The 72,089-nt window shown below is 42.1% G+C and overlaps 1 protein-coding gene across 2 annotated transcripts; it reads left to right on the top strand.

The window, feature by feature from the left end:
- Nucleotides 1-45,156: 45,156 nt before the first annotated feature.
- E2F7 (E2F transcription factor 7) lies at nt 45,157-63,405 on the top strand. 2 transcript variants are annotated; one of them, XM_085221649.1, is made up of 12 exons: nt 45,157-45,472; nt 48,068-48,343; nt 49,227-49,395; nt 51,440-51,721; nt 52,349-52,507; nt 53,433-53,570; nt 54,290-54,484; nt 55,116-55,200; nt 55,950-56,463; nt 57,118-57,385; nt 58,547-58,968; nt 60,292-63,405. In XM_085221649.1, the coding sequence occupies exons 1-12, from the start codon at nt 45,386-45,388 to the stop codon at nt 60,466-60,468; spliced, it is 2,772 nt and encodes a 923-aa protein (XP_085077775.1). In that variant the 5' UTR covers nt 45,157-45,385; the 3' UTR covers nt 60,469-63,405. The 2 variants fall into 2 exon arrangements, with proteins under 2 accessions (XP_085077775.1, XP_085077773.1); XM_085221647.1 differs by having other exon boundaries at nt 45,158-45,472; nt 57,115-57,385.
- Nucleotides 63,406-72,089: the final 8,684 nt, after the last annotated feature.

The following is a 72,089-nucleotide window of genomic DNA, read 5'->3' as shown; positions in this document are numbered from 1 at the left end:
ACAGAGACCTTGCCAGATCTTCCAGCAGAGAGAAGAAGTTATCTCAGCTAACCAACTAGGATGTGTCCACTCAGGGTGATCAAAGTCACTCTACTTGAATTAGATCTCATCTGACTATGATAGGAGTCTGGACTCACACATTAAGACTCCTAAATCAAGTTTTTCCTTCTGAAAAGCTGAGCCTTAATGAATGCATGCTGCCAGTTTGTCCAGTAACCTACAAAATCTCTACATCCTGGAAGGTGCTTTAGTAAATTCCCCAAATCAGTTCAAAACCTAAGCTGAGACTGCTAACTAAAAAGCTGTTCTATAACACTGGCAATCTTTTTGCCAGATTCAGAATAAGCAGTATGCATAATAAAGATTCTAAATTATTTGTAATATTTATTCAAAATGTCTGAAAAAATTACTTCTGTACAATACAACCTCCGCTTTACAGCTCCATCCATTTCTGTTAGGTTTTTTATACCGAGCCTAATTTGCATCTTTATGCTAAAACATGAAAATAGAACTCCTTTTCTTGAACACCCACATTTTTCATTAATTTCAATAGAAATGTCTCATGTAAAAGGAATGCCAGATCAGAAAGTGGTAGCTACAGTATGACCAAGGTTCACCAAGGGGTTCACCAAGGGGAGGTCGTGCTTGACCAACTTGGTGGCCTTCTATGATGCTGTCACATGCTGGGTGGATGGGGGAAGAGCGGTAGATGTAGTCTACCTTGATTTTAGAAAGGCATTTGATACTGTCTCCCACGACATCCTTATAACAAAGCTGAGGAAGTGTGGGATAGACGAGTGGACAGTGAGGTGGGTTGAGAACTGGCTGACTGGCAGAGCGCAGAGGGTCATCGTTGGCGGTGCAGAGTCTGGCTGGAGACCTGTAACCAGTGGTGTCCCCCAGGGGTCTGTGCTGGGTCCGGTCTTGTTCAACATCTTCATCAATGACCTTGATGAGGGGATAGTGGCCACCCTCAGCAAGTTTGCTGACGATACGAAGTTGGGAGGATTGGCTGACACGCCTGAAGGCTGTGCTGCCATTCAGCGAGACCTGGACAGGCTGGAGAGCTGGGCAGTAAGAAACCAGATGGGGTTCAACAAAAGCAAGTGTAGGGTCTTACACCTAGGGAGGAATAATTGCATGCACCAATACAGGCTGGGGGATGAGCTGCTGGAGAGGAGCTCTGCAGAGAGGGACCTGGGCGTCCTGGTGGACGACAGGTTGGCCATGAGCCAGCAGTGTGCCCTCGTGGCCAAAAAGGCCAATGGCATTCTGGGGTGCATTAAAAACAGCGTGTCCAGCAGGTCGAGAGAGGTGATTCTCCCCCTCTACTCTGCCCTGGTAAGGCCTCATCTGGAGTACTGTGTCCAGTTCTGGGCTCCCCAGTACAAAAAAGACAGGGATCTCTTGGAAAGAGTCCAGCGGAGGGCTACAAAGATGGTGAAGGGCCTGGAGCATCTCCTCTATAAAGAAAGGCTAAGTGAACTGGGTCTGTTTAGCCTTGAGAAAAGATGACTGAGAGGGGACCTGATCCAGGTTTATAAATATCTGAGGTGTGGCAGCCATAGCGGTGAGGCCAGTCTCTTTTCAGTGGTACGTGGAGACAGGACGAGGGGAAACGGACATAAGCTGCAGCATAGGAAGTTTCTCACGAATGTGCGTAAGAACTTCTTCACGGTGAGGGTGACGGAGCACTGGAACAGGCTGCCCAGGGAGGTTGTGGAGTCTCCTTCTCTGGAGATATTCAAGTCTCGCCTGGACGCCTACCTGTGTGACCTGGTGTAGGGAACCTGCTTTGGCAGGGGGGTTGGTCTCGATGATCTCTAGAGGTCCCTTCCAACCCCTACAATTCTGTGATTCTGTGGAGGTGAGTAACAGCATGTAAGAGAGGACAGTGAGGATAGTGTCCTTCTATTGCTTTATAAAGAATATCCACTTTAAGTCAGGCAATATCGTGCCTAAAACTTGGAAACATTCTGAGCTTCCTTTTGGATCCCCTAACTATTGTTTTCAGAGATCCTCTTACCAATTTAAAGAAACATTACACAATCCCAAACTGGTAAAACAAGGTGCTGAAAAGGCTCCCCTAATTCCCTACAGAAAAGGGCATACCCTTTAAGGAGGCACTTAGAACAATAACCTAAAAGCAAATCTCCAGGCATTTCTGTTTTGGTTAATATATGCCACCTCAATGGGAATTTGATTCGTGTAGACATCTTCAGATGACACTGACGGCGATATCTTAAAGATCTAGCATGGCATACATCAGTATATACCATCTCTTTGATAGCATACACCATCTTCTAAACATAAGCTTTAAGATGTCATGGGGTACATACAGAGAAAGTTTTCTGTTTCTACAGATGGTCTCCAGAGTCTTTTGCTTCATCATCCTTCAGCTGTAGGTACCAATGGCATTGCTTTTCCCCAAAACAGTTAGAAAGATAGCAGTGACACTGAATGATGCAGCCAGATTTCAATGACACTGAGCAGATTAAAGTAAAAAAATAAAAACCAAATATAACTGAAGAAGAAATCACAGTACAATTAGGGCTGTACAGCAAGAGCACTAATGTCAGTCTCAGCATGGCAGCACACTAGCTACTCCTGACTCCTTTTGTTAAAGAACAAGTAAGTTCCTTAACTAGAATTTTACATTTTATTCCTCATTGCATTGTGTATTCTCAGTGAGAAAGTGCAGACGACACAAATATTTAAGTATGCGAATCAAGCAAAACTGCAACATCGCCAATTCCTTTCAGTCTGTTTTTCCATCATACGCAGCTTCCTCGCCACTACAAGGAACTATCTGCCACACGCATCTGATGAAGTCATTGTGGCAAACTGTAATGCATTAGGTGGTTGTTTGGATTTACAATGTAAGAACATGTTGCTGCACCAGTGATTTCAGTTGGGTGAGTTGCCTCCGATGCAAGAAGGAGCTGCTATGTTGACTTTTTCTTCACTAGATGAAGTGGCAAACCCTATTAAGACACTGTAATTCTGCAAGTGGCATGCTAGTTTGAAAAGGAGCTGACATTGTTTTTAATAAATATTTTAGTACTCTTCCTACATATTGCCATGAATGAAAAGCTTCAAATGTAGACTTAAATTAAAATGAAGAACTCAGAAATACTATGTTTAGGCCGATAAGTAGATCGTGCTTATTGCAGTAGCAAATAGTAAAGATATTTCTGTGCCAGTCCATTAGTTAAAAATGAAGATAAGCCTATACAATCATATAGATGGATACAAAGCAGAGTATGTAAGAAGAGCAAATGAATTTGTAGACATGCAGAGCCTGAAAAAAGCTCAATGTGAAGGAAAATAAAGAAATCTTCAGTGTGACAATACCTGTTACACAAAGTCTACTCGTGAAAATTGAGATCCAGCAGCTCTGTTGGCATTGAGACAAATACCCTTATCCAGCCCACAGCTACAGACTGAGCAGCAGGGATTGAGGCTCACTCAATGCAGGGATCCCACAGAGATCTCTGCACCTTTGTGGGAGATTCTTCTAAACAGTGAACAAGAAAATAGTGGGCATCGACTGTCATTCAGCAGTTTACCCTGAACTGATAATACTTATGCTATTTATTCTGTTCAGATGTAAACCCTGGTGTGAAAATTTCAAGGAATGCTAAAATCTTTAGCATACACAGCATATTAAACCTTTTTTCAAAAACTGCACTTTTTTTTCCTGGGGAAATCTAAATCTTTTCATCCAAGTATATAATAAACTTATGCGTCTTTAAAGCCCACATTCTTTGAAATAACCATAAAATCTTTTAGAGAGGCCGTGTTGTAATAAAACTGCAGACTTACACTTTGATTTAGAAACAAGCAAACAAAAATCTATATTTTCCATTGAAAGAGAAAAATATCATATTACTTGTCTTAGCTCTGCTTTCTCTTTACTATATAAAGCAACATTAATGATTCACTGAGTAGTTTGGGAGGAAAAAGCCGGAAAGTGTATCTCCAGAAAGCAGAGTGAAATAACATGCCGTAGGAGGAGGATGGATCCTCAGCTCCACCATCCTCACATTCTCTCAAGAGGATACCACAGATTGAACCTGCAAGCACTCATGCTACAGGGAGCACTCCTCTATAAAGCAGGGCATGGCATCGTGATCCCTTTGCAATAAAGGCTGCATCTGTGTCTAGGCTGTTTAGAGAAACATAAAACTGTGGGATTAGGCTGGTTTATGGACAGCAACATGTTTCCCGATGACTTTCTGTTATCAGGCATCGCATCTCCCCCCAGATCATCCAGCTCAGTGTGAGGAGAGCTGTTTCTGCATGGCTATTCCAAGAATGAGGGGTTCTGCAGTGCTGTGTTGTCCCTGTGTATTCATGCGAGCAGCCTCAGTACAGCCACAGAGGTGATGGCTTCTGGAGGGATGTAGTTCTCATTGGTATGTTCATCTGGCTTCTGTTTAAATCAACAAACGCAATGAAGATGTCATAGTGTTGAAATGACTAATGATTCTGAATGGAAGGTAGCTGGTAATGGTAAGCAGATCAGAAGCATATGCTTAGAGGTCAGATGATCCAAACACAGCTTTTCTTTCTCTGAACATTTATTCCAAACAAAATCCCAAATAAGGCACATGTGATGGTTAATTTGGGCTTGAGGGAAAGATGAAAAAACCTACAGATAACGAAGAGCTTCATGAATGAAGAAATAAAGATGAAAAATACAACAACCAAAAAAAAAAAAAAAGGTCAAAGAAATGGCATCTTAAATCAGTTGGGGAAAAGAAATCTTTAGGACTGAAGAGTTGTATAAGGCCACTGTGCACAATAGCTTGCATACTTGGCATTTCCCTGGTGCAGGGCATCTAGCTCAGCTGCTCTACAGGGACACTGCATCCCCTAGGACACACAACAGCACAGGACTCCGTCAGAAGTAAAGTGTCCAAATCCAAGCCACTGAAAGCCCATGAGAGAATAAAGTCCTCTAGAAACTTTGAAAACTGAAGTTCAAAGGGATTTCCAGTAGATCAGAAAAAGGAGAGAAATATTTCATCTCAGGGAAGAAGCTGAGCTGCTGCTCCGGGGATCCCCTCTGCGGGTGCCTTGCAAGGTTCGGCAGGGTGAAGTTTGCTTACATAGCTTCATCCATTTGAAAAAAAATGCAGATGTAAGCCTCTGTTTCTCCGGCTATTGATCAGAACTGGCAGCTTCAGGAGAAAATCCACCACCTAAAAGCCCTACTATAGGATGGGACAAAGTGCCTGGTGGGGTTTCCTTTTTCTTCTCCTCTCTCGCTTCTCAGATCCCAGAGGGAGCACAGGTGAAGAGCTTGCTCAAGAGACTTTGCTTTAGATGAAAAAGTTCTCTGAAACAAATCCTGCTTTCAGCTTTTTCATTCATTACTGGGAACTACCACTATGTCAGATTAAGATTGACAGCTTCCCCTTATGGAAAAGCACAGCAGAGGACTGCCTTTACTGAATCACACTTGATTTGATGTTTCTTGTGTTTCTATGTTTGAAATAATTTCCTACATGTAATTATACACTTAAGCAATATTCATGTGCATAAAACAGCTAACAGTTTTCCTGTTTTCCAAAAGAGATTGGCTTGCCCTAGGAACATTTTGCCTCACTGCTGTATTTGGACTAGATTCTCTACTTAGGATAAAAATGTGGGAAAGAGATTCTGAATTGTAATTTTGAAAGAGTCCTACAGGAAGGTCCTACATAAAGCCATCCATTTGTCCATCATATAGAAATTGTGCAGACACAGTGCAGTGCTGCACTTTCGTTGAACATACGTATGCATTACAGAGAAAACACTGGAAATTGGCACTGCTTTAATGATGTGCCAAATATTAAATGATGCCTTTCTAATTCAGATTCACAGTAAATCTTCTGATTTTTGAGCAATCCATATATTAACAAGATGGTTACATTTCATTTATCTGCTTCCTGAGGAAAATCAGCCTCTGTCAGATTTTGAGTGAATGCAAGGTTTGAAAAAGCCTCAACGGTAGCCAAATCCTGCAGCGCTCACACAGCTAAACCCCGACTGCAAATTGCAAGCGGTTAGCGGCTGCGAGATAATGGTCTCCAGCCTTTGTTAAACTCTCCATCTCGGGGTTTAACAGCACAATTCTGCAGACTGCAGGGAATAGTCCCGCTTTAATATGACTCATTTGATTTTTTGTCTGCTTTTCCCACTTAGTACTCAATGTGATAGAGCATACACCCCCATGACCTTCAGTGAAATTGCGAGGATGTAAATGAGAACGGTGCTTAAACTGAAATATTTGTTGAGTAAAAGCTCTTGTAAATTAGTCTGCAAACAGCCACAGAGTGATACAAACCGAACAGCTTTTACAGCATACTTTACAGTGTTATTTTAGTTTAGCAGCTGAAATAGGATTTTACTCATTACAATTCTTCAGTGGTCTCATTCCCTATGCAGCCAGAGGAGGCTCAGGGCAGCTCCAGGCCAGATTGCCATAATCCCTTGAAGGCAGGTGGCAGCTCTTGAAAAGATGCCACCTTGTTTGAATAGCACAATGTCCTGGATCCTTGCTTTTTTTATACCTGTGGCACCTGTCAGGCTGCCACCCAGAACAGTGGCAGGAGGCAGATCAGTACAAGCACCCAGAAACAGTTTTTTTCCCTCTAGAATGACATGAAGATGGACAGATTAATCCAGAGTGCTCAGCTGACACAGGCCTGATAGAAGACACAGTGTTCCAATGTACAACATGGCCAGGCAAGCACAGGGGGAACTACAGCCTCTGCAAGGATCATTAAGTACAGCCGGTCCCCCAGTTTTAAGTGAAAATTAAGTGCAGGTGCTGGGACCCAGCCCAGGGACCTTAGTCAGAGCTGGCAGGTTTCAGTGTGCTTCCAGCCCCCAAAGCCAAGAAAGATGGCTGGATCCCAGCCCCACGGGGAAGGGTGTGTGCCTGCTTCTCTGCAGCTCATAAACATCAAGAGGTTGCTTACAGAATGAGGCCGCTTCTTTACAGAGCTGTAAGGCCAGTCCTGCTTAGCTGGGAGGAGGGCAACTGCTGCTTTTGCTGTGAAGTGAATGGAAATTTCTCTGTTCTTTGCCAAGCAAAGCATAAAGTGATCTGTACGAGAATGGCAGTGCTGATGGTGTTTCCCTGGCTGGGATAGAGGCACAACCTGCTGGTATGTGGTCCACTAAAATAAGGCCTGTGCCATTTGCTTGGAATCAGGGAACCGAGAAGATTTCCTTCATACAAACTTTGGATTGCCTGTAAGAAGCTATGTGTAAAGACCACTGGATGTCTGCAGTTAAGGCAAGGGATACTGGAAGTGTTAATTTAATCAGTGCTGCATTTCTGATCAAAGGAACTCGGAGTCATGAGAAAATCTCTTTTAGAGCACAACTTAATATGATTACCACTTGTCAAGTTTTTCAAATAAGGAAATTATCCATTTTCACTTATAACACCTTCATACCAGGCTATGCGAAGATTTACAGGAACTGAGCATCTGTCTGCAAATCTTCTAGGTCTTTAATCATATGGCCAACTTGATGGCCTTCTTGCGGAAGAACTGAGGAGTGATGCCTTCCAGGATGACTAACCCTTGCTGTCTGATACTTTGCTTTGGAGGTGATTTTGCCAGACTGGGTTCTAAGCCCTGTTCCATTGGTTTTGGTGCCTCCCTCCATGCACTTTTACACAGTCTTTAATGGAAAAAAAAAAGCATTAAAGGTGTGCCAGAGTACAGTCCAAAGCATGAAGTCCCCACCTTCCTGGGCCACAATTCAGGCTTTTGTTTGAATTCTTGCTCTGCAGACCATCAGTTTTGCCTTTTACATTGCCATAGTTTCATTTGGTAGAGTTAAAGGTTCCTATTCCTACAAATTTATCTTCCCACTTTTCCAGTCTTTATTCCCATCCATCTTACTTATGGGATATTGAGTAGCACAGTACCTACAAGTTGGGAACAATAGGTTAAAACCCACACTTCACTGTCCTTGACCAAGAACTTTAGGTTACTACATGAAAGATGAGTTGCAGCTCAAATTACCTGTATTGAGTAGGAAAACCTACAGCATTTACGATGTCCTGCATCAGTTCTCCTGCTGTCAGTCAGCACTGGCGTGTTAAAAATTGCTGCATAATTGGGGCTGAGAGGCTTTTACATATGTCTAATACAAAGGGAGACAGATACCATTCAGGCCAAAATACAGATTTTTCCAAGTGGACCCAGCTGCCAAGTCTGAAGCAGAAGACAGTTCTGAAGGTGTGTGAAAATACACAAAACAGTTTTAGGATAGCTGTTCCAGAACCCTTCACATTTAATCTGAAAGTATAAGGTTTCAGGATTTCTTTTACTCCCAGTTTTACTTCCAGATTTTACCATTTAAGATTTATTTATTCTGTTCAGGCTGTTGTTGCTTACCTCCCCTACCAGTTGTCTAACTGTATTACTAGGGTAATCAGCTGTACTGAATACCCCCTCCCCAGTCTAGGCCTCTACTCTGGGCTAGTTACATGGGGGCTATGTCCCCCCCTCCAAACCTGCCAGCCTTGTTTTGGCATTGCTCTGCAAAACAGCCTTCCTGGGGAGCATTATCCAATTCTCATTTCTCTGCTTGGATTGCTGTGATGGTACTTAGCGACTTCAGGTAGAGTGTAAAATTCAGGCAAATATTGCCGAAGAAAAGAGGTAATGGCCTATGACAAAAGGCAGTGGCCTCAAGTTGCAACAGGGGAGGTCCAGGTTGGATATTAGGAAGCATTTCTTCTCAGAAGGAGTTGTAAGGCATTGGAACTGGCTGCCAAGGGAGGTGGTGGAGTCACCGTCCCTGGAAGCGATCAAGAAATGCATAGATGTAGCACTGAGGGACATGGTTTAGAGGGCATGATGGTGATGGGCTGGTTGTTGGATTAGATGATCTTAGAAGTCTTTTCCAGTCTTAACGATTCTGTGATACCAGACCTGCACAAGCTTCAGCCATGTCTTTTCAATGTGATAAATTCTTTTGTCACAGTGGAGATCTAAAGATAACTTTGCTGGTATTTTTGAAGTGTTCCGGTTTCCCAGTGACTCACAATTCAGAAGAGCACACAAGGAGATGATTACATCCATTTCATGCAGCACAATGCTTAGTCAGAGCAGCACAGGGCCCCTGCACAGGGAACTAGCAAAAGAGGCTCGGTGAACAGATGCCCATCACAGAGCATCTTATGTACCAAGCAAAGGTGGAGTTAAATGGGGAAAACACCGTATGTGATCACGTAATTAGCAAATTTATCATAATGCCTAGGCATAAGGCAGCTAAATTAAGGTATGGATATGTAATCTCAATTTCTAGTCCCTCTCTTAGCTGGCCTGTAAGATCTCCATGAAGACTGCATTCTGTCTTCTTTTATTGATGGATGCTGTATGCGATAAACAATCCTGCAGATAGATTTTCTTGCTTGTGTACATGGCTGCTAAATTCAGCATTTATTAGTGGTGTCTGAGAGGGAGACTGTTGTTATTGATGACAGTCTGTAGAGGCAATAGTTGCAGTACCTCAGCTACTGCTCTGTAGAAATGACTGGGAAAGAATTTAACACTTTAAAGTTGCTGTGCAGGGGTAAGCATTTCTGGTACTCTACATGGCACGTGAATAATTAGGAGGCAGGATAGCTTAAAACAGAATAACTCTGTAGGGTGATGGTGGCTGCTTCTCTATATTGACCTGCTCTGATGCTCAGTTTAGATGGCTGTAATTGCTTGCATGTAGCTGAATTAATGGTGTATATGATATATTGTAATGCTCAATAAAGGTGTTCCAATACTCCCTGCTCAGGGAGAATATTGAGTGGGAAAGATATACATGAAACAGGGAAGACTGAAGCTCCAATCTTTCATTTTTATTATGGATGGGCCTGAAAGCAGTCACAGTGTTTCATAGCCTGCCTGGAAATAACTGATTTCCAAAGCATTTATGCTTTGCAGCATGTGCCTTCCCTGGGCAAATGCCATAAAGGGCATCGTCTGGCTCACTGCTCCTTGAAGACCGCTTCCTTGCTCCTAGCTGTGACTGGTCAATGACCCACCAAGATAAAGCTTATTAATGTGGCATGTTACCATGATGATAAGAAGTGTTGGGAGGAGGAGGGATCCCCCATGCCCTGAAGCGTGCTGTATTTTTGCTCTGCAATCAGAGCTGATTTACATTTGTATTGCTCACATACATTTTAAAACGTATAAAGACTTACGAAATAAATGTGATACCAGTACCTGTATCTTTGCAGAGCATTTCTGCTTACCAGCTATGAGATGACACTCCTGTGCAGAAGGGTGCACTGGGAGCCCAATTTAGACTACATTCCTTACCCAGCCTCCCTTTGTTAACTATAGGCTTAGCACAGCAAAATTTTAGACTACCTTTCTCCTCAGAGATGAAGCTACAAGCAGTACAGGTGGGTCCAATTTTACCATCTGTAAGTGGAGAAGGTGATTTGTTGCCTCCTACAGATGCTGAGAGGTTTCACTCATTGCCATTTTGTGCTTTGCATGCAAAAAGCACTATACAAGTGTAGTTTATACAGATATTTGCCAGAGGCTTACAAAGCTTCCCATATGGCATCTCCACGCAGTGCTCATGAGCTCAGACTTTATCGGCACAGGACTGCTGCAATGAAATAGTGTCTCTGTCAAACTGGGAGACTCCAAGAACCAGCACTGATTCCACAAGAACATTTAGAAGGTTTGGGGTGGGTTTTTTTGTTTGTTTTTTAAGCATCTGAAACTTTTCTGTTTTTTCAAATTTTTGTCCTAATTCCCATCCTAAATGCTGTCTTCCCTATTCCTTTAGCTTTTCTCTCTTTCACTACTAGGAAAACAGAAAACAGCTTTAGGAGGTTGAAATGGAACTGTTGCACTTTAAAATGAGACGCTTTGGAAATAACATTCCTATTTACAGTTGGAATTGTTGCTGCATGCTAAAAGTAAGATTTTCATTCACTTCATGTCTCGACCTCAAAAATGTTATTACAAATTTTTCCCCTAAATGCAGACAAGAAAATCTTCCTCTGTAAAGAGAAAAACAATGTGCAGAAGGAGAGATCTTTCCTCTTGTGATCCTGTCCTATCCCTTCCATTGCCCTGACAACAAAAAACATTTGCCCATTTTTAAGAGACATGCTAAATTTGAACTGTCATATTTATTTATGAGCAAGACGGAAAATTCTCAGTCAAGACTAATGATACACTAAGAAGTGATACATAAGGTCCTTTTCTTACTAAAGGAGATACAGCCACTTCTCATCACACTCTCATAGCTCATTAATTAATCTTAGGACATCTCTGGAAGGCAAAGTGCCTGTACTTCAGTAGGATGTAACGTATGGGAATATAATACAATCAGTCACAGTGAATTGGGTGATTTGACTAAACTCAAGCCTGATACACTTGTCTAACCTTAGTATTAACTGGTACTCTGATTCAGCTAACACAGTCACCAAAAATGCAATTTCAAAGACAGTAAGAGAGAAGGCAAGCATTGTTTGAGAGAGTTATGATTAGAGCTGTTTGTAAGTTTGCATTCTAAATGTTTTGGGTTTTTTTTTGGGGGGGGGGAGGAAAGGACAAATGATTTCAACAAAATAAAATTTGAAGAAAAAAAAAAAAAGATTGAGTATTTTAATAAAGTTTAACGGCCATTTACTTCAAAATGAAACTTTACTTAGGAAAAAAAAACACCAAACAAGCCCATAATATTTTCTTTAAAGGTCACCTGGTGCTAAATTCACAGTCATCTCCCCTTGCCCTTGTGACTACTAGATTTCAGTGCCCTACAATTTAGAGAATATTTCTCCTCACACATTTACCAGTATTGTGGAGGAAGCATTTATCCCACTGACAAAACTGGAATATCAAGACAGTGAGTTATTTAAGAGGGTGAAGACAGTTTTAATCTGGGAGAAGAACAAGAATCACAAAATCTAGAATCATTAAGGTTGGAAAAGACCATTATGATCAAGTCCAATGTCAGCCCATCACCATGATTCCCTCTGAACAACATCCCTCAATGCCACATCCACACGGCTCTTGAACACCTCCAGGGACAGTGACTCCACCACCTCCCTGGGCAGCATGTTCCAATGCCTCACCACTCTTTCTGAGAAGAAACGTTTCTTAATGTCCAATCTGAACTTTCCTTGACACAACTCAAGGCCCACACCTCTTGTTCTATTGCTAGTTACCTTGTAAAGAAGGAAGAAGTTGTGTACAAAAATAATGGAACCTAGTTATACTCCTCACCCTCCCACGCAAGCCAAACCCCAGTCAGCCCTACAGTGCAGGGCCTACAGTGTGCTGGTAGGTGCCAGACCTCTTACTGCAGGGCACCTGTAACTGGAGGTGCATCCCTTGTCCGCAGCACACATCCCCTTTATCCAGTGTCTTCCTCAGCACCCTGTGTGGACACCCCCAGCTCTAATGCTCCTTTCAGTCTCTTTGCTCAGGAAATACAATCCAGGCTCAGACTCAAGGCCATAAAACAGCTCCATGGCTGACCTGGGAGTCATATTTATGCCTCGCAATGGCCCCATCTTTGCACAGCTCTGCTTTGAGAAAGGTCCATATGGTTAAATGAGTGTATGAAAAGGTAGAGATTTATAGCTTCAGAATTGTATCCAGACTGTTATGACGATTTAGAGTTGGGACAAAACCAAAACCTTTGATCGTGCACAGAGATTTGGGTGGTATTTGAAATCTGGATCCACTTCTGAAGTCTCCATCTGACTCATCTCTAGCTGCAGCCATGGTGTTCTACAGTTTTATTTCTATTCCAGAGGGACATTTTCATGCATGCCTTGTAGCAGACAGAGGAGGTGGAGATCTCTATATGATTTATATGCAAGGTAATGCATACATAACTACATCTCTATTTCTCTAGCACATAGCAAGATATAAATTTAACTTTATTCATTTGCTGCACTAAGAAACAATACAGCTCCCTTGGCAACACACCAGCCACAGACAGAAGCTAGGTAGAAGAGAGATTCAAAGCCAGTCTCCTAATTGACTTCTTGAAGTCATAAGCCATTTGTATCCGGAGCAGTAATGATAGTAAACAGATAGTTTAGAGACAGTAGAGAAAAAGCCTCCAGCAGGAATATTGACCTAAGGGAAACCTGGAACACTTCACATGCTGCCCAAGAGGAAGCATTTCTTGGTTTGCTTTGGTAGAGTGCTCTGCTAGTAAGGCCGTTGAAAGCAAATTCCCAAACATTCGATATTCTAAAAGGTTAAGACTTGTATATTTTTTTAAAAACTGGTAATTTAATCTCTGTGTAACAGAAGATTGTATTACCCCGGAAGAAAAGTAATTTATTTAGCTGGGAATAGATGACCTTGCTGAATATGATTCACTTATCTGTGGTTTCAGGTGAACAGCTTTTTTTTAAATTGATCGGGAGCACAAGCTGTTTGGCTGGCTCTGGCAGGAAAAGAAATGTTTTCTGGAAAAAAAAGGCAATGGGTAATAGTTGCTTCTTTTTGTGGAAAATATGAATTCTAACAGGTGTAAAGCAGAAGAAAATGAATGTGAAAGCAAGAACACATTTACATATGCTATTTTGAGAGCTCTGGGAGGAACTGAATCAGTTTCCGCATGGAAAGGCAGCAGCACATGCACCCAGTGGGATATTTCTGTTCTCTAACCAACTCATGCATCTTCCTGAGGGGCTATACAGTGATACTGAACCACATTTTTAATTCCTAGGGAAAAACATCAGAACATGTCAGGAGACTGCAGCCAGCTCTGTGTACACAGCAGGACTGCTGTGCACAGTGACAGAGCTTCCTCTTTGCTGCTCCCTTCTCCCTGTCCTCGTTTGGCAGGGATAGAGTTAATCTTCTTTCTAGTAGCTAGTATGATGCTGTGTTTTGGATTTAGGATGAGAATAATGTTGATAACACACTATGCTTTTTTTATGCTGAACAGTTCTTACAGACTAAAGAACGTTTCAGTTTTTCCTAGTGCCTTCCAGAAAGGAGGCTGGAGTGCACATAGCGCTGGGAGGGGACAGAACCAGGGCAGCTGACCTAAAAAGGCCAAAGGGATATCCCACACTCATCCCATATCCCATCCCATATGACACCATGCAGAATTATGGAATTATAATACTGGAGGAGTTGACCGGGGCAGAGGGCTGACACTGCTTGAGAACTGGCTGGGCATTGAGCAGTGAGCAATTCCTTTGTGCATCACTTGTTTTGCATATAAATAAATAAATAAATAAATAAAATTACTCTCCCTTCCTTTTCTGTCCAGTTAAATTGTTTTAATCTCAATCTGTGAGTTTTACTTTTTCCCACTTCTCTCCACCATTTCACTGTGGGGGGGAGTGAGCAAACTGCGTGGTGCTGAGCTGTCAGCCAGGTTACACCATAACAGTCTCCCCTGATAAGAGTCGTTCCTCCTCTGTCCTCTGATCCACCTATCTGCTGAAGCACTTAAGAGCAAGGTCAGATTTGGGGTCCTTTGGGGTTACAGTCACATATTTCTCAGCTACGTCACCGGATCCTGTCTGCTATTTATCAGTTCACAGAGGCCTAAGTAATGGGTGCAGGTTTCCAGATGGACCTTTGTAACACATCCTAAGATGACATAAACAACTGAGTTAGCCAATCTATAAAGAACCCTGCTTCCACAGTGATTTTTACTGCAATCTCCATTGCCCTACACCAGGCCCAGGGAGAGCCAGTCAGCCTGGGTTAAAGTGCTGAAAAGTCACCACACTGAGCAGGGGCTACTGTATCTGGCCAGGAGGAAGTGAGAAAAGCAGGACTTCAAAGTTAACTAAGTTCTCACACTGATCTGATGGCAACTCTCAGCAGTCGCCTCCTCCTGGAGCTAGGCCATCCAGCAGGTCTGTCATAGAGCAGTCACAGCTGTCTGAAAGGAGACCATGCATTTGAGATGCCGTGGCACATGAGAAGGGTGTAGCAAAAAAAAAATAAATCCATAAGACATCTGCATCCCACTGGAGGTTACCCCAGAGCATCCCAAACAGCACAAGAAATACTCATTTAGATAACTGAAGCTGACCCCTATGCACACATAGGATCACAGCATCACAGACAGAATGGCTGAGGTTGGAAGAGCTCTCTGGAAGCCCTGTGGCCCACCTGGAGCTGGCTACAGAGGACCTTGTCCAGGTGGCTTTTGAAGATGTTCAGCAAACCAACTGTCACAGGTCCTCCAACTGCCCTTCAGCAGACACCTGAGGAGCTGTGGCCTCAGGAGCCTACCACACCTGTCAGGACTGCCGGAACTGCTGAGGGTGCTCCTGCTTAGCTTTACCTTCAATACTAACAACGTGCTGCTGGCCTATGTTTAGCATGGATTTAATTCCTTCACAGACTGAGACACATATCTGAAGCTGGCATTACAATAGAAGTACCTTAGTGCAGTCAGGTTTAACTGAATGTTTCAGTGGCCAAAGTAAGATCAGAAAAATTGCAGACATTTCCACTCTATCCTTCTTACATCTGTTCACAGGTAAAACAGTACTGCTATCTGAACTATTATGAACTTATCATTTAAAATGAGCATTACTGGACATACAAGGTAGATTACCCATATAGATGCTCAAATTCTGCTCTTTACACACAAGAGAAATTCACTAGTATAAGTCTGGAAAAAAGAGCAATATCTACCTTCTCTCTATCCAGCAATGCTGTGCACCACTGAAGCTGCTGTATTTGCAAGGGTCAGCATGGCTTCCTAGGCCCAGGGGTGATGTTAATAACTCCACTATGCAAACAAGAGAGCTAGTTGTTACCAAAAGGCATGCTCCCTCTTTCCCCTTCCTCCTTCCACTTTTCATTTGGCCGTTTTCCACTTGCTGAGCTATCTCCAGGAAGACAGATGAGTGCTAGTGCCAGGAAGGTGGGGGGAACACACACAGAGTTCAGAGAAAAACCACTGGGATGCCACTTCAGGGGCAAATACCTGTTAAATGACATTATCTGCAGCATCAAACTGCATTCCCACAAGTGGACTCAGCCCCTTCCCAGCACAACTTCCCTTTAACCAAACACTGGTGAAGCGTCTCATGTCTCTGTCTTTGTCCCACGTGCCCAATGGATGGCATTGACTCCAGCAGTGCAGCAGAGCAAACAGCAGGGTTCTTTGTGAAGGAGGATTCAGGTGATGCTATTTCTTACAGACATTTTTCACTCTATTTGCTCACCTTTTCACTTCTTTCACTTCTTTGTAGAGGAATTTCAGAACGATCAGTGGAGTAAAGCTGATAGCTTGACACCCACGACCCATCTTTATTCATGCACCCTGATCAGGATGGAGGAAGGAAGAGATTTAGTCTTTTACACTCTGAATGCTGGTGCTTGCTCTACAGCTCAGAGAAGGAGGCACATACACATGACTTCCAGGAGCTGGTGAGTAATTCTGTGCTTTTTCAGCTGCACGGAAAACTACAAACACAGCATCTCTGCCATATTTGTGAAATGTAAAATGAAAAGATATTGATGGCTGATATCTGCAGCTGGGTTTGATCTGCTATTTAGATCTCGTTTCAAAAGGGAGAAAGTTAGAACAGTAGTGCTTAAACAGAGAGTATCCTCATTTCAGGACTTGGACTAAAAGAATACAAAGCAATTCTGCCTTGATTCTTGTGCTTCCAAAAGCCCCCTACAGGAAAGGAGAAATGGCAAGGCAGCATATTCGAGTTCACAGATGCTGAGATATTTGAATTCATGCTGGCTTTTTTCAATATACCTAGAAAATAATAACAAAGAAATGATCCCAAAGCAAAACCATGGCTGTTCAGATCATCATTTTTAAAAGGGTATTTGAAAAGTGATAGTCTTTCTAGTCTTACTGCCTCCCTGGAGCTTCTGAATAAACTAACCAGATCTCTAGGCCTTCATACTTTCAAGTAGTACCTTTTGTTTCTCCTTATTCCCTCCCAGTTTAGGTTGTACAGTTTTTTAGTGGATAAACTCAAATCATGCACAAATATTTAAAATTCTGAAAATCCTCTAGGCTTACTGAAATATTAACGAGCAATTGCATTCCTCCCAACAAACCTTGTTATACATCTATGTTTATACAAAATAAAAATGCCTTATGCTGTCAAGGCAGAGACCTAAGAGAGCACCAAGCACCTTCAAATCCACAAGAGGCCACAGTTCTCCCTACAGGCTGCTCCTGTGGATTTGGGTTGGATTTCTTCTCTTAGCATATCCAGTCACAACCTGCATGCTCATATTAAGAACATCAGCTGAAGGTCTTTTTTGGAAGGTTAAAGTCAGCAATTTGGGAGTCAGCTCACCTTGAATTTACTTGAATTTTATGTTTTGATCATTTCACATGAAAACCTGGCTTTACTTTTATTTTGTTCCACCTCGGAGACTGCAGAAGTTGGGGAAGCAAAGCATTATACTACTGATTGAAATTTGCTGCTTTCACAGTAAATGAGTATGATGAATACATGCCTGTGACTGTGGGGCCAGCTCACAGAGACACTAAGTCTTCTTGATAAAGGATTTGCTAATATCATTTGCAAGGCAGAAACTTGGTCATTAACTATAAGTTTGATGCCTTCCATAGCCTTTCAGTCTCCAAACAAGATAAAAACACCTGAGAGGGTCAATTCTATCCACTAGAGAGAGCATTAAAACTTATGTTACTGTGATGCTCCTTTGCATCACTCTGGTCATAATAACCACCCTGAAGCACAATGCAGCTGTTCATTAGGAAGAACTAAACAAAGCTAAACTTTCATACCATGCTCCTACTGCCTTACACTGCAATCCCAAGAGCTTCCATAGACACAAGAGGCTTTTGCCAGCTCTGCCTCGGATCCAGAATGAAATGCCAGGTTCTTTATTGCTCCATCAGTGAGCGGTATTAGCTCACTGTCACTATGCTATGTCACTGGGAAGGTTGGCTATACCAAAAGTTCTCTCCCAGTCTTTCCTAATATTGATGTATTTATTTATTTGTTCACTCACTTCTTTTGAGCAGGGAGTTGATTTGGCCAAATGCTGCACCTGGGTTTATTTGTTCCAAATGGGTTTCTTTTTAACCCAGACTGTGTCTTTTGCTGATAGTTCAACAGACAAAATTTAGCAAACGTCTCTGTAAAACAATTGATGAGTTCATCAATGAGTTCATCATGAAAGGGAGCATATAAGCACATGAAGTATCCCAGCTTTCCTTTAAGGCATGGGTTCACGGTTTATTGTTTTCCTTGGGTTTGGTTTTCCCATCTTCTTAAATAGTCCAAATCTACCTGTCTTTTTCTTTCCTCAGAAATTAGGTTCTCTTGTCTGACTGTCACAAAATTATCCAACTCAAGAAGAAATGAAAGAAGTAAGATTTGTGACTGTCAAGAAATTAGTTGAATGTAACACAAAATCCATTAGGTTCTAAACGTTTAATCTTCTCAGGATACTGCTGTGTTAGAGGCAAATACTTATTTACTTCCATTATATTCCAATAACAACATGCATCACACTTGAGAACTAACACATTTTTGTTTAAAGGGGACAACAACAGTGCAACAGTGTTTGCAGGCAGATTTAAACCTCGAACCATCACAAACATGGGAGAAGTTCATCACCTGCTGCCGCTGCTTTGGAGACTACAGCTGGAGAAACTGCCTGCTGTCATCTATTGATGGACTGTCAGAAGGCACTGGACCAGCAGGAACCCTTCAGCAAGCATTTTCCTTGCTTGGGTTAGAAATCAATTAGATCTGAGGTGTGGTACTGAGAGGAATCCTTACTTGGTGACTTAAAAGCAGCAGAATGAATTAAGGCAGCTCAAGCCAAAAGTAGGTTGCAGCCTGACCTCATCTACATAGCCCAGCAGAGCAACAAGCATGATTAAAGCCTAGTATACCCTCACAGGATGGGCTAACTCGTGAGCCTTATGCACCATGAATATGCTTATTGCATCTGGTTTGCTTTCCAGTGGAATGAGAAGCATTAATGCCCTCTGTTAACCACAACAGTGATAGGAACTGAACCTGAGTGTTTGTCACCTTCATCCAGCACCCATTGCACCAAGGTCTCTTGGCCTGGGTAAAGTAAGGAGTCTTCCAGACACAAAGATGGGAGCAGCACCCATGAGAGCAGCAAACATCCATGATTGCTGCTTTGTGTGCCAGCCCTGCAGCTGCAATCACTGCTGTTAGAAGAAAGCAAGGGGCACTGAGGCAGCCCTTCCTAAATGGCAGCTGCCTTTGCCATTGCAGTTCAATAACACTTTTCTTCCAGGTGAAGGAATAATTCAGAATCTGCTGGGCCTGGTGCTGCATATCTCCACCATAGGCAGCACCCCAGTGGGGATTTCCCCAGGGGCACTGCCCACAGTGTCAGTCAGCTGTCACCAAAGCCAGTCCCTCTGCAAGTTCGAGGTACCTCTGGAAAAGCACTGTGAGACTGTGTCCACCAATTACACACTGAAAAAATCACAAGGATTGAGAAAAGAAAAAAGAAAAAAAATATAAAACATCCTTGGAGTTTTAAGTGTGGCTTTCACCTGAGAGCCAGTAACCCTTGGGGTGAGTTTGAATGGCAAGGACTTATTGGAGGTAAGTGACTGCATCTTTGTAAGCACAGAGCACACCAAGGAAATTTATTTGAGTTTCTTCAAGTCTAGGCAGCAAAGGGATGGGAAGGCTTCTGTCTGTGAGCAGAGGCTGGAAAAAATATTGCAGAGCACTGTAATGAAAGAAGCAAGTTTTAAAAGGAATCTTTACTCATGATCTGATCCTAGTTAACCCTGGTAAGAACAATGACAGGAAAGTCTATGAGTTAGTCCCAGTCCTAACAATGAGGTGGAGAGAAAGGAGGTAAACCATCAAAGAGCTGTGATCCTGTTGGAATGGGTATTTTACTTACTATTGGCATCCTGCTGATTCACTGCTGCCATGATTTTCTTAAAACAAAAGAGCTCTGCTTCTTCTCTTTCCTCTTACTCATTCCAATACTGCATTTATGTGCAGATTCAGACACTAAGAGCAGAGAAGTACTGACCCCTGTGGGCCTCAGTGGAGATATCAAGACTGGGATGGGAATGTAGGAGAATGTGGACTCACACCTATTTTGCTTGTTTTGTTAACCTCCTATTTCACTGAATTGGCAACTAATGCTTCTTCTGTCTATTGATAGGGAATTGCTTTCCCCTGTCCGTAGAAGAATGAGTGTTCTTGTATAGCTCACACAGGCTATCAACAGCATCAACAAGTGACTTCCCTGACATTGGTTTTGATGTTATTTTATGAAAATATTGCAAAGAATTTTTATTCTGAAACCTGAAACATTTATCTTCTGAGCCAATGCATCATGCAGAAGGAGTAAATGAAGCCAAAGCATCAGTAATGGAATATCCATGACTCTTGGATTTTGAGCCCAGGATAATTGTAATTTATCTGTAAGAAAGGGGCATCTGAAACTCAGTCAAGTAATAAAGAAAAAATTGCACTCCCTTGTTTGACAGGGAGACCTACCTGGCATGCATAAATTTTTTCACTTTGTGCTTCACCTGTTTCTATTAGATTGCCTTTGGTATGTGAACACAGAGAAAATAGACTGGTGATCTGTCTGGAGAGACAAATAAACTTGGCAGGTTACCTTAGGAGAGTCCTGTACAGTCAAAGCATCTGCAAGTGTAGGCTTGGTAAAAAGATTTGCTTTACCAATTAATTTCTTAAAGGTCAAACTTTGAATTATGGAACCAACCAGAGCTTTTTTCTTGTGATTTAGGTAACCATTCAGAGATCTCATCCCATAACTGAGCCCTGCTAGCTGCAGTCTGGCAGACCAAGTGACCGTTTATTTAGCATTCATTTCAGATTCTTGTACCTGTGTTGATGTGTACTCAGTATGCCCCTTGCCTCCATGCAGAGTGGCACTGTGCTGACAGCTCCTTGATCACTGCTACATACAGCTGAAAGAAAAGAAAAAGGAAAGCTGACATACAGTCAATCCACAGCATGTACTACTTACCAACACTTTCAGAAGTATGACAGTGAGAAATACTGCTTTTACCTCTCCTGTTCTATTGATATAGGTGGTTTCCTGTTTTCATTTGAACAATATAGAGAAATAATTTGCTGAACGTTTCGTTTCAAGGAGAGATCATGTGATTCCTAGGTCGTATGGGTGATCTAAATACATTGCAGGCATTTAGAAATGTTAGAAGTTGAATTTCTAGTTGCTGCTTCTTTTCTATATGCTTTTGCAAGTATTCATGAATTTCAGTTTCATAATACAACATTTTTCAATGAATTTGTTTAGAGATTTAGTGGGAAATTTAACAGCTTGTACACTGCCAAGGCTCAAAAATTGATTTTTAGAGCTCACGGAAACAATTACATGTGCTTTAGCTCATAATTTGTCTTAATATCAGTCTCTCTCTCTCATCTTGGCAATGGCTTTCTCTCAAAACACACAAAGGTAGTAACATCAGTAACATTTGTTCTTTTTTTTTTTCTCTCAGATCTGCAACGTAAATGGGACATAAACATAAAATAGTAAATAGCACTCACTAAGGCTATTCCAGGCCTTCAGTCATCTGATTGTGTCCTCTACTGCCATATCTACTCCCCTGTGAGCTTTGGTTACATGGTGTGCACTGGTGTATTAGCAAGGACACTTGTAAGTAGAAAAGCCTTCAGCAGAGGGCTGGATCCCTAAATGCTCTCTACATTTTCCTGCAAAGACAGAATACATTCACAACACTGTGAGAAACAAAAAGCTTATGCCAGCAGCTTTTATAAATACATGTTGTAAATGAAATTTTAGCGCAAACACAATAAAAAAATGGCAGAGTTCCTGAGGATTCAGCCCAGAGACTGAGCAATAACGTGGTTAAGATACTTGAGCATGGCTATCTCACCTGTTCTTGTTATTAATATAACAGAAAAATTAAGCAAGCTGTGGATGAAGTGTTGCCTAGGACAAGCAAATCTTGCAAGAAATTCTTACACATCATTCAAATGTTTCCCATCATAACTACTTAGCATTTTCCACTAACAACCCCTTAACACCTGGGGTGTATCAATGATCTCAGGAGCTGCCTGTCACTCACCTGGTCAGAACACCAGAACAATATCACTACAATACAGAAAGCACAAAAGCTATTTTTAAAAAGCCCATTGAAACTGCTGGATCATAACTGTCCTCTCTTCTGGCAGCATCCTGGGGAACAGACAACTTCAACTGACTTCTATACAGATTAAAAGCAACATGGAAGTTGATTACATTTGTTTACTAACTGAAGGTGATCATACTGGTTACCTAGAACCTCACTAGTTCTTTAGCAATTTCATGACCCATTCTGTCTCTTCTCCAACAAATAATTTGCCAGTGCAGAAGGCAACTCTGAGTGAAATGTAGTACCTGCAGATGCAATGAAGGAACTTTGCCATACTACAGCCTGGTCATAATATGAAGAATAATACAGCATAGATAAGCACAACAACTTTTATGGCTTGATCAGAGATTAAGAATGATGAAAAGCACCACACTACAACAAAAATGAAAGGTTACTGCCATCTGAAACTCTACTCATATTTTTCCATCACTCACACCTACGATGAGCACAACACAGTTGTAGATGGGTCTTTTTGTAAACCAAAGAACCCTTTGAAACACATATAGCAGCCCAGAGTCACGAATACAACATGTAATGTCAATTCAAAATGAAAATAAGAGCATTGCAGTAATTGTGTGAACTTACATATCCAGTCTTATCCATTGCTAATACGTGTATGTAGCGGCAGATGGAAAGATTTTCTGGTGAGTGGAAAATGTGATGTCAGAAGTCTCAGATCATGTTGCTGAGAGCATCAGGTAAGAACAATTGTGGTGTAGGTCTAACAATGAGAGTAGTATTTATATGACAGCTGTTTTTTATCACATGGGTACCAGAACTAACTATTCTTCGAAAACAGAGTGAAGACTATTCAAGTGATAATATATATGCCTGTTACAATGACTGTGATGAAGATAAGCACTTGGACTTGCAGCAGCACTGAATCACATGGCTATCCAGGAACTATCCTGGTTCCACTACCACTGCTTGAAATTTTAAGGCTGTCCATAAAGCCTTGAGCAAAGAAGGCATTCTGAATAAAATCTGTACAGTACACAGAAAAGGATTTTATGAACAGTGTTTGAAAATATGAGTTGAAAACTGCAAACAACCAGAAAAAGTAGACTACTGGGATGGTATTTATCTGTCTTTACCTGAAGTGCAGATAATGTGTAAATTTAATTTAATGAATCCAAATCACAGGTAACTCATCTTTCTGTATATGAAAGGTAATTGAAAACTTATTTCTCTCCCCAGAACGAGCACTTTTTCTAAATACTGCTACTCACCTTCTGCAGTTTGAGTGGAATAAAAGTTATGGCACTTTTTCCAGCTTGATCATCACTCCTTTTCTCACAGTGAATTGCCAAAAAAAGCAGAAGGATGATCGACAAATGAAACTACCGCATATATTTGATAACTTTCTGTACTACTTGGTTTCCACTACAGATCTATGTTATATCATACAGGGATGTCTGATTCCTTCATGCAAACACATTTTTTTTGCTATATCCACAGCTTCATAAAAAAAAAAAAACACAAAAAAAAAACACAAAAAAACCTCCTACCTTCATTCTTTTTGACAACATCTTGTTGTTTTGCTACATGCTTGATGAATAATTTCAGCCTACTTCAAGGACCAGTTTATCCGACTGGTAATTTCAGGTGATGCTATCAAACTCAAGTTTCCCTATCTCAAAAAATGGCAGACAGCCTGGCTTTGAAATGTCTTTGGCTCCCTGTTTTCACAGCTCTGAACTTAAAATTGACAGAGATCGAGAGTAGATGAAGCCTTTTTTTTTTTTTTTTCACTTTTGTTACCAAGTGATCTTCTGTATGGAAGAATAAGTTTCAGACAGTATTTCAGGGAAAAAGAAGACTATGAAAAATATACTGTGTATAAATGCTACCTGCTGTCTGTCTACTTAATAACATGGAGCTAAAGCTGTGTGACTGGCTACAAAATGCTACTGTGAAAGTGAGGTTCTGAAACCTAAAACTCTGCCATGCATGATCCAATAGCAACTTCCAGACATGCCATATCATCTCCACCTCCATCCTCATCTCTGTCATTCACTAGGCTCATGAAGTTTGCTTCCTCTCTGATTCCAGGAGTAACCATCTGCTCATTCAGATAGCCTTAAGGATCCCTTTCTGCAGGGCTTGTCAAGCTCTGCTCACTGCTATCTTTGCTGTTAATCACATAGCATTCTTCCAAGTTGACCTCTGTGGAATGATCTGTGTTAAAAATTAAGCAGAGGTAAGTATCTCACACCATTCTGCACTATGTCTACTTTAAACTTCCTTGTAGATATCTATTTTGTCTTTTTTTGGTTCCTAGGCTGTTACCTATGAGCTGAGATGATTCTGTCAAGTGCTGCTCACCATTTTATAGCTCTTTTCAACAGCAAACAAACAAATTCTCTTCCCTTCTCCCTCAAGAAAGATTGAATGAAAAAAAAAATGGAATGAGTGAACGGCTGCATCCTAACAAAAGATTAGAGGTGTTGTATTTTTGTTTTTATAAGATAAAATGCTGTGTCTTACTGAAAATATCCTATTCTGAAGTAGTTAAGAAGATAGTCATTTTTTTCAGTACTTCGTACAAAAAAAAAAAAATAGCTCAATGTAGAACATGGCAAATAGAGTTTATTGTGCAATGAATGAGAAGACTTTGAAGAGAATAATTTTAAGATTTAATCATTCAAAGCAGGATTAATAATATGCCACTGGCTGCTGAAACTAACAGAATAGTAAATGGTAATTAGCCAGCAATCTTTCAGCATTATTCACCAATAGCAACTCAGTTTTATAAAACCCTTGTATACCTTTTGTCTGATCCTGAAAACATTCAGTGCCCAAAGGAATCTATAAAATTGAAGTTTTGATACAATTCCAATTAAAACTCTGCCAGTGACCTCAGTATGAACTGGATTGGCGCACTCTTGTGCAGGAAGCACCCAAACAGGTGCATGACTGGAGTATTAATAGTAACTGCTATTAACTAGGAAATAAATCAGCGCTGAGAGCAATTAACACCTTCTAGAGATCACCTATATGTGAGCAAGTATTGAAGAGTGCAGTAGAAACATATGGTTCGATACAAGGTTTGGTGAAGGAAAAAGGCACTAGTGATGTAACATATAAATCTGGAAGAAGAGTTTGCTAAAGGGAAAGCTTTTAGCAGAGCTTAGCTCTGTTTGCAGGGTAAATTTCTTCTCAAGAGTCTCGTAGTTCATTAAGACTTCTACTAAGTTGGGGTATCTGTGCAACACTGCTCCTGAGGGCTGACTGGGATTCCCAGTGGTGTCTGGGAAGGACATTAAGGCACCATGTCCGGGCCATCTTCCACTCCTCCATGGTGCCTGTCAGTAAGACAGTGGCTCATCTACAACAGGCCAGACAGACAGCAATTGTAGTGGTTTTACTGAAAAATACAGCATTTGATGCAAAGTTGAGTTCTCTACTGTTTAGCCTCCAGCTTAATCAAGGTAAATGCTGAAGAAAATAGTGCAAACTTTTTCCTGTGGGTCTGGATCTGTAACTCCATCTGAAACCTCTCTTCCCATTCCCCATCAGAAAATCAGCCATCTTTGTTCCAGACTCTTCACCTCCAATTCTTTCCCCACCAGCTTCATTTCACTCTGGACAAACCTGGGGTATTTCATGTTCTCCTCCAAAGCAGTAATGGAAAATGGAGGAATTCTTCATGTCACACACACCACTGAATGGTATCTAGTGCTCTAAGGTGTCTCCAAACACTTCCAGCTACCCCTCCACAAGGGTGCAAGACCTCCAGAGGCTCTATGTGGCAACCCCATTGCCCTATTTGGCAACCCCATGCACATCTCTTGGGTACCATCCACATTTCATTGGATCTCTCACAGGTCAATAGGCACTTCTGTTCAAGCAGCTGAATTGGGCTGCCTAGCTCTATGCCTTCACCTCTTCCCTTTTGCCTCTCCCTCAGAAAATTATGTCCTTTGGGACTTCTCCTGGACAGGAGTGGGTTCATCCTCTGGAGAATTGTTCTATCATTCCCTGAGCATCTCTTACCAGTCAGTTGTGCAGCATGTTGTGTGAGAGGTGGAGCAAACTGGAAAAGTTCAGTGCAAGTGTAAATAATAATCTTGTTTTACAGAATGTGGATCAGAAAGCCAACTTGACTAGCTCACTGTACTGGGCCAGTTGGGGTTTTATTAAGTAAGGTTTTTCCTAACATTACCCAGAACAAGCACAGTTACAAAACAAATCAGATTTATCTCAAGGAGCCTAAATTCTGTAACTGACAGACTGGCCATGCTTGCATTTATGGAACTGGCTCTTGTCTCCAAGTCTGCATGACATCCATCAGCACACACCCATTAAAATGGATGGGTCTCTGATCCTTAACTGTGCTCATGACTGTTCAGGCTGACTCAGTGTCGATATAAAAATACATGAATGTGTCAGACTGAAAACCTCCCACCTCACTCAAGATTTCACCTTCCAGAAAGAATACAGGAAGGGAAAGTATGGAGCTATGTGCAGACTCTGGAGAATGCTACTGGACTGTGCTGCACTCAGGTGCCACTTGTGTGGTGTCAGGTCCAATACTAAGAGAGTGAAACATTAAATCTGTTGGTTCTTTCATGTTTTAGTAATGGCAGTCAGACTACCACCACAGGCAATCAAGTTAAGTTACTGTGGTCTGAGAAGCTGACTCATCATCTGAAGAATTTTAACTAACCATCTGCACGCTTCTGAGTCACTGTAATGGAGGAATAGAACTTATATATTTAATTTAGCTTAGAGTATTTTGCTCTGCTGCTGCACCAAGATAGGAGTGCATGCACAGGCCAGGTTACGGCAAATCAGCTTTCCATCTGGAGACTGATCATCTATTCAGCTATTCAGACATTCTGCACAGCCTACCAGGAAAAGTTTATAAAATATTTTGGTCCCTCAGCATTTTGTTTTCATTTTGTGCTCTGAAAATCCCTCTTTAATTCAAAGATATCCCCTAAGCCTCGTACTCCTAGCTAGAGCTCCAATGAAAGCTGTTCAATTTACAGAAAGAGGTTTGAGATTCTACTCAGTTTCCCACTGAATATTTTGCTGGCAAGATTTTGACTTCTGTTTGTAAATCCTCACAAGCTTAATTAGTTTGAGTCAAGCCTAGATTTCTTTGGTTCAGTGAGTGTTCTTCAATGAGAAGCAGAATCTTAGCAAACTGGAATTATATAGCACAGCTCCCTCTAGAAATAGATTAAAATTCCCCAACTGGAGTAGAGTTACATGAAATGTTTTTTAAAATGTCCAGATTCAGGCTTTTTGTTAAACTTTTCTTGGTAGAAATTTCCCCAGCTACATGAAATCTTACTTCAAATTTAGATTTTCACATTTCATTTTACTACATGTTCAGAGGCTAGATTCTATTTATGTTTCCAGAACAGTTATTTTAACTGCATTCTTCTAAAAAAAATATGTTCAATGTTGAAATCAAAGCCAAGATATTGAGAAATATTTTGTTTCCAGGTAAAAGAACATTTTCTTCCCAAAACAAACATTCACTCAAGTGCAAAGAAAAGAAATTGCTGGCTCCTCAGACAGAACATGTATCCTTAGGCTATTGTGCCTTTTTGTTCCATTATGTCTGCAACAACACTCAAATTGACCAGAGATAAAAACACATTTTTATTTTGTTTATGATCAAGCCAAAGTATTTGTCCACATAAATGGATAAAAATATTTGCCTAATGCAGTTGAAGATGTATTTGGTAGTTCTAGGTTGCTTGAATATGATTGATTTTCCTCTTTTTATCCTTGTTCGATAAAATAGTAATGTAGACATATATAGGCATGTCTGACCATTCTCAAGGCTCTCAAGTGTTCTATACTATTTCCCTTGAAGTCACTGTATATTTTACCAGATCAGTTGTTCAGTGTTTTTACATATAGCAGCACAAAGGTGCCTTTGCCCAGTAAATCCCTTGACTCTAGTGCCCATTTGATAGACTTGTGCCATTTCATCAGGTTTCTACTATAGTAACCAAACAAACGTTCCCTTGTGCAGGAAAAATATGGAACAAAAAGATCAGATTAATAGGCACATAATCACAAAAATAAAATGATATATTGCAAAATGGTCTGTCTTCACATTTTTTAATGTTTGGTTGGAGGTTCTTTTCCCCTTATATTACAGAAAAGCATAGCTTTTGGAAATACTCAGGATAAGCAACAATATGGAGCATAGGAAATACAGCTTTGTGGGCAGAAGGGACTACTAAAATACTAATAGCTGTTTCAGCCAGAGGGGCCCATACATGGGAGGACATGAGATCACCACCACCTATAAGCCAGTAGAGGACAAACACAGGGCTGTGGCTCCCATTTCAGAAGGAATCTGATGAAAAGTCTGGGACAATTGGGTATCCTGAAACTGTTGTCTGCTAACAAGTTAGGATTTAGCCTCCACTTGAACTACTGACGTCCATCAGTGATACAACAGAGAGCTAATGAGAGTAACAAAGTACATGGGAGCCCACACTTGCGGGGCTTACTGCAGGAGCAGCCCCTTTCATGGATGGGTTGAGAGAAGGCCCATGTCTTAGCCCCTGTGCAAGGCCCCTTTAAGTCTCACAGTAGTTTAGCCTATGTAAAACATTCCTCAACTGACATAATAAATAGGCACAAACATTTCAAGGCAGCTCATTCTCAGCAATACTTCCCCTGATTCCAGCATGCTCAGCTTGCAGGTCACACTCAGAGCTGGGATTTGCAAAGTCCCTTTTTTCCTCCATGGCCACAGGGGAGAGGAGAATTTTGAAACTTATGTGCAGAAGGCTAAACTCAGAATGAGAAATAAGCCTAGAGCCACAACTCAGACATAAAAAATGGCCACAAGACATCTCACAAAGCTTGTTTTTAAAATGCTTTTTTTTTTTTTTTGCCCTGGCATTCTTAGGATTTATGTTTCTCTGCTTCTTTTTAAAGGCAGCTTCCATCTTTGAAGATGATGATGATGAAAGTTTTCCTTGAGCGCAGGCTGTGAGAAAGTTACTCAAGAGAAAGACCAAATGTTATGAGACTTGTGATAAAAGGAAGAAGCAAAACTGCATCAGTTTCTGGAGGGCCTGAGGGATCCCAGTGGTCTTCAGTTTTTTTGTGCTTTTTGTTCCCTGCTGCTCCTTTTGCCAACACCTTCCTTGCCACAACGCTGTCCTTCTGGACTTGCTAGATGCTGGAATGACATTAGCTGTCCATCCTGAGATGCAGATGGCAGCTTCAGTGTCCTAGGCAGAGTCCTGAAGCCACTCCAGCTTCTCCTCAGGGGCTGAGCCTCCAAAGACCATGGGGCATCCGGCTGCAGTTGGCCTTGGGAATCCTCGTCCCATTTTCAGGTAGGCTCCCTGCTTAAAGCCACAAGGAAAGCATTAATACATTAATATTCTGTCCTTAAGTTTTCAGAGCTGCCACTTCTAGTGTGGTGCCCACAGGGGCTACTTCTCGGCACAGAAAAGCAGGAGATGACATAGTACCCTTGAAATCTCCTCTTTATGGCAGAAGGGAATCAGCTGGGAGAAGGCAGAGACAGCAGGCTGTCCAAGCAGCAGGCTGACGGCTACACGGATCTTTAGGATCCTTGAGGAGAAAAATTTCCTTTTCATGGGAGTCCAATATCTCCGCACAATCTCTCTTGTCAGCTGTCAACTAATCAGTCCATCCAGAGCCTGTACCAAGATATTTCGACGTTTGACCTCATCTGCACCCTCCTCTGGCTCTTTCTATCTGCTGCTACAGTCTCTCTGTCCTTCTGTCTAAACAACAGTAGTGACAGTCACAAGCTCACAGGCAAATACTATCTGTTTTCCACAAATGCTGGATGGTGCCCCTTCCCACACTGCCTTTGTGGCTCTGGGACCAGTTCTTCATAATAAACATTTCCTGCTGCACAGCATCATTTTCCTCATGTAGAAACAGAAATGTTAACTCTAGAAATGGGAATCTATCTATTGTGAAAAGATGAAAAAGATGACCTTGTGGATAGATGTGCTGGTAGACTCTCTAGAAGATGAGACCCATAGGCACAAGTTGTTTTCTGGGCTTTAAATTTGTTCAGTTAAATGACTATCACCTCCCATGTCACTGTTTCTCTCTGGTGTATTGCCTCTCCACCTTTCATTCACTATTTCCCCCCACCTTGTCCCACAGGTAGCTGACAGTGTGTGCTAACATCTAAAGGCTTAGGGAAGCTATGTGACTACTGGAAATCAAAAACAAATACACAAGTTTGCTTCCTGGTTGAGCAATCAGGTTCCTTACTCACTCCCAGACCCCCATATTCCTTTAGCATCCTACTTACCATATTATTAGTAGCTTTTCTAACTTCCTAACACTGAACAATATTGTGAAGAGCTGGAAGAGCACAAGAAAACTTCTATTTTTTTTGTAACACAATTTCCTGTGGTTTTTAGGAGTGACAATTAACGTAAATCTGTTCGTTTTAGGATACCTGTTGCTACATGACTCTAATCTTTTGCCTCATTAATTGATTATCCTTTCTTTGTCTCTCTTTTCTTCCCACCTTGCCACCCCTTTGACAGAAGGTGACACACTGCTCCCGCTGGGAGTATCTACCAAATGACTGTGAAAACAAGCTCAGGCTTGTAGGCTGCTGGAGGAAATGACAGATGCCCCTTACAAAGTGCCAAAAAATACAGGGATGAAAATCAAATCATTCTCAGGCAGAAATGTATCATGTTACCAGTTGCTGAGCAGCTTCTATGGCGTAGAAGGGAAGAGACTTTTGCTCAGGCAGATCTGCAGCAGCCTTTCTGGGTTCATTTCCTGTGGCTAGACCAAAGATCTTGCTTCAGAATATCTACATTTGAACAACGCAAGTCTGTATAAACAGAGCATTGCATAGTCACCATATTTTGATAGTTTCATAGTTAGATTTCTGAAATGCCTTATCAGTACCAGGATCTTCCTCACTGCTCTCCATGACGCAAAGCAGTGCTGTATCTGTGCCACTCAACAAAGCAGCCAGAGAGCCCTTACCTTGTGCATCCCCAGCTAGTGCTCCTCTGCTCCCCAATAATTAATACAGCAATATTTGCTTTTAAAATCCTCTGCTACAGAAGCACTCTTCAAATACTGCATAATCTAACTAGAATCAATTAATAACATATGGGCATACGATGGCTACATGACACTCTCTTTGAAAGGGGCCAAAGCAAATAATTTTGCTTCCAACTTTTTTTCTTTTGCTGTTTTAATAACTAATACCAGCACTTTATAAATAAGAATGGTCAAAGTCAAAATCTGAAATACATTTTCTGGATTCAGCTTTCCATTTATCTTCCATCAGTAAGCGTTGTTTAGATGCACCTGAGTAGAATGATCACTGGATATGTTGGGTTTTGAATGGCTGCCTTGGGAGTCTGGAGAACTTAAGATTGATGGGAACTTATGCAGAAGTTTTTATAGCCACTGAAACTGGCAACACTTTAGAGATGCTTTAACTTTCAATACTGACGTGTATTTTTGGCTTTGTAAGAAGTAAAATGGTATATTTGCCCACATTAGTTATATTAATATTGGATGGCTTTAAGTACCGAATTTAATTTGTGACTTCAAGATGTGAAGCAAATAACAGTTAACAGGAAAGAAGACCAATTCTGAGAGCCCCTTTCCTTTTAATAAAGTTTGCTATGGAAGCTATTTTTTAGCCCATGACTATAAAGGGGAATATGAATAAAATAAACGAACCTTTCAAGTACTTCAGCACAGGAAAGCACCATTCTGCTCATCTTGTTTGGCACCCTTGGTTTAAAAACAAAACAAAAATAGTAACAAAACCCTCAAGGCATAAAATTTCATCAAGATGTTGCTGAACCAAACCAATAACTTTACATACTAGTACCAAGATACAAAATTAATTCTGCCAAGTCTGCATTTTACTACAGCTAAATGTGAGAAAACATTTTTTCTTAATAAGAAATGTTTTTAAAAGGCTTGTACACCAGCTCTCACTGCTCCTCACTGCTCCTCCCGACATGCTCAGCCTTGCCTTTGGGCCATCACGCAGGAAAGGACTGTGTTACAGCACAGCCTCACCATTCCTTGCTACCACAGGATTCCCATGTATCAGGGCAATATCTGAAGATATGTTCCAGACAGTTCTCTGCTTGTCCAAGCAGTACAAGCAGCTGCATGGCCAAAACTTCTTCAGGTTTATAAAAGTTTTGCATACATCAGTATCAGCTACATCAGACCAGTGGAGACATTACAGACAGCACCTCCCAGTCCTGCTGCTGCCCTGCTGTGACAGCTGAAGGGAGAAGGCTTTCTAAGCTAGGGCCTGCCAAATCAAAACCACACATCTTCTTTAGTTCAACACCATCATCTTTACCTTCTGCTGGAAATCTAATTTAGAAGAATTTATTTCTCCTTTTCCCCTTTTTATAAGATCTGGTATACTTTATGGTTTGCCATACATGGCAGCCACAGAAAAAAATGTCACACTAAAATGGTTTTGAACTGCAAAATGGAGATGAGGAAAAGGAGAGCTATGGAAAGACCAGCAGCCCCTGAAGACAGCTTCACAAGAAGAAATAGCACACATGGGATGCCAGCCCTGCCCTCGGTCTCCATGTAGACCTACAGAAGTCCTGTCCCAAGAAGCTCTTGCTTCTCTCCTCGCCTTCACACACCCTCAGATTCCCACTGCACAGTGTCCCATCCCTGTGCCAGGCACATGTGGGGCTGAGCTGGAAGCTGGGCCAGGCAAATGCTCTGGGTCAAATCAATCCTTTTGTGTCTAGGGACAGGAGCTACTAAACCTGCACACCTGCTGAAGAAAGCATAAAATGAATATAACCTGGATGTGAGAGTGCATATGCTTTGTTGAGTCAAATCACTCCAGAGATTAAGACAGCAGAAAGGCAAACAATCCACTGACCTCCAGAAAGGCAAGGGATGGAGAGTTTGGAATGAGAAGCAAGGACAACTACTGCACCTTGAACACAGCTGCAGCAAGTGTTATCTAACTTCCTTTCCATCTCCATTTACTCTTCTTGTTGCCTTTGTCAAATTGACAAGAAAAATCAAGTATATTTAAAGATTAAAGTCCAGGCTGAATCATGTTAGCCATATCTTTTTACTTAATTATGATACTGATGGTGATATGATCAAAATCAGATATCTGAATCTGGATCCAAGATTAGTAATATTAAACAGCTTACTGAACAGGGAGGTCCAGATGCTCATAGAAGGCAGTTTCCTGCAAAATACAATTACAAAATGCACCCCTTTCTGCGAATGCCTCCTTAAATACTCTGCAGAAGCACACGCTGCACTTCTATAAGAAAAGAAAATGTATTTTAGAGATGTGTGTCAACAATACAGTTCTCAATAAAACACACAGGGTTAATACAAATGAATGACATGAAAAGTTCTCAAACACTCATCCAGTGCAAAGTACCCTCTTAAGTCTTTTAGTGTAGCCTGAATTCACAGAATCATAGGATGGCTTGGGTTGGAAGGGGCCTGAGATCATCTAGTTCCAAACTCCCTGCTGTGGGTAGGGACACTTTACATTAGATCAGGTTTCCTGGGGCCCCATCCCTGGCCTTGAATGCCTCCAGAGATGGGACATCCATAACTGGGTAACCAGTTCCAGTGACTCTCCATCCTCTCAGTGAAAAATTTCCTCCTGACTTCTAACCTACATCTCCCCTCTTTTACTTTAAAACTGTTCTCTTTTGTCCGATCACTATCAGAACATGTAAAAAGTCTACCTCCCTACTGTCTATAAACTCCTTTTAAGTATCAGAAGGTCACAAGGAGGTCTCCCCAGAGCCTTCTCATCTCCAGGCTAAACAAGCCCAGCTCCCTCAACCTCTCTTCACAGGAGAGGTCCAACCCTCTCTGATCATCTTCAAGGCCCTCTATGGAACCACTCCAACAGCTCCACATCCTTCTTGTGCTGGAGGTCCCAATCATGGATGAAGTACTCCAGGTGAGGCCCTACAAGAACAGAGCAGCGGGGTACAATTCCCTCCCTTTCCCTGATGACCTCCCCCTCTTTGATGCAGCCCAGGATACTGTTGGCCTTCCAGGCTGCAAGAAAACACATCTGGCTCATGTCACACTTTTTGTCCAACAGAACCCCCAAGATCTCCTCCACAGGGTTGCTCTCAGTGAGTCACTGGACTCTTTGCCTGACAGTCGTGACTTCTGAAATATGATGAAGAGTGGCTTGGCAATCACATCGTCCAGTTCCTTCAGGACCATGGCATGTATGTTGTCTGGCCTTATAGACTTGTACCCATTTGGTTTCATGGGCGGTCTCAGACAGAGCATTCCATCGACATATCAAAAAGTAAACACTTCCATCATTAAAAATTTGAAAAGGGACACCATAGCAGTGCTATAGGTAAAGTACAGAGTATTGAAGCCCCAAGACATCAAAGAGTTCTTGAAGTGGGAAGTGTCCAGAGAAACAACAACAGAACAAGCCCCTGTGCTACAGTAAGGGAAACAAACACCTAAACTCAAATCTGGTGACAGCATAAACCAGAGTTCCTGTCTACAGCATGCTGAAATTTACCTTCCGCTTACATGACGCGCGTAGCATATCTCATGGATTTTCCATAGGAATATAGTAGCCACACACTGTTTCGTAAGTCTTAAAAGGACTTAAATATGGTAGCTGAAGTGTGTATTTCTGTTCTTCCCTCTAGTTTAATAAGTAAGGCCTTTCACACTTGAGTTAGAGTTACCTTGCTTACCTTGGTGGGATATCAGTGTACTTTCTTTGAAATCACTTGGCAAGCAGAAAGTGGCCCATTGGATTTTTTTTTTTACCACATCCTATACTCATCGACTTTTATTTCACCTCTGAGCTATTAATATGCTTTTTTCATTTTAGATGCCCATATCACACCTATAAAAATGACCAGAAAGGACAAATGAGTAGTGACAGATATACACTTAGACATTTTATTCTGTCAGATTTGTTTCAGCAACAGTTGATTTCCAGAATCAATATTGACAGTCAGTCATTCTAAATATCAGCATCTTCATATATCAAATCTTACACCATATCACTGCATCCATACAGACAGCATAAGAAAAGCAAAATCCCAAGAGATTCAATTAGGCATGTCCATGACTGATGTATGAAGTTCACATGTACTTCTTGCATAATTTGGCCTCAGCATGTTTTCCAATTTCCAGGAGAATGCAGAAGCTTTAACCAATCAACCTACATGTTTTCGAGACTGATATTACATGCTGCTTTACAAGCAAAGAGGTTGCACCCCATCCCCAGCTAGAGAAGTTATCAGTAAGTCTTGAGCAAAGCAAGAGCATTTCATGCCTGTAAACCCTTGGCACTCATCTTTAGAGATGACAGCAAGATTCTGACCCTGAGTCAGTGACACTAGTCACTAACAATAGCAGACTCATTTGTGCCACGGTTTGCACAAAAAAATTATGTCTTCACATGAGCTGAATGCTTAGGAACACCTGCTATTCTTGGGCTAAGTGCAACAAAGATGTCCCACTAGAGGTGGTAGGGGGATGCAACTTCCTCTTCCAAATCACTCAGCATTTTTCTCCAATCCCCTAGGAAAATTTGCTAGTAACTTTCTGTGTGACTTCTCCAAAACAAGTAGAAGTGCTCATAAGCAATATAATGGAGAACATTTAGCACCTATGCCTTAACCTAAGCTGGATCTCAGTTTCATGGTGGTTTGGGCACTGCCAGGTTGTGTGTGGAATTCCTAAAGCCAAGGCCCTGCTGTAAAAAGGACAGAACTGGATATTCAGCATCTGATACACTGAGCCTGGGACATGTCTAACCCAGCTGACAGCAGAATGGTCTGGAATCCTGCTGCTCTTCTGTGCCTACAACCTGTTTCAAGCATCTTCCCTTTAGTCATAATCTGGTTAAAAACATAAGACTGAAAACACCTCTTAGATTTTGGGTACCAAGCTGTCCTAGTGCCTGTTAGTCTTCTTTTCCTGTAAGCTGAGGAGGACAGATCTCAGAGGCAGATTTGTCTAACCATTATTCCCAAATGCCCCAGTCTTCCTCACAAGAGCACGAGCCGCTAGCTCTGGGCTCCAAAGTCTGCTCAGGTGCAGTTCCCAGCCTTTAGACAATGGATCTTTTGCTGACTCTAGTTATTATTATTTCTGTTGATGCACAGATGAAGAGGAACATCACTCCTAATCTGGAAAGAAGTCTGTTTCAAGCAAGGCCAGAATATATCTGCTCAGATTTCTCCTGTACTACTTTCTTACAAGCTGTTGAATGAAAACAAGTTGTTCCTTCACAACCCTCCTGAGCATCTTTAGGTTTCTCATTTGTACTGAACATTTAAAAAAGCAAAGGACTAGCTGAAAAAAAGAAAGCAAAAGAAGCAGCCACTGACTTTTCTGGAAATAAATATTTTGACTCCTCAGAGAGTGAGAAGGGTTAAGTAAAAGCAACTAGATTATTAACAGTTTTCACCAAGTAGTGAAAGTAAGCCCTGAACTTATATTTAGCCATTCCTGGTATTCAGCCAAAACAAGCAACAGTAGCTTCTATTTAAGGTTTGGTGCCAGTTCTCTTGGTTAGATACTGTATTCTTTCTTGATAACGTGGGCAGCACCAGCAAAATCAGTTCTTGTCATTCCATATAAAAAGACAGCCACCACACTGAGCCCAATTATTTGCGTTCCCAGCTACCTGGGGTACGTCAGAAGAGCACTGAGTAAGTTGAATAAGCAATTCACTCAATGCTTGTGCTGAAAATGAGTGGCTTTTCAAAGCCATGTAAGTGACTATGTGGTTTTTGCAGCGTTCCAGCATTTCAAGAATAAAACAGCGCTGTTATCTATTTTAAGCACTATGTCATTTGAGACAATTGCAAACTATGTTAGCAAGCTGCAGTGCAGGCATATTCAGAGGTTTCACACAATTACTAGAGGCCACAGTGCTTTGATAATTATTTTCACTTTTCACCTGCTCAATCAGAGTAGCTGAAAAAGATTAATTTCATGCTATAACCGAAATCCCAAAGGAACCAGAAGCCTCTGATTGCACATACTGCAGCTCAAATACAGGAGCTCATTCATACGCTGTAGAGGGCTTAGGGGAATAAGAACAGCAGTGCCACATAAATATTCAATTTACACCTGCAAATCAAATGGTAGCATTAATGCACTTGGAGACAAATATATAGCTGGCTACCACAGCAGACCTCTCATTAGTTCATTTTTACTGTTTTAACGGATAGCTTAATGTAAAGAAAACTTTTGTACTGTGTCAGGCAGCACATTTCAAAGTGAAGTACCTTCCATGCTTTATAGTGAGCCTGTGGAGCTTGTCGCTGCAGAGCCAGGAGGAGTTCAGGAGGCTGTTTGTGTAGACTGGGTCCCGAGGCGACTGCTCAACATGGCGGCCTGGATGCATTCGCCATATTGGGAAGTTCCCTATGGTGCCTGGGATGGATGAGGAGGGAAAAGAGCATTTTCTGTACAGTCCTATTTTGTGCATTCTCCTTAAGTATTTGCTCCTGCCTGCTGTGGGGCTCAGGATGTGAAGCAGAGCAGGCCCCTGGCTTTATCTGACATGACCATTCTTCCCTTCTTCTGTACTCAGCAGCCGTAAGTACAGTGATTGGGTAAAATCTATGAATCTATGGATGTTGTCAGCTTTGCTCAAGGTATCCTCCCTGCATCTGATATCCTCTCTGCAACCGACTGTGTTTGCATGTGGCAGTCTTTAATAAAAGGGATATCAACTGTGTTTGCACAGGTTAACTGCAGCCAACAGGCCAAAAAGATCCCATCAGGTATGTTCCTTTCTCTCCTTCCTCCTACTTCTTCCTATCTCCTCCATATTTTAAAATACTTGGCAAAAAGGTGAAAACTGACATTGTGCAATCTTTTTTAATATAGATGTAAAACAAATGAATTTTATCAGTAGGAATTTTGGGTTTCTAAGAATATACTGAGAAATCTTGATTTATTAAATCAACTACAAATAAATAAATCCAATGATTAATGGCCATTGTAGCCTTGATAAAGAAAAACTCTTCATCTTTGTTAGTCAACCACCCCACATAAGCTGCAGCAAGTCAACTAGCAAGAAGAAATTGAAGAGCTAATACACTTTCCCATCCTCTTCTGCAATTAGTTCATATGTCACATTGGTTGAAACTTGGTTCACAACAGTATCACCAAGATTTTAGAGCATGTGACTTCATGGTTCAGTTCAAAAGTATGCAAATTAGGTATCAAGATAATTTAGTTATATTGTTTACATTAAGTATGGAAATCCCTTTTTACATCTTCAGATAAACCCACACTTTAACATACTTACAGGGCAGCGCACAAAGCTTTGCTTTACTGAATACACTGTTGTGAATCATTCTACGTGATTTTGTATTTAAAATTACTTTTTACCAAATCATCCTCTTATCCTTTAATGTCTTAAGCAAATATTTCTCTGCCACAAGCAAGAAGATGCAACTGAAAGCAGTTTGTTGAGGGTAGACATGTTCCAAACATCTAGACATGTGTTATATTTCAGACAGTGTTATCTTTTCTTTCGTAGGAAGTATTGTTTGTATTTTCCCACAAGAAAGCCAGAAAGAAATCCTTTAGCAGGGAGTGCAGTGATACAAGGGTTAATGGCCTTAAACTAAAAGATAATAAGTTTAAATTAAGTAGGTTTAAATTAAAGAATCTCATTACTGTGAGGGTGGTGAGACACTGGAACAGATTGTCCAGGGAAGCTGTGGCTGGTCTATCCCTGGAGGTGTTCAAGGCCAGGTTGGATGGGGCCCTGGGCCATCTGAGCTGGTGGGAAGTTTCCCTGCCCATAGCAGGGGGGTGAAACTGGAAGGTCTTCCAGGTGCCTTCCAACTCAAGCCATTCTGTGATTCTGTAACTGAATTTGAGAATTTTTCTAGTAAAGCGTGGCTCAAAATACACTCCAAATGCTCTATGAGAAAGTCTTACTCTCCATCTGTTTCAAAAAGACTACATCAGGCTTAAACACTTGTTAAGTTAACCAACAAAAAAAGTGAAAAATTAATTCACTTGAAAATTTAACTGGTTGATGAGAAAGGAGACCTTCCTGTGAATTTCCCTGTAGTGTATCCAAGCATAAAATGCAAAAAGGGAAACACAAAAGGAACTGTCTAGAGGGTAGGCAGTCTTTCTGAGTTTGTAAATTAGGTCTACATTCAGTCACTTCCACTGTGATTGAGAACTGTTGCAGAAAGTCATGCCTAAAACTACACCAAGCTCTTAGCAGTTCCTCAGTTGATTTGTGAGGATTCTAGGGCATGTCTTGAACAACAGACAAATGGTACTTGGCTTTTATTTAAAAGAGACTCACAGCTTTACTCTATGGCAGCATTTTAAAGCCCATTGGGGTAGGGTTCTAGTATTATTCTACGACATTAGTTGACCTCTTTCAAATCATCCACATTAGAGAAAGAGGAAAATATTACTCTTGGCTTACAAATATCAGAGAAATTGAAGAGCACTGAAAGCAATTTTTAAGAGAGATTTTGTAATATAAATATAGCCCATGCAACTTATATCATAACAATGTTATTCTTTTCTCTAGCCTTGACAGGACCATTACACATAGGTAGTTCAATTCATTCCACTTCCAAGAGCCTTCTTTCATATCATAGAACAAATTTCATTAAATCACAGCCTTCATGTGCCAACCATAAGTTTCAGTTGGCTTTTATTTTCCTTCAAGTGCATTGTAAGTATAATACTAAATCCTCACAAATACCAGGAGGGCTCGCTCCTGTAAGGTGCTAAATGTCCTCCTCCCTTTCCAGGTCAAATAAACTCCAGCTGTCTATCAAATGCAATGGTGAACTGTTGCTTTCTTTCAGTGTCATTACTTTCAAAAATGCAGTCATAGGAGACTTCAGATATATAGTCAGCCCTGCTCAGTTACATACTGGCAATTTATCTGGATTACAGCCTGACCTTGCTGCAAGTAGAGACACTTCATAGGGCTCTGTGCAGAACCAGCCCAGCTAGTTTATTATTCCAGGAACTGCATGAGTGCACCTGTATTGCTCCATACCACAGCCTAGAAGCAATGCTTTGGTGGAAGCAGTACAGCTAGTATACTGCTGCTCTGCCAGATTGCAGTTAGTGACCTACACAACCACAGAGCTGTCTCTGCTCAGACTGCAAGGACTGAAATTAAAATTGAAAATCAGGTGGAATACCCCTTTGCATAGTAGAACAGATATAGGGCAAGCACAGGAAAGCTTGGGGCAAAAAGGAAGAGTTGGGGCAAGGAAGAAAAAAAAAATGACACAAGCAATGGTAGCTCAGACCAATATTCCTCTTACAATGGACGTAAAGAGGCTAAAAGTATGTTCATAATAAGAAGCTGTTCTTCACTACAATAAGGTTTATAAGCCTGGGTGCAGGGTCAGATGACAGCAGCTTGAGCTCAAGAGCCAAGAAAAGCACTTCAGAAACCTAAACCTTCAGACAACATAAGAAATTGCCACTGAGGTGTCCGTGTGGCATGCGCTTTCTGGTTCAAGACATACCCAGAAGTTCAGTTGCTCCAAAGACTGTTGCACCAGGCTCCATCATAAACAGATAAACACTTCCAGACACCTAGGTTGAGGGGTTCAGCTTTGTCCCTGTTTTCTCCTGTTGTCTGTATGTACCATTCTCAAGCTAGATACTGCCAGTAACTACAGCTGCTGGGGAGGGGCAGTGCCCTGGCCTAGGCTCTGGCCTACTTTCTTCCCAGCTGATGGGAACCATTTAGTTTCAGAACCTAGTGTGCCTTTTCCCCAGCAGATTCATTTTCTGGGATGTGGTGGTCATAATGTGGAGACTTTTTTGGCAATAACTGTCTATCCTTGGAGGCTGAAGTCTGCCTAAGGTGCCCTTTCACTTCAAGTTTGATCAATTCCTTACAAATACCTAAGAGCTTCCTCAGTCCTGTAAGCAGAAGAGCTTTTCCCCAGTTTTGCTTATTAAGAAGAGATTTTTTTTTTATATTTTGGTAGCCATACCTTCAGGAACTGGCACCAGATAGGCCACAGAAACACAGCACGCATGGAATATGAGGGACTAGTAGTTCTCCTTACTACATGAGAATCCGGTGAGAGTTTCAGTGATGCATGGTAACTTGCCAAAGCAATAAGCATTGAAGATATACTGCAAACAAAGAGCTATGTCTGCTATCTTCCCAGCAGGTGCAAAATTTGCAGACAAAAAATAAAAACTGATAAAAGTCGCAGATGAGAAGAGTTGTCATAGAGGAATATGGATAGCTTGATGAGAAGAGCGCTTTGCAAACAGAAAACATTCGTACATGCTCACATTATTCATCTAGGAAGGGGCAATGCAGGTCCCCTGAATAGCTGTAGGGCTATCGAGCAGCGACTGTGAAAGATCTAAAGCCATAGGTGATGATCAGTTATTAATGAGCTCTGGCTGCAGTGCTGTATCAGTAGGGACAGTGCAGTCTCTGTATTGGAAGCAAGGAGCAGAGCAGCCTTTTTATCATCTTGACTGAAGTGCTAAATCTATCAAAACTAAGATCTCTGTGGAAGGATGGTAGCTGAAGAAATGAAAGTGTATACTTTGATTGATACATACTTTTCATCCGATAATTTGCTTTGTGAAAAATTAAGGACTCCCAAATAAAATTACAAACCTCTATAAAGTTTCATATTTTCTTCTGGTAAAGGAGAACCTTCTTGCATACAGTTTTCTAAAGAAGTGTAGATTAGGAGTGGGCATTGATTTTTAATACAGTAGAAAGCTGAGATATCTGTATTTTAAAAACATGTCTAGGAAAAATTGAGAATCTGATTTAAAAAAAAACAACAGAATTCATTTGAGAGCATCAGAAAATGGCTTTTAGAGAGAAACAAAGGCTGTCTTTTTGAGTGTTACTAGCTTATGGTTCCAACATTCACATAGGAAAAAAAGGAGTGCTTGAAATGTACTGCAGTTTAGCATCAAAAATCCCAACAGGAACCTAATGGCTTGAAACCGAAATAAGACAAAATAAAATGAGAAGTAAGGGGAAAAAAATTAATAGGGAGAATTGGATAATATTTAAACCAATAATAGTGGAAATGATGAATTCACAGTCTTTTGTTGTCTTCAGATCAATACCACAGGCATCACTGGAACACAAGCTGTAGCCAGGCAAAAGATCTTTAGATCAATACAAGGGTAATGAATGAAATTTAATAGCCTGCAACACACAAGAGGTCAGATCAGATGATCTAATGGTCCCTCAAGATTTATAATCTGGAGACAACCATACAAGATCAAAGCACACTGGGCAGGGTAATGAAATGAGCTAGGAGTCTGCATGGCAGTCTTTGCCAGCTGCATCAGAAAGCTAAGAAGTACAGGACTTTCTTTTCCTTCATGCTCATCCATCTCTTGATTTTGTTCCTCCATCAGAAGATGCTTTGTGGATAGACTTCACCATTGATTGGTGACCAAATGTTCTTACAGAATCACACTGCTGGGGTGATACTGAGACTTCTGTTATAACATTTATGTCCATCATTTTCAGGTAACAGCCTACTTTTCAAAACCATGCTTTCCACATTTAGTCTCAAGAGAAATTTTAAAGTGATTGAGGGAGGACTGCTGTCCTAGTTTTGGACTGAAATCAGGGGGAAAACCATTAATCTGTAAGAAGAGACTTGGCAGACTCTTTCACTGGTAATTCAAAAAGCCAAACTTTCAGGTGGTAGGTCCATGGAGGAAACTAGTGCTGTTGAGACATCTTACACAATGAAATAGTAGCAAATGATCACTAGAGAGCAGTTTTGAATATTTACAGCACAGAGTGCATTCTTCTTTCTTTTAAACTACTGACAGTTTTATGGAACAGCAAGGCTTCTTCTGTGAATGTTAGGCAGAAATGACTGTATGGTTGTGTACTTCATTGATATTCCACAGCAGAAACAACTCCAGAATTTAAGTTGCATCAGTGGGAGGTATGGTCTCATGCCTAAATAGCATCTTATACTATGAGCTTCTGATTCATCTCAGGTTGAATCTAAACAAGTTAAGCAGAGGTACTCAGGCACTTTTACTAAAGGTAATCTGTCAAGGCAGAGAAAAATGTACTCTGTGCCTATGACATGGAAGCCATATATCCCAAAATATATCCCAAACCCCTTACCTTTTAGACTGATGGTTGTCCAGGGTAAAGATGTTACGATCTGCCCAGGAAGACAATGCTTCAGCCAACAATCCCTGTGGCTTTCTAATCTCACTGTGTAATACTTTAGTAATTGTTTTAATAATTATTACATTAAACATTCTTAGTTAAACAACTAAACACTGATTCTTTGTTTGCATCTTTCTGCTGAAAAGTCATTTATCTGTAACCCTAGCAAAGAAGGTTTATGCTATGGGACATTAAGCAAACCATATCTCATTCAGAGAAGAGTAATGAAATTGTAATTGTACAAAGAGCTGATCATTAATAACAATTTAATTTCACCATCCAGTAATCGCTGGAGGTGTAATGGTACCTCTGTGAAAGTCAGCACTCTAACAACATCAGCTGGAAGTGATTTTCAGGTGCAAGCTTGATTAAAGAGATGTGATTCAGTAAGCTACCTGCTTCCTTATGTGACCTTTGGCAGGCTACTTGAGTTCAGACCCCTAACAGCATCGAGGCATGGCCTCACCAGTCACTCAGCTTCCAGAGGGATTTTCCAGGCCAGCTGAGTGCCCTGGTGCACTACCCACCAGGCAGAGCTGGCTGCCTCCTGTGAATGGCAACCGTGACCTCCAGCAAGGCTGCACCTGAACAAGGCAATGGGAATTCCTGAAGCAAGGCATCTGGAGCTCATAGAAACACTTGGGCTCAAAAAGACCTTCAAGATCATCAGGTCCAATGATCAGTCTGACCTACCAATTCCAGTCACTAAACCAGGTCCCTCAGTGCCACATCCACGTCTCCTCAATATTACCAGGCAGGGAGGCTCCCCACCTTCTGTGAACACCTGCTCCAATGCTCTGCACAGAGTACTGTATTTTCAAGTCTAGAAACAAAGTGAATGAAACTGATGGGAATATTTACCTTTCAATCATATCCACATTAAATAGAAAATACATGCACTAATCTAGGTACCACTCATACAAACCTGGAAGCAAACAGGAGCAGAGAGAACATGGTTTGAGTTTGCTTTTCGTTCTCGCTGCCCAGCTTTGTTATTAGTTGGTGATAAATCAAATTCCCCCCCCATCAGTACGTCCTTCCCCTACCGGTGACTGGTGAGGATCTCCCTGTGCCCACCCCCACCAGCGGCTGTCCCACCCTGCGCCGAGCTGGGGCACTGGGGGCACAGCCAGCCCAGGGCGATGGATGCAGGTAATGCGTGCATCACAACACTGCACGTCGCTCTAATGGAAGAGACCGGTTTAAAATTAAAGCTGGTGCCAGAAGCTCGATGTTTACCTGTTATCCTATTAGAAAAACTTCTTTTTATTCCTCGTAAAATAACAAATGCGTTATCGTTATACATTTTATACGTTATCTCCGAAGTCTTCTTTCCGTGGTACTCACTCCTGAGCCCCCCCTCCGCGCCCCCCCGCAACAGAGCCGGGCAGCAGCGATGCAGCAGGCGCTGCCTCCAGCACAAAGTTATCTTCAGCACAAACTCGGCTTAAAAAGATAGCTGAATTGCACCGCACATTGAATATCGCTCGGGAAGGGATCTCCCGCTCAGATCGGAGCAGAGAGCTGTCACTGGGATACTTTTCCCTTCACTTTTCCCCCAGCTTTGTGCCCGTCGGGTCGCTGCAGCACAGATCCAGCCCCGCGCGCGCCTTCCCGCTGCCCGCGCCGCCCGCGGCCGTTCGGGCGGAGGAGCCGGGGGGAGGGGAAGGGAGGGCCGGGCCGCCGGCGCCCGCGCGAAGAAAAAAGGAGCGAAGCGGCCCCGCGCGGGCGGGATCCTCGTCCCGCGCTGCCGCGCGCCGCTCGTCCGCGTTCTGATTGGCCGGCGGCGCGGCCGGCGCTCCCCGACAGGCCGCGCCTGATTGGCCGGATCGCGCAAGCGATGGCTGAGGGCGCCAGCGCGGGGACTGCGGCGCCTGGCGGGAGCGGCGGGCGGGCGGGCGGTACGGCCCCGGCCCTGCCCCAGCCGCTGCCGAGGTGAGGCCGCGCCGGCACCGGGCGCCCTCCTGCCGCGCTCGGCCCCACGCCCGTCCAACCCCCTCCGGCGGGGCGGGCTGCCCTTAAGGGTCGGCGTGAAGGCGCCTTCTCTCTGCGCAGATGGAGGCGAACGTCCTGAGCCTGCGGGACCTGGCGGCCGTCCGGCCGAGCCGCCGAGGCCGTGCCGAGGCGGAGGCGGCTCAGAAGGTGAGTGAGGAGCGGTGCGGCCCCACGCGTGTCCCGCGGGGCGCGGCGCACACCTGCCCGGGGCGCTGTCAGCGGGCGCGGGCGGCACTGCGGCGCTGCCCCTCGGGAGGGCTCCGGGCTCTGCCTCGATACGGAGTTCGGCGCTCGTCGGGGGCTTCGGCCGCGCTGCCGGCCCCGGGATGCCGAGCGCCTGCGGATGTGCCGAGGCTACGGAGCGGGTGGTGCCGCACGACGGGAGCGGGACCGCCGTCCTCCCCCGGGGCCGCGGGACGGAGCGCTCCCTGCGATGGTATGTCTCTCGGCGACTCCGAGCCGGGCCTGGGCGGCTGCCCCCTGCCCGGCACTCCGAGGGCCGCGTTATGCTCCTGTTCCTTCGCAGACGTGCCCGCTCCTGTGTGCATCCCGGGTTAACCAAGGCGGCTCCTGCAGCCCTCTTGTGCTCTGAGCCATCTCTCCTTGGATCGAGGTGAACCTGGGCTTTCATCAGCCCGGCTGCTCACCTCAACGGGCAGTTGTGGCATTCCAGACGTCAGGATGTGGGAGGCTGATAGCGGAATGGATGTGTGCATCTCACAGTAGTGCTGCCACTACTCCTTTGCGATATCTGCACAAGGACGGATGTTAGAGGTAGGGGAACCACGGGTTCTCCAGTGGTCCTCACTGCATTCCCACTGGCACCAGCCGTGGTGAGCAGAAACATGAGGGGAAAGGGACTTCCTCTGCTGCAAAGTGTTGATTTGTTGCCAGATGGGAACTTGAAGAACATACCGAGTGCCAGCTCTGTGTAAGTATGTATTCTAAGAAGCACTGTTGCCTCTAAATTCACCCCTATTTGTCACAGTTACAGCTGGCTGCTGTTAATTGGAAAAGGAGATACTTACTATCTCATTTCAGGATATTCATAGATAAATGTACGCACAAATATTCCATATCATTGCTCAGAACACGATGCTTTTGATGGGCCAGATTGATCCCCACACTGTTGCAGGGCTGCTTCTGGTAAAAGCCAGCTGTAGTTGTGTTTTCTGGCTGGGTTGGACTTGATGAAATGGTATTTGGAGTCACCTGCTTAAATACCTATGTTTGCTAGTGATAGCTGAATTGTTCCTGATAAACAGCAAAAGTTGAACAAGTTATTAGAATCATTGAATCCTTTGAGTTGGAAGAGATCTTTAAAGGCCATCTAGTCCAACTCCCCTGCAGTGAACTGGGACACTTACAGCTACATCACATCATTCAGAGCCCCATCCAGCCTGGCCTTGAGTGTCTCCTCCAGGGATGGGGCTTCTGCCACCTCTCTGGACGACCTTTTGCAGTGCTTCCCCACCCTTATAGTAAAAAAATAAAATAAAAATTATATCCAATCTAAATGAGCTTTTAAAACTCATTTTGAAAAACAGTTAAGCGGAAATGTAGATCTGAAGAAGGCAAATTGCTGTGTTTGTGAGCACCAAAAAAGTCACAGCCAAAGCAAACAGCAAGCAACTGCCATCCTGATTTGTTGTCTAAGAGCAGTTTGCTGTGGTTCCGAGGGCTTTCTTGAGTCCCAATTCCAGCAAGCTATCCAGAAGCTCTTGGTGATAAGCCATCTGCTTTGCTTTCTTGCATTCCATTCAAGGTGTGTGCAGTCAATTTAAGGGACTAAATCTAGTGAGAAATAATAGCAACAACCAAAAAACTCCCATAGTGCCCTGTTTGTGGGAGGCTAAGTAAAATTAAGTGGTAACTGGATTGCCTGAGAACAGACTATTCTCTCAGGGCAAAAAGAAGTTCCTTCTCTGTGCCACCTGATGCATCCTGCAAAGACAACAGTGTGACCTTCTGTCTTCCTCATTCCTTCAGCCTTCGTCAACTGCTTGCATCCACAGGCTGCAGTGAAACAGTGTCTTCTGTAGCTCAGAAGCTGATCTCAGTGCCACTGATGCTTTCTGGAATGAATTCCTTTCAGCTAGTTATTGGTCAGCAGTGAGGGTTCTCACAGTAAGGGCAGAGGTATGGAGTCTGGCCCTCCTATGAGACCAGAAGATGAGAGAAGGTTGAGCTGCAGCTGGAGACTGGAGGGAATTGAGCTTCATTCAAGGAATGATGAAAATCAGCTTACACCTTAAACTATTCCTTCTGGCAGCTCCCAGCTGTGGTCAAGGAATGCCGTTATTGAGTTCTTTGTAGTTCTGAGCAGCGGATAGCATGGGTGTACAGCTTGGTCCCCTTGCACGTGAAGTTCATTTCAGCGTTATGTTCCTGACAGCCCAAGCTGCATTCCCAGCATGGCTTTTCATTGGAGACTTTTCAAGCAGAACCTCATATTTTCGTTTCAAGTGTAATGTGACCAATGCATTCTTTCAATCCAATCTGGTGATTTATGTTCATGGGCAATGCTGTCTTGTAATAATGGAACTTGAAAGCATAGGCCAAGTTTGACTGTTTGACCTCGGTTTCTGTAATTTGTGTCTTGTATACTATCGCATAGAATATTGCACTGCTTCCAGTGAGTGCAGAAGAATGCACTAAATACAGTGGTGAGTGCCAAGGCATGACTCACCTAAGATTACCTTCATAAGTCTGTCAAACTGTTTTCTTTCCTTTTTTTAATAGGAAAACATACTTGATCGATCCAGGATGGCCCCAAAGACTCCCATTAAGAATGATCCAGTTGACTTATCAAAGCAGAAGGGCTGCACCCCGGACAGAAACCCAATGACACCTGTTAAGCTCATTGACAGACCTCAGGCTGACCCTTGGACCCCCACTGCTAACCTGAAGATGCTCATTAGTGCTGCTAGCCCAGACATGAGGGACAGGGAAAAGAAGAAAGAGCTCTTTAGGCCTATAGAAAACAGTGAGCAGAATGACATACCTGACTCATTACAGGTAAGACTCAGAACACGTTTACCTTACCTTTAGTCACAACTCAGACCTTCTTTTAACTGAACATTAGTCCTTGGCTCTTCTATAGGAAATCACAGTATTTCAAAACATTTCCAAGGGCAGTTGCCAGTGCAGCACTACTTGACCAGTGTGAATTTCAGAGACTGAAGGTAGCTGTCTTACCAGTGACTGACTTGGGACCACTCAAGAGCCTGAAGATGAGTTGATCTGGGAGGACAGTGGAAGAAGTAGAGCTTACAGTGGTGAAACCATCACATTCAAGTCCTCCTGAAGCTATTTGCCAAACGATATTAGAAGAAAAGCTGCCAGTTCAGACCAGCCAACAAAGTTCCCTTAAACTAACAGCATAACTAAGTTTAAAGCTTAGAGCCTGGGTAATGCCTTTTATAGCCTCTTAGTATCATACTTTCCCTTCTTCCCCACGCCAGCCGGCCCAGTTCTTTTAAGTTAGCCACTGTGAAGGGCAATAATATCTTCTGAAAGTGGTTTTGCAGGAGCTATTTGATGGTTTGTTCATCTTCCTTTATGAATTTATTAGATCCAGAGGTGTTAAAGAAAATATTCTTCCTCTCTCAAACAAAATTATTCCTTCCAAGTTCTTATCTGCTAGTTTAGAGTTTCTTATGTTTTGTATTTTTATGCACAGCCATTATTGCATGAACTTGCAGGTAAGAGTTTTTCATTACAGGTCTTGTGTGTTGGATTAAAGAGCATGCAAGCAGAAGTGTGTCACCCAAGTGCTTTGCTCTTGCAGGAAGTTCACGTTAGAAAGTCTGAATATTGCTGTCATCTGAAATATGCCTTGCTTGACTATGCCTTATTTCTGAACACCTGCACTAAAGGCTTAATGTTTGTATTTTAACAGGATGATATGGTAGATGATGGCACGGTTGATGAATTTGAAAAACAAAGGCCCAGCAGAAAACAGAAAAGCTTAGGACTCTTGTGCCAGAAGTTTCTAGCTCGCTATCCAAGTTATCCATTGTCAACAGAAAAAACTACAATTTCTTTGGATGAAGTGGCTTCAATTCTTGGTAAGTATACCTGCAGAAATGGGGTAAATGATCACCCAGAGTAACCTTACAGAATGCCCTTGAGAAGGCCATCCTTGTTACTGAGTATTCAAAATCTGTCTTTCCTTGCATCTGGATATTCTTCTAATCATACTAATCAAGAGCTAGAATTGCCTAATATTCCTAAGAGTCTGTTTTGAAATCTGCTTTCTTGCAGTACTTCTTACTAACAGGTCAGTCCTTCAGTTGTCTACCAGTGCTGTTGCTTTCTTATATTTTCAGTGTGCTGAACATTGAAGCAATTGTGAGTTAGAAACCCTTTGTAGGAAGACTAATAAACAACAATTTATGTCAAAATGGAAACTTTAGGGAAACAATTGCAAACAAGTAGGTGTAGGAAATTAATTGGGGAATCAATGCTTCATGACTTAAGTAGATACCTGACATACCATCCGTTGTTTATCAAAGTTATCTTAGTTTTAAATATTGTCTGGTGAGGACAGGTTGCCAGGAGACTGCAAAAGTAGAGTAAGGAAGTGTGTTGTACTGAGGTAGTGAGACTGCCTCAAATAGTCTTTTTTCTGGGTCTTATTTTCAGGTTTGGTCTTAGGTAAAAATTAATGAAATTTCTGAGAAAGGTAATAGAACTTGGGAGAGAGGACTCAAATCACACCAGTAATAAAAGGATGTGGACCTGTTGGGGAGGTTGTCTCTTAAATAGGAAGGACTGTACAAAGTCATCTTTAAATAAATTATCTAAGTTTAGAATGTGGCTGTTTAACAGAAAAGAGGTAGCAAGAATGAAATGCATCTGTTCTGAAAGGAAAGGGGACAGAAAAATGATATCTTTTGGGAATGGTAGGAAGATCCTTGAGAAATGTTCTCCGAGACTAGTAAAAAAGTCCATTTTGGTGCCTTTGTAATGGGAAGTGGAAATAAGAGAGAATTCAGATCAAGTAAACTGTGAAATAAATTACTTAAAGGAATTATTCTTCTAAATGTGGCAGATATTCCTTTGTATGTTTGCCCATAACCCTGATTTTCTATCTTTAGCTGCGCAGGAGTAGTGCTTTACTCATGCTGGGAGTGGTGTTACCTCACCTTCCTAAAGACAAAAAATTTTGCTGCTGGTGTATGGTGGGCACCAAAATTTGGGTATCACACTACTTATCTGGAGTATCTTTCACTCCAAGATGCCTGTACACTCGGAAATATTCATGAATTGTTTGTTTTAATATCCATTTGAAGTTGTAAGTGTTATCCATATTATGCAGATGGGTAAACAGATGCATCAAGGCCTTGTCTTCTGCAGAGAAGTCTTTCAAAACCTTTGCCTTTGGCTAGCACATGTTCTTCTCAGCTGATGCTGACAGGTATGGGATTTCAGGTGCAGCTGCTGCCAATAGTGTATTGTACACTGTCATACCTAACAGCCACGTTTCAAACAGCACCAGAGGGCTGTTCCTGGGATAGCAAGTGGAGTCAGCAGCCTCTTCATATACAGTCCCCAGCTTTGCTCACATCAGGCTGAACTCTAATTGGTGTTACTTTGTAGATTTCGCCGAGGACTTGTTTCCACTGCAGTTGTAAGATTTTATATCTACCCTGTGTCAGTGCTGGGCTCAGACCCTTTCCTGCCCTTCCTGACACACGTGCTTTTAGGCAGGTCCATGCCTGAACTCCAGCACTCTGAAAAGAGGGGCCAAAGTGCTCTGCAAACCTTAGGACAGTATAGTTAAGTCTGAGTGAAGCTGAACAATCTGTAGCAAGTTCATCTAAACAGTGTCAGTGGTTCAAGATGAAGCTATGGTTGGGCTTGTATCTGCTGAACAGTCAGAAAGCATCATACCACAGTCAGAAAGCATCATACCACAGTCATGCATCGGTTTTGATTTTGCAGATTTGGGTGGGTCTAATGTAATATGTTCAGGAGAACAAGTGAAAGATGCTTTGTGAATACTCAGTGTACACTGAGAACAGCCTGTTCTTTGTTCAGCTTCTGCTGAAGAGCACGTTAAAACTAGGCAAGCATCAATGTCTCTTTCATTTTCCCCTCTTAAACCAGGAGTCGGGAGGAGACGAATTTATGATATAGTGAATGTGCTGGAGTCGTTGCACTTGGTTAGCCGTGTGGCCAAGAACCAGTACTGTTGGCACGGGCGGCACAACCTAAGTCAGACTCTGAAAACGCTTCAGGAAGCGGGGGAGCTGCAGTATGGAGAGCTAGTGACCTCCCAGTACAAGGAACAGGACACAGAGTACAAATCTGGAGAGCAGAAAAAGGAAACAGTGCCAGACTCACAAGACAGACCATTACTTGACTTTGCAGAACCAGATTGCACGTCCGGTAAGATAACTAATGCCTCAATGTGAGATACAGATATAGGTCTCTTTCTCCTGTTTACTGTGTGACCTTTTCCCTTGCTATGCTTCTAAATTAAAAGGTAAAAAAATTACTTTTTGCAAAAAGGTGCTGACTTCACTGTGTAGGTGACTCTGTCCTACCCCTAGCATTGGTGTCAGGACAGATTTCCCTTTTCTCATCTGGACTGGCAGGAACCTCTGCAAGATGCTCCAGTCCTTTTTTCCCCACCCATACCTGGCAATAAATGCATTGTTTTGACAGAAGGTGCTATGTTCCATTTGTCCAGTTTTTACACGTTCTCCTTATAATGTGTAGTGTTTAAGTTCTGAAGTGCATTAAAATGATAATTGCACAGAACTGTGTAATACAGTGGAGAATCAGCTTTGGAATCTGTCTTTCTAAAGGCTATTTCTGTAAGCTTTAATTTGTATTGTCTTTTGAAGAGAGGCTTCTGTCTGCGTTATTCAGTTATTTTCTGCCTTTCAAAAGATTTCTGCTTCCCGACAAGAAAATGCTTTACTCCTTTTATGTGTGAGAAACCTACTTATTAGTTTTCTGGCTGTGATGGATGACATATGCTAAGAGACTTGGGTGTTATTTGTAACACAGCATCTGCAAACAGCAGAAAGGACAAGTCCTTGCGGATTATGAGCCAAAAGTTTGTCATGCTGTTCCTTGTCTCCAAGACCAAGATAGTCACTCTGGATATCGCAGCGAAGATATTGATAGAAGAAAACCAGGATACGGTGGACTACAGCAAGTTTAAAAGTAAGCTGGATATTGAGAGACAAATCAGACAGTGAGTAAGGGAAAAGGGCGTGTTTGGATGACACCAGTAGGTAACAGCGAGCACAGGTCAGGAATCTTTTGCCAAAATATGGTTTGGGTTCTACTGATTGGAAACAATAGTTTCTCTACATAGACCTGGGAGTGAGAAGCATCAATTTAATGATCATCTTAAAGTTTTAGCTTCAAAATGTGGGAAAATTAGGTTTCTGGTTTAATTCTTTATACCTTATTTCCTCTTCCTTTCTGAATGACATGTTTCAAGACTTACTGAAATGTGTTGAATGGAATGGCGTTCATGTTTTCTCTGCACAAGTTTGTTACTTCACCCCAGAAGTCTTTCACAGCTAGATAGCATAGTTTTGTTCCCAGTTAGTGGAGTTTGGTACTTAGATCTCTCGGATAACTTGACAAAAACAGCATTAGCAAATCATTTTGCACTTTTAAAGTGACGTATCACTAATTCAGTCTTAAAATGCTATTTCAGATACCGGGAGAAATGAAAGAATTTTAGACGAGCAGTGGATATGTGTACTGTATCCAGCTCAGAAATGTTATTTATTGGAGTCTCAGAGATTTTTTTCACAAGTTTCTTTATTCTATGTGTTGCTTTTTCCCTTTATTGATGTTGCTGCCTTTTTTTGGTCATCCAATGATGTAATCACTCCCTAAATCATTTCCATCAAAATGAGGTAGGCTGGAAAATAAAATGAGTGATGACAAGCAGATGGAAGTGGGAACTGACATGGCAGCCTTTAGAGGGATTGCTAGAGTCCATCCCAGTTTGATTTTACTTTTCTCATCTGTGAAATCTATGATAATACTCCAGAATGAAATTACTACATAAATACATGCTGTATACATTGCAAATGTGACTGTCTTGACTATTTTTGTTCTTTCCTCTTAGCAAAGGTACGAAGGCTGTATGATATTGCCAATGTTCTTACCAGCCTATGCTTGATAAAGAAAGTTCATGTCACAGAGGAACGAGGCCGCAAGCCAGCTTTCAAATGGATTGGGCCTGTGGACTTCCCTGGCAAGACTGGTAAATTGTTTAGCTCACTCCACTTTTCTTTTGACATTCATTTCCAGATTATGAAAGGTTGTTTTCTGCATGTGAAGAATGACTTGACATTCATTAACCATTGTGTGGTTATCAACCACTTACCAGCTCAAAATTTGCCTTCACCAAGCTTATCTAATGATAATTAACTAGATGAATTGTAGAACAATAGATCTCCAAATGTTGTTCTGTCGGTCTTAGGGATTACAGCACCTCAGTATTTCTGTCATAACTTGATAATGAGTTGTTTTCTTGGTAAGGGAGCTTACCTTGTATTTTCTCATGAAGAGGTTTTTAATGGGGAGGACTGACCCAAGCTCTTGTAAGCTGCTGATTCTTGTCTAGAAGTAAGTGTGAAGGAAAGCCTTGTGCTACTGCATTTTCTATGTGTTGGGCTGGTGCTATGAGCAAGTAAAGCATACTTGGTTGTAAACATTAATGGTATCTTAGTCTGCCCCCTTTCTCTTGCTAGCCGTACACGCTGGAATGTAGCTGCTTCTTGCAGCTACCATGGAACTGAAAAGAGGAAAGCCACTATCTTGTTTACCCACGCTTACTCAACTATGATATACTCAGTGTTGTGGGGCTTGGAATGGCATAGAGGTTGCTTTTTCTCCTATGGCCAATTTTAGTAACATGGCAAAAGTCTAAATAACGAGCTGTGTTCTTTGAATGACTTGTACAAAACTGTATTGCTTCAGATGAGCCAAGAGGGCACTGCCCAACATCTGGTCCTCCAGCAGAGGCACGAAGAGGAGCCCGTGCCCCATATCAGATCTGTGTTACTGGAAAGCAGAGGTTCACACGTCATGCTTCATTTAATGATGCACAGCCCTGTGAAGGTACCAAAAGGAAAGTCAGCTCTGAGCCCAGCAGCCCAAATCGAGAGAGACAAGGTGACTACTAAGGAAGTGTATTTGTCTGTGTGCTACTGAATCTGCCCAAATGTAAGCCCACTCATTAAGTCAGTTGACCAAGTGAAACAGCCTAATAAAGTATATGTGAATTACCTTAGGTAGATGCCAGTATTTCCACTCTTTTGTATTTTGGATCTTCCAGGCAAGTGTCTAAAATTAAAAGAGCTGAGTTTGGGCAACACTGCCTTGAATCAGCAGCTTGTCTTCTGGTAAATGTTTATGTTCTTCGCCAATTGCAACTATAGTGTGGCTTCTTCTGTTAAAGTGTGGTACAGATAAAGAAGGATTATTTAGACTCAAATGATTGCTTTAATTTATGGTTCTTAATATAGTGGAATTTAATGTGACAATCTAACAGATAACTCATAAAAATGAGCAAGCAATTACAGGGCCTTTCACAGTCCCTGTTATAGGAAATGATGTTGTCAAGCACCTCCTGAGTGGGACTGAGAGTTCTAAGTATCTTGCAGGTTCTGGCTTTAGCTGATCAGTAGACATTATAAAAATGTGCCAGGGAAGAAACACCATAGCCAGTATTTTATATGGCTAGTATCAAAATACATTTAGTAAACCTGCCTCTTATTAACTGAATATTCCTTTGTTCTTTCAGCTTGCATTGTGAATTCAGATGAATATTGCTCAAAAACGATAAATCTAGCATCTGTCTGCAGGCAGAAGATAGAGGAAGATACTAGGTAAGATGGTGTTTAAAAACTCTGGTCTTGTTTCAGCTTGGTGTTTGCTATGTGAAACTCTCAGTATTGCTTTTATGTTCGGTGGCTTTTTTTTGTTTGTTTGGTGGTTTTTCAGGAGAATCATTTTAACATGCAGAAAGCTTTAATGTAGAACCAATCAAGGATATAAACTTTTGCACCTCAAACTCCTTTGTTTATTTGCTCCCCTTACTATGCTGTCAAATCACAATCTAATTTTACTGCTGTTAATTAAAAGCTTTCTTCTGTTTAACTACTTGAGCTTATTCACAGCCAACATGTATGTATCTACGTTCCACTGTGTCCTTTTGCTTCAGTAGTAGTTCTTTATCTCAGGCGTGTTCATACAGGGCTTTACTGCCTCCTTTTTCATGTTACTTAGGCTGAGCAAATCACAATTCCATGGAAAACCTCTCTTGTCATATTAGAGGGTCTTCTTTATATCTATCCCAATTTGAATTCGTGTCTGGATGCCAGGCGTAGCTCCCTAGTGGCCTTTTCTACTCCAGTCAAGTGCAGCTGAAAGCATTATTGTTCTGCCAAGCAATTGATGAGTCTGCTTCCGTATAATTTGATATAATAAAAAGTGACCCTCCTGGTAAACTGTGTAAAATAAGTGGAGTTTTTTCATGTTTATGCCCAAGAATGGCATGTAGTAGCTTGTAAGAATAAAACATAGGTTTACTTTTGTACTAAATGTTTTGGTTGTTTTTTTTGTCTTTTGTCGTTAGGAGCAAAGCTTGTGCCACAGAAGGAGTACTCAATGCAGCAAGGAACCCAAGTGTAACCTCACCTCTCTCCCTTCTTCCAGTTCCTGGGGACTCTGATTTTTGTGCTAACCCTTTATCTCAGGCAGTTTTCCCTGTGGTCCAGGCAGATATGCCAAGCCTTTTGCTGCCAAAAGGGGTCAGCAGCCAAGCTCTGCATCCTTCCAGTGCAGCAGCCTCCAAGACAGAGAATGGAAAACCTCACTTACTCCCCAGCCAACCCTTCCTGTGTTTCCCCTCATCATCCTTTTTTATGCTGTGTGGTGGACTTCAGGAGAATCTCACAAGGGAGAGTGGGAGCACAGAGGAGAAGGTCTTGCCCCCAGAAGCTCAGGATGCTGTACCTCCAGCTAATTGCCAGAAACGCAGCTCCCACAGGTGCACATCACCCTCTGCTCCTACTGATGATGAAGAACCAGCTGCTAAAAAGCAGACTGTCGAACAGAGTGATGTCCCTATCTCACTTGTAGTACCCAAGGTAAAGAAATGAATTTCTTTATCAGTTGGGCTTCCTATGGGTGCAGAAAACTTTTTCCCACTATAGTGTTTTTAGAAATATCACTCTTGTCATGGATACAAATTAGCAGCTTGAGACAATTATGTGACTGCTGCGTCAGGAAGTATAGGCATTAACTAGGAGATGTTTCTGCAGTATTAGCAGAAAATGGACTGTGATTGCGTTGCATTGCGAAGTGATGATCAGCTGTCCTTTGGAATCATTGTCTTTAACAGAACAAGCTGCTGGGGGGGGGGAGAAATCAATGTGACTATTACTCCTCATCCTCCATCCTTCGCATAGGCTTTCCCAGATGGCAGCAGTATTGCTTACTCCACTGAGCCACAGAAAGTATGATTTGTACTTTCTCCCTAATCTCCAGCCTCACTATACACTGGTTATACACTCAGTACTGCCCACAGCAGATTGGTGAAAGAGCAGATAATGGTGAAAGTGAAGTGCATCTATTTCTCAGCTCTCTTCACTACTGAAAATAGAGGTCAGGCCCCGTACCAATGTTTGAATATAAATTTGAAATAGGTACATGTTTTATTCTCTAGCTGAGGAAGGTGTCTGAGACATCATACCCTTCTTCAATTTGGGCTCTTCATTACCTCTCTTGTTTTTGCTTAGAAGCCTGTTGAGTTGCCTAAGGCAGACACTGCTCCAGGAAGTGGCTGTGCATCTGCTGTACATCTAGAAGCTTTTCATCTTGACCTCTCAAGTCCTGCTGCTCCAGAGACTGCAGACGAAAAGTCTACTAAGCCTTTGGATTCTCAGGAGCAAGAAAAATGGTCTCAGAATAAAGAGCCTGATGAACCTTCTCCAGGAAAAGATCACATCTCTAAAGAAAACACCAATCAGCCTTTTGTACCGCAGTATCTTTATGTTCAGCCTGCTGCTGGTAAGGGCAGATGTGAGATCTAGAGGCACTCAAACCTTTCCATCTGTTCACTGAGGCATTCAAAAAGGGAGACCTACAGATAGGTCTGGAAGTCTATCGCTGGCACAAATGTCAGCAGCTCTCTGTAGTAGTTTAATAACTCTGTCTTCCATATGAATTGTTGCTTCTTTGAAAATGGAGGCGCTTGGTTTTTTTAGGCACTCAAACATTACTAGAGATAAATAGCATGGATTTTGCATGCTTGAATTACATGCAGCAAAGTAAGACACCTATCTGGCATTCAAAACTGAGGGTAAGTGGAAGTCTAGATTTGTCAGTAAGGTGGCCAGAATAGTGCAACAGCATTTCCCTAAGGGTGATCTTAGTCATTTGCAAGCTTTGCACTTTCTTGTCTTGTGCCTCAATGGGATCATGCCACTCAAACTGAATTGTTTGTTGGGAGTGTCCATGGACAGCAGGAGTAGGGAGGAAGCATCTGCAAATACAACAGGATTTCGTGTTCCACCCTTGTTTGCATCTGTGCTTGCACAGTGCCAAAGACTAATTTTTGGGAGCAGCATGCATGAGATTTTCATGACTACTGCTTTAGTATTTGATTCCCTTGTGGCATAGGATGGGGCCTGTGGGCTTTCACTTTTTTGGAGCAACTTGTAGAATGGAGATGCTTGGTTGGAAAATGTTGATCTTGGAATTTTGAAAGGTCAAAGTGGGAACCAGCTTCTTTTTCAAAACGATATTTCAGCAGTTTTAAGGAAAATGAGCATCTTTGGGGTATATCTAGATGTTTTCTAATTGTATTTTTTCTTGTTAAAACACAGTGTATATACTTTGATATAGCAGAGAATGGGATTCTTGTTAGTGTAAAGAGTTTGTTTAGCCAAGCTGTTGCTCGTTACTCAAATTAGAAGCAGAGAATAGGAAGGTGCAGTTCGTGCTTAGTATGAATGAAGTGAACAGATGTAGAGAAAATGAACAGGCAGCAGGGGGGGACATGGGGGTACGTAGGAAAAAAGAGCCTGACTTAACAGCCACAATTTTGTTTCTTCCTGGCCAGCCTATCTTTCCTTCTTTCTTGTCTCTCGTGTTCTATATGAAGTTATGTTAGCTTAATTCCAATTTGTCAACTGTATTAATGCCTTGCTGTTTTTCTCATTTGTTTAGGACTAAGCAGTTTTAATTTCCTGTTCTCTGCAAACCAAGCTCCCAGTGCCATCGGGCTGGCTGCAAGCCAGTTACCTTCTCTGAGTGTCCCCTGTGTCATGGTACCATCAGCAGCCTTGGCTTCCTTTCCTCTCGTCTGTTCACCTGCAATTCCCAGCCGTCTTTCTCCAGTTCCTAATGGCTCCTCAGCTGCTGCCTCCATGAATATCAGCATGCCTGGCCTGGCATCGACAGCGCCTGTTTTCATAGGCACCACGGCAGTGGTTACTCCAAATGCCTCACCCTCACCAGCAGTGGATCCCCAGCAAACTGCTCACCCTGCTGCACATCCGAGACCTGTGCTCACGAGGTCCTGCAGTGCTGTTAAATTGGATTCCCCTGTGTGTGTGGGGCATCCAGTGACCCTTCTGAAACTGCAGCAGGTAAGCATCAAAGGTGACTGAATGACAGTGAAAATGCAGTTCCAACTCAATGGGATTGATGGCAGCTTGTGCTGCAGGCTGGTGCCTGTGTGTCAGAGCAGCAAGTTGGCAGGCTGGGAGGTGGTGTCATCCACATAATTCACGTGTCCATCTGTCATGGTGGGAGGGCTTGGGACAGTCTTTGTTTAAACACATGGTCCAGTGTAAGGTATCTCATGCTGAGTGGTAAAGCGCTTCCAATTCTTACAAGAATTTTAAAATCTTAGAAGTCTGACATGAACAGAGGAAGAAAAATGAGGTTTTTGGGGCTTGTTTTCCCAGAGATCTGAGTGCTTTGGGTTGGTTTTTTTTTTGTTTGTTTGTTTTGTTTCTTCCCTGTTTGATTCTAGCATTCTAAATGTATCGTGCAGGAGCTATAGAAACACATTGGGAAGATGGGAGGATTGTTTGTCATCATTAAAGAGTCAAATGGCCAGAACAGGTGGTAATGTTCTGGGTTACCTCCTCACCCCCATTCTAATCTCTGCTCAATAAGTAAAGGAAGCTTAGCGGCAACATCTGACAGAACTGAGTGATATCTACTTGATCTTTCTTGAAGATCAACAAATATTTTTGAGAATTTACCATAGTAATGGATTTTTTTTAATATATTAATGAGAAAATCATAAATGAAGGACTCATTAATCTGAAGTACAACTAATGAGATAAAATAGTCGTGTCACACTGCGTTAGCTGTGCACAACTATTCACAATGATATTTTGGCACTACTTTAGCTTACATCTTTTAGTCTGTGATGTGTTTTCCTACCATCTAATAAAGAGACAAATAGAACTTTTGGAAGCTTTATGAATGTTATTTTATGTTAATTTTGTTCAAGCTTTACAAAAAGGCTGTAATAGAGTCAACCTGTTTACAGATACCAGCATTAGAGTGGCACTTACAGCAGAAGAGGCTTGGGTTTAGTAGACTAATTTTAGATCTGTTTCGTTGTTAGCAAATAACAGAAGCGACTGAAATGTTAAGGAGGAGGGGAAGGAGCCATTTGAGCTAGAGGACAAGACTGGCATAAGAATGAATGAGTATGAACTAGTGGTGAATATACTTAAGTTGGAAATGAGAGAAAGGTTTTCAGTTTCCCAGCAGTGACATGCTGGCAGATAGCCCAGAGCTTTTCATGTGGAGCTCCTGAATGAATTGTGTGACATGGTTCCCTGTAGTAGCGCAGGATGCTGGGCTTCTTGCAAACTGGGCTTGTAGGCATGGTTGCATGTAGACTTTGATAAAAACGCTACTGAATTACCTTGGTTTTGTTTTACAAATAGCCTTCATCGACTCCTGTCACTCCCAAGAGCGTTCGTCCTGCACGTCACGAGGCATTCTTCAAAACTCCTGGAAGTCTTGGAGATCCTAGTGCATGGAAAAAAAGTGAAGGCAACCAGACCAGAAATGCCAGCTCTGTGCAGAGAAGACTAGAAATCTCTAGTACCAGCACTGACTAAGTCCATGCATTGCAAAGGTTGGGCAGATTGTCCTAGGACACAGTATTTGTTACAAGAGGTCAAGCGCTCTTAATCTGAAAAGAAGAGCGTGTTGACATGTCATCCCTTTTGGCATGCTTCCCCACTATCCATTCACCCACCAGTTCTGTTAACCTTCTCCACAAATCAGACTTGGTAGTGAAAACCTTTTACTTAATTGTTCCTTCAGTACTGATCTGAATTCAGATGCTGTAGTTCACATAACCTTGTGGGCATCAAATTTTATTTGTGGTTTTAATCTGGAAAACTCTTTATCAATCTGAGGTGATGTAAAGAGATTTCATTGGAGTCCCCACGGGTTCTTTGCTCGTGGTTTTAAGTGAGACATCTAGCACTTATCTGGGGGTAAGCAATTTTTTAACATGTCTGCTTACCCTGAGTAAATCTGTGGTGAAATTGATGAGCTAAAACATTATGCCAAACCCTGTCGCCGCAGTACAGCCTCTTGCTATTTATTTGGTACATTACAGTGGGAGCTTCAGAGTAACAGATTTTCTCAGGGTGGGATTACTTGAATGTCAGTCAGTTGTTGTACAATTTGCCCAGCACTTGTGGTTAGGAAAACAAATAACACCATATGATTGAATGTATACATTTGAAAAATATTAAGACCAAAATAACTGTGAATTAACATTTTTATAGTTATGTCAATGAACTGCGTTGTTCCTTGGGTTTCTTTCTCCTAATCTGAGCAAAAGGTACAAAGGTAGATGTGAAGAATACAAAACCTGACTCTTGGAAAAAAAAAAGTTTGACAAAGTCATTTGAGAGTGTCAAGTCACTGGGAGAACTGTGCTAAGATTTCCTTTCCATGCGATATGTGTTCTGGACTTTATGACTAAGGGACACTGGTAAGTCAGTAATCACACTATGAGATTCACTTTAACCTGAGTCTCCTTAAGTGCCTTCTTAGAGGTTTACTTCAATCTGTACCCCTTAAGTAGATTTTAAGTGCCTATCTGTTCATCTGTGGGAATTTTGTAACTAGTTAATAGTGTTTGAATGTACTTGGAAGATGAGGGAGATTTTATCTTTTGGCACATATCTGTTGAAACCACAAAAGAAGCTAAAAAAGAATGGGAGTCAAATTTTGGAAGTAAAAAATTATTTGTGTTCCTTATGAGAAGATAAGGAGAAGAAAAGGGCGTGTGTAACACTTAACATTCAGGGTCTTCAAATAACGAATGGTGCTATTAATAATATAGGACATAATTTTAAGGGTTAATACTCTTATGGTTGGGTATGTTCTTTACTGGTATAGCAATCTGCCATGAAACTTGTGCAGCTTCCTTTTTAAAAGACAGAATGCATTGCTGTTGACATCATGTTACTCTGGATTTTTAGCAAACATAGGGCCAACATCATCAGCTCCTCCCTCACGAGTAGTAACTTTGCTTTGATTGGTACTGGTGTTTGGGGGTAGATAGGCTGATGTGCTACTTGGTCAAGGGAGGCTAGGATTTTATGTGGGAGTTTGGAATTTGATGAGGATTTTTATTTTTATAATGAAATGTATATGAATTTAAGAAAAAACTTTGCCAAAACTGGGAATTGAGTTAATGTGACTTTATCTTAGAATAAACAAATAACAGCCTTATCAGGAGAGCTGGTTAGCCCTCATTGAAGGGAAATCTCTACAGTGGAATTATCGTAGGAATTTTCAGGGATTATAAGAAGAAATCTTCAGATTGCTAAATTTAAAGTTGTTTTTTCTGGTGTTTGTTTTTTTTTTTAATCACACTACAATTGTGAAAGTTTACAGTTTTTGCTTCTGAATTATTTCTTCTTATACACCCACTTATATTTATTTCATTTTGAAAAGTTTTGAAATAGGCACGGTGCTGCCACTGTACTTGTGCTAACCTACAGTTGTTACTTTTGTGGCTGGAAAGAGGCTGCAGTGATTCTGGTGGACATCGTGGATGTCTATTTCCTTGTCTTTTCCTCTCAAGTGTGGTGCAGCCTTTGAATGAAATAGCAGCTGGCAGCAGAAGAGAGTGTTGGGGTCAAGTATTGACCCTAGCTGAAGCATGATCATGATATTCACCTTGTGTTGTAGTCTGTGTCATAGCATACTTGAAAATGCAGGGATTGAAAATGTATCTTCTGTTTCCAATTTCTGCTTCTACTTTTGAGTTCCTGTAAATACAGCAGGCCTGGAAATGAGGATCAACTCCCTCACAATCAAAACTGATGGGTTGCAGTTGTGAAAGCAAATTTGGGACTGGGAACAGAAGGGTGTTTAAGTGCCGTTCTGGTTTTGTCATTGCAAAATTATCACTGGAGTAGGTGCAGGGATGGATAGAAAAGCAGCACCGGGGCATTTGGGTGACACTGGGGACAGTGCTGCTTGCAACTGACTGGCAAGGCAGAAGGGTGGGCTGTCAGGAGGGAATGAGTTTATTTTCTATCTTTGCCTTTGCTGAAAGCAAAATAGTAAATTAAACTAGTAACAATTCACCAGCAAAGTAGCTTTGGAAAAGCGGAATTTGTACTCACACTGAGGAAAAGTGCATACCTATGATGTTTTGCAGGGTTTGTAAAACCTTTCTGTTCCAAAACAGTTGTTAGGGAGGGTGAGTGTGTAACTTATACTTGAATCTACCTGCCACGTTTACATTTCTGATTATCTTTTGTAAATTGGTGCTATTTCTGTATTTAAAAAGCGGTATTTTTAATGTAAAGCTGCTTTCAGTTTGTATCTTTGCACTGCTAGTTTAATATAGATATTAATTTTATTGCTGCCTATAACTGTCCTGCTTTTCCTGCTCTGTAGCAATCTTTTTAGCTGTTTGCTTATAGCTTTACTCCAATCACAATGTTGGGATGATTATCTTTTAATCCTATCTCTTAGCAAAATATTAAACTTTTACAGAATAAAAGTGGAACAAAAAACAAGTGTGAGGCTGTGATGTCAGTATGGAGAGCGTTCTTTAAAATAAATAACCATCCACCATGCATTCAAATTAGTGCTGTTGAAGCCTCAAGGACCAGTGCAATGTAAGCTGGCTAATAAAGTCCTGACTAGGAGCATGGCTCTGCTCCTCAAGTTCTGCTCCTGTAATATGGGGCACATGTTCTGGGTCTGGCTGCCATCATTGAGAAGTTGTAGTTGGTTGTCTAAATATGTGCCCAGGGCCTGCCCAGGACTGGGCTGTGGGCAACTGTCCTTGGGAGCTGTCAGCACCACAAGGGGCCTGTCCCACTACCAAGGATCTTGGGGCTCCATTAAAACCAGGGACTATTTCATTATTGATTTCACCAAGTCCTGTGTTGCTTTCCCCCAGTAATTAAAGAGATGTGAGTTAATGTCACTGAGACCCGGCTGCAAGACGCCTATGAGTTACGACTGGCTGAGCTCCTCAGAAGTCATTTTTTAAAATGAAAACTCAGCAGCTCAATATCGTTTGGCTTATTTCTGACCTGTGACTTCACCAACATTAACTTTCCCTTTCCACTGACAGGAAAGAATATAAATTAATAAGATAAGATATGGGATGAACGCTAACAAACCCTGCTCCAGCCCCTTTTGTTCGGCCATGGCTGTAGCTTCCTTGGCAGAGTTCAGGGCTGTAGCTTCAAGTAGTTCCCATCCACATCTGTGTGCCCTTTTGAAGTAAAAAATAACTAGAGGGGAACATTAAACACCCTCTGGTTTAGTTCTCTCTGTTAAAAGGGAAAATTAAAAGCTGTAGCATTGTGGATGAAAGTCTTAGTGCCCTGTGGCCTGAGCTATGCAGCCAGGGCCACTGGGAGACCAAAATCAGCCCACAGTGCTGGAAGGCATTACATGCTGCCAGCAAGTGAAGCTTTGATCTGGGGCAGGCATCAACCCCTGCCCCAGGGCCCAGCTGCCCCTTGTTTGAGTAATATAGAAGAGGCACCCAAGCGTCTTTGTGGAGTAGGAAAAACCAGAGCAATAAAAGCCACAGGAAAAGTCTAACAAAGGTGGGTTTGGGGGAAAATTACAGAGGTTACCTGAGAGCTGATTGCCAGCATCGGGGTTAAACCAGAGATCTTTTGTGAGCACTTTTTCTGTGGCATTCAGGGGGCAGAAAACCAAAGGGAGGTCTGCAAAACAGCTGCATGATGAGCTCTTCCACTGCAGGGGCCAAGCATTGCACAGCATGAGGCAGGCTAGGCACAAAGAGCAGGGCTTCACTCTGCTGTCTGTGATCCTCTGAGAAGATCTCTGTGGCAAGAAGCATTAGCGTCCAGGTTCTTTCCAAGTTAATTGGCTGCACCAGCAAGACAACAAGAATTTCAGCTGTTTTTCAGGAGGTTTCCCCAAGGCTTCTTGGGTAGTGAAATGAAATCTAATGGTGTCAGTCAGCACTAAGTCAAGCTGCAAAATCCATGGGCCTTTCTCTGCTCCACCAGAGATGCACAGCAATTCTGCTGGTGAGTGGGCAAAAACCTGCATTTCTGCTTTGCAAGATGCCTTGACGTCCAAGTCTGATAACACAGGATCTCTTAGGGAAAGGACAGTGTGATCTGCCTCAGTCAGAGCTTGGAAATTCTCAATTTTCTGAATAAATAAAGCCTTCATTTTCACCCTGCAGGAGAATGTGAGCTGCCAGGCGTTCTGCCTTTCCCATATCTCTGATTCAATGTGACAGCAGTTTCATTTAATAGATGATATTCCAAATTTAGGTGGGAGGGGAGAATGAAACTTGTTTCATAGTAAGATGAAAGAATAAAGTTTCTATTCCACAACAGTAAATTGTCCAAAAAGAAGCAATTTACTTTTGCTAGCCAATTTATTAATGCTGATTAAGTCCCTGTGTCTCACTGATAGCCAACAAATACGTGGCTTACTAAACCCACGCCCTTTTAAAATCTTGGTTAACTAGTAACAATTTGTGCTGAAAGCATCCTCCTGTACCTGAAATGCACAGGGAATTTAATGGACATAATGGAGAAGATATTGAAACTCTGGTCACAGCATGAAGTCAAAAGGGGATTAATGAGGCCAATTTTCCTCCATATGTAAATACAACTTTCCTCCTGATTCTGGAAGTGCAACGTCACTGAGGCTTGTGATATTGCACCGACCTTGCGTAGCCCTGAGGAGGGAACTACAAGGGATGGAGATAAACCAGGTGCCCTCATTGGCTCCTGTCATTATTGTAGCTGTGCTGAAACTGGAAGGTTTGGAAAATGTTGATGAACAACAGCTCTTCAGATACTTCAGGCTCCAGTGTCAAATGCTTCTTTTCCTGTCTTCCTTTATACCAGCATGATGCTAGTGGCTCCAATGCACTTGCTCTTGATTTATGTTGGCTTGAAAGGAGGAAGATCTGTTTCCTGGTTCTGGGCTTACTTCTGCTTGTCTCTACTGCATGACTTTGAGCAAATCAGTCTTTGACTTCTCTAAAACCACAACAATTACAATCAGTCAGGTCTATCACCTGGCCTCACAAGGCCTAACAAATGTAGACAGTGTGCAGGGGGAAAAGGAGAGGGAGAGACACAGAGCTGAAGAGAGGACGGGGCAGCCCTGCTGAACAGACTTTAAGAAATAGGTGAGCAAACACATTCCCTGATTTGAAAATAAGGGCTTTTCTACTCAGCCGTAGTTGGGTGTTCACATGTTCATACTAGCCATATAGTATGAGCCTAATGGTCTTAGGCTGACCTTCTCTTACTGTCTGACCATTACATGACATTGATTTTTAATTTAAGACTCCTATTCATGTGTCTTGAGGCTGAAATCACAAAGATTGGAGCCCATTATGTCTACCAGACATTCACAAAAATGCTTCAAGATTCATTAAATAAAAGATTATTTTAAGAGGCTGAGGAGGAAAAAGCTTTTTCAGTCTTCCCAGCATATACAATTAAAGAGGAAAGAACATTTCAGATGCAATCAGTGAATACATTTTACTATAATCAGATAACTACACAGTGCCTTGCCAGAGTAACTAGGGCTGGGCTCCAGGAGTCTCTGCAGAGAATAAAAGGATTCACTCAGGCGCCAGCCTCCCTCCTCCCCCAGTTCTGAAGTCTCTCCAGACATTTCTTCAAGCTACTGCATGCTGCAAAGTCTTGCACGATCCTAATGAGTTGTTATCTCCTGGAGAAACCAGGAGAAGGAAGTACCAGCCTGTCAGCTCTTTTTTTGTAGCAAAGCCCTTGCCACTTGTTTTGCTAGGTAAACATGACCACAGCCTCCCTTTGCCTTTTGCAGCACTCCCTGAGTTTAATTAAGGAGAGCAAAACAAATCTCAGAGGTTCATAAACGTTTTAAGTCTGTTAAAGCCCAGGAAATCTTGGTCTGGGTTATAATTCTGCATATAAAAAAGTTATTTTTGTAGTTTTGTGCAAAAAAAACAGGTCAGACTTCTGTCCCGTTTTCAAGGAGGAATTCTTCATGGCAAAATTAAAAAGAAAAGCTGAGATGAAGTAAAAAGAAGCAGTTGTTCCTTGAGATATCTCTGCTATGAAGCTGCACTGAGTCATAGAGGTCCACTAAAATGCAACGTTGCAATCAGTCAGTGGGCAGCTGCTTAGCAGGAGTTCTCTTAGACACCTATGGCAAAATAGAAAAGAACAAAAGAAAGAAAGGAAGGAAGAAAGGAAGAAAGGAAGAAAGGAAGAATAGAACTATCTTAGTATTTTCAGAAAGAGGACTGAATGGATTAAGGCAGACAGGAAAGCTAGCCCAGCCCCCCGATGACACATCTGCAACTGCTGCAGCAGAGCTTTCATGCAGGATACAAATCCCAGTGCTGTTACATTTTGAGGCAACACTGAAGATGCTTGCATAGCTCTTGGCCACACACGCTCAAGTTCATTTGAGCAGAAGAGACATTTGGATCCCTTCTCCAGAAGCATGATATCATTTTATAAGTTGTAGACAGCTTGAACAGACCGGCCCAAGTCACGTTTCTCTGCTGCAACCTGCCCTCTGCCTTTGTCTCTGCAAATTCCAACTGTACCCAGCATCATTGCCTCTTCTCAGCACCGTCTCCTGCCTCTAAAACCCTCTTCTGCCAGGGCAGGGGAAACACAGTGCCTTTCTTAGAGGAAATCTTTTCCTAGAGGAGGTCCGCATCCCAATTTCTTCTGCCTTTGCTGCTGCTACCAGTAGCTCACAGTTCCTGCTCCTCCCAGGTGCCTGATAACATCATCATTCCCCCTTGCTCAGAGCTGCTGGAAAATCTCTTTGACTCAAAGCACTCACTTGCAGCCTTGGCTACTCTCTGGTACCCAGCTGGCACAGCACCCAGAGGCTCAGGACCAGTACAGGTTGTGCTTGCATCAGTGCATCACAGTATATCCCTGACCCTTCTGGCACATCCCGTCATACCCAGCTCAGCTGTCAATTTATAATCTGGGTCTGGTTTCAAGCTGCATCAAGAGCAGCTCCTTATCCTCCTCCATGAGGCACGTATGATTCACTCCTCCTTCATGCCCCATTTTTCTGAGCTCAGTTACCCATGGGGTGTTTGTAACAGCACATTTGTGAAGGAAATAGAACCTGCTCTGAGGCAAGGTCATAAATGTGGATTCTGACTTCTTCTTGCAGTAGTGTGCATTTTGCACCCAGCTAGGGCCATCCCTGCTACTCACTGAAATGCTTACTCAACAATGTGGGATTCTGTATGTATGTAATATTTTTGGATTAAATGAAATGGAGAGGAGACTACTACTAACTGTTTTATTTTTGTTGCAGCTTTAAGTGATGGATACTGTGATTCTGTGATACTGGACAGTATGCAAACATCTGTGTTACTGGTTTGTGCTACCTGGGAGAGTGGTATAGGTCTATGTTTTCATAGGAGTGCCTCCATAATGCCTGATCCCTGATTACCACAGCAGGCTCATTTGGATTAAGTGATGCCTGCAGGAGTCCGATGTCAAAACCGAAAGTAGCGCAAACATCACAGAACATAAATCACATACACACACACACACAAAAAAAAACAACCTGCACACAAGTCTCTGCCTTATATCACAGTGTATTGCTTTGTAATATCAGCTGACACCTGGCTCCCTGTGAATTTTTGTGATGTTATGGGTTCCCTCATTATAATAAACCTATTATGTCCTTTTCATGGTTCCTCTGACCTCTGTTCTCTCCTTGGTCAGCTTCCCTTAGTGTAACTTAGTGCCCACCTTGCCATGACCACCTCTCCAAGGTGGTAAGAGGTGAGAGGCAGCCTGCTCTGTGTTTTCCCCTGGGGCCAGAAATTCAGTAGTGGGCTCAAAACTTACGGGGAACGAACTGACCAGTAGGAAAGCAGGACTTGCAACAATAAATCTTAACTTGTTGAAATGAAACACAAGGCTAAAGCCCAGAGTTTGGGGCTATTTCAGATTATGACTCTCAGAGTTACCCGTTAACTCTTCAGTTTTAACTTGGGTGAAGCTGCATTCAGACATTTCTCAGAACCGGGCTAAGGAGAGTATCTCATTATTATCAGACCTAGGTGAGTCCCAGCAGCTTGTGTCAGGGAGCAGAGAGCTGCCTGCTGCACAGGGAGCCAAGTGTGAGCACAAGGCCCTCAGAGGCAGTACCTTCCGCAACAAGGAGCCAGGACTGGAGGGGCAAGTCAGGGTCAGGACTGGGCCCAGGGGTTAGGCGCAGCCACTGATCACCCAGCACAGTGACGAGCAAGGCCTGAAGCCAAGCCAGGTCAAAATCAGAGGAATGAGACCTGGGGCAGTCCTGGCTGCTGCCCTGCTGTGATGTAGCCCAGCTGGGGCCAGAGGTAAAGCCTTAGCTGAAAAGCAGCTTCCAGGGGAGAGGAAGGGCAGGCCCCTGCTTTTAGCTTTCTTCTTGCTTTTATCAGCAAATAGCTGGCCTACGAGTCATGCAGTGGAGCTCCTCAGCTTAGCCAGCAAAACGCCTAGAGGGCAGGACAGCTTGATTTGCTAAAGAGAAAGGGATAAACTTTAATATGCTCTTCAAGTTTAGGCAATGAATAGAAAAGCTTTGCAGAGCTACCTCCACACAGATGCTGAAACTCAATCACATTTTCCAAAGGAAATTAGCTTCTGTTGTGCCAGAGTAGATTTCAAGATATAGAGGAAGGTTAAAGTGACTGTTTAATCCAATTGTGTGATAATAAGACAAAGTGATTAATTACACCTCCATAATGAAAAAGAGATTGTGTACAGGCCTGAATCAGCTTTAACATATCACCTTGTAAGCTGACTGCGTGTTCACGTATGGCTTCTGGCATTTCTGCACTCTAATTACTAGTGTTCCTGTGTTAGACCAAAGGGTAAAGCCTGTAATTAGGAAGGAGAAGGACCATTCTTGTCTTGACTTGGGCCTCTCCTTGGCCAAGGAGAGCCTGGCTGAGATTAGCTAAAACCAGATGGGAGTAAAAAGAACATTCTCCTTTCAGTTGTCCTTCACACAGAGGATATTAGGATCCGTGAGAAGCAGCACAGTGAGCTGTATTAAACACCTTTCCAACCAGAGATGTGCAGTTACTCTATATCATACACAAGCAGCACCATTCTGAGAATGCTATAGCAGTCACTAGCATTCACTGAATGGCAGCCCACAGAAGGCCTTGTGTGCAAGGAGAATTTTTTCTAGTCACATCTGGCTAAGGCTTCTTTCTATCAAACAGATTCAGGATGTATCTAGCATTTACTAGAATTGATGGAAGTTTGCGTGTGACTTCCATCAGCACAACACCAAAATAGTAGTAGAGTTGCCATACCAGAAGTGTGAATACCTGTCGAATGTAGCTGAAGATACTCAAGCTCTGTTCAGTTGAATTGAATTGAAAATAAGCTCAGCTTATTTTTAATGTCCTTCCCACCATTCTAAGCTGTTTCCTGTCCTCTCACCAGCAAGATTGCTTGTTTACAGCAGCTGGAATATGTATATGAGAGAAAAAAATGACATTGAAAACACTTTGGAGGACAAGATGCTGATGTTGTGGAGAAGAATAATGAAAGAAATTTAGAAGTCTCTGCAGTAGCAAGAGCCAGCCAGGAAGTCAACTGCAGCTGAACCAAAATAAGAAGCCATTAAAACGTATGGAAATATGAAGCAACTTTAAAATGATCATGGGTTTGGAAACAATTATGCAAAGAATGAGCAATATCAGCAAATCCAAGCAGTCCATTACTGTGTATTGCACTATGATGTTCCTTCATGACAGCCTCCTGAAACCATTCACCTGGTCTTCTTTGGGATTCTAATAACTGGTACAACTTTGTCATTCATCAAGCACTGGACATTCAACAGCTGGAGACAGTGCTTCTCTGCCTGTTTATATTAACTGAGATTGAAACCCCTCCTGACCAACATCCTGGATTTCCAAGACAGCTCATTGTATGAAGTATAGAATCATAGAATATCCTGAGTTGGAAGGGGCCCTCAAGGGTCATCACATCTAATTCCTGTCTCAGCACAGAACCACCCAAAAATCAAGTGAGGGGTAGAGAATCTTGTCTCCTGTGTTACGTCCACACCCTTTGAGATGAGGATTACAAGGAGCACAGAACTATATTACTGCTACAGGGACGATCCCTGCTTTCTTGTACAGCATTGGCATTTAAAAATTAATAATACTAAAAAGTAGGAAATGCAGAGAGGCTCCTGGAAGATGAGTTACCCTCATTGCAGCAATTCTTGAAAAAAGCAGTAGAAAATTTGTCTGAAAATTAGAGACACTTTCAGTCATGTCCCACTTGGTAAACAAAGAACTGTCCCACCTAGTACTTTCTCCAGAAAAGCATTTTTTTTAAAGAATCCAATTAATCTGTGTCAGTCTGCTCTCTGAAGCTTTTCTACCACATTTTAATTGAGTCTTTGTTACAGTATGGTGGAGCTTCCATAGATAAAGGGCAAGAATCTTTCTCTTTTTTTTTTTTTTTTCTCTTTTATTACTATGTCACCAATTACTGGAATTTCGAAATTCAGCTTTGGCTAGTTTGGATGAACTCATGAGGTCTGTCAGCAGGAATTCATTGATCAATCACATTTGTGTGTGATTTCTGTTTGAGGAGTTTGATTTCTGTTTGTGCTTGCTCTCAATACACTGAGTTACAGTATGAGTCAAATATCTATGTACATCTGTCCGTGTTACAGTGGAGGTCATTTTTAAGCTCTCCATTTAATAGGTTCACTGTTCAGCCTTACCACAATCACTTCCTATTTTATGAGCCTTTTTCTCAACAGTATGATTTTGGTTTGCTGTAAAGGGACAGATTTTTCAGTGAATATCCTGTTGTGAAATGATGCAATTCCAAGAGATTTTAGGGATGAGTGAGTCACTCATATGGGACATCCATCACACCGTATGCAGGGGGAAAAAAAATCCCACCTGAGACCTGGATTAAATCTCATTTAAGAGACATCAGTATATGTATTATGACATAATACAAGAAGATAATTTGTTACAAATAGTGTAAAGCTATAAAATGAGCTTTCTTTGACCTTTGCTTTTTGAGGCCTTCAATTTTGTGAGGCTATCACTCATATCACTGAGGGTGTTCAAGTATCTGTGAGTGCTTAAAACACTTACTTAGTTGCATCAGGAGTCAATATGGTACAGATCCTCTAAGAAGTGAGCTAAAAAGGATTTGACTTTGTACTTCTGGAGAAAAAG

Source organism: Meleagris gallopavo, chromosome 1 (assembly GCF_905368555.1).
Source record: "Meleagris gallopavo chromosome 1, MGAL_WU_HG_1.1, whole genome shotgun sequence".
Taxonomy (NCBI): Eukaryota; Metazoa; Chordata; class Aves; order Galliformes; family Phasianidae; genus Meleagris; species Meleagris gallopavo.
Note: the sequence above shows the minus strand (reverse complement) of the source record. Positions and strands in the feature narration are given on the sequence as shown.

Coding starts and splice junctions, on each gene's coding strand:
- E2F7 (XM_085221647.1), top strand. CDS start 45,386: ATGGAGGCGAACGTCCTGAGCCTGCGGGACCTGGCGGCCGTCCGGCCG. Junction 51,722..52,348: donor AGAACCAGATTGCACGTCCG/GTAAGATAACTA, acceptor TTTGTAACACAG/CATCTGCAAACAGCAGAAAG. Junction 53,571..54,289: donor GGACTTCCCTGGCAAGACTG/GTAAATTGTTTA, acceptor GTATTGCTTCAG/ATGAGCCAAGAGGGCACTGC.